The 70,505-nt window shown below is 36.5% G+C and overlaps 3 protein-coding genes and 2 pseudogenes across 6 annotated transcripts in view; 2 read left to right on the forward strand and 3 right to left on the reverse strand.

Annotated features, from left to right (window-relative positions):
- Positions 1 to 2,939, forward strand: part of LOC103446009 (APO protein 1, chloroplastic-like) — a 3,308-nt gene extending 369 nt beyond the window's left edge. For 2 of the 3 annotated variants that reach the window (XM_008385069.4, XM_070807035.1), the window contains 5 exons: positions 1 to 114; positions 211 to 296; positions 391 to 464; positions 1,444 to 1,808; positions 1,960 to 2,939. The exon at positions 1 to 114 is cut by the window's left edge. In XM_008385069.4, the coding sequence (XP_008383291.2) occupies positions 242 to 296; positions 391 to 464; positions 1,444 to 1,808; positions 1,960 to 2,797 (1,332 nt within the window). In that variant the 5' untranslated portion in view covers positions 1 to 114; positions 211 to 241 and the 3' untranslated portion in view covers positions 2,798 to 2,939. The remainder of the gene's footprint in view (positions 115 to 210; positions 297 to 390; positions 465 to 1,443; positions 1,809 to 1,959) is intronic. The other variant, XM_008385068.4, reaches the window with a different exon arrangement.
- Positions 2,940 to 12,092: 9,153 nt separating this feature from the next.
- Positions 12,093 to 22,961, reverse strand: LOC103412325 (potassium transporter 10-like; annotated as a pseudogene).
- Positions 22,962 to 28,225: 5,264 nt separating this feature from the next.
- LOC103412324 (potassium transporter 11-like) lies at positions 28,226 to 39,237 on the reverse strand. The gene is made up of 8 exons (XM_070805989.1): positions 38,984 to 39,237; positions 38,344 to 38,572; positions 37,563 to 37,808; positions 30,542 to 30,592; positions 30,176 to 30,436; positions 29,921 to 30,088; positions 29,526 to 29,777; positions 28,226 to 29,300 (listed from the first exon to the last, which is right to left on the reverse strand). The coding sequence occupies exons 1-8, from the start codon at positions 39,095 to 39,097 to the stop codon at positions 28,267 to 28,269; spliced, it is 2,355 nt and encodes a 784-aa protein (XP_070662090.1). The 5' UTR covers positions 39,098 to 39,237; the 3' UTR covers positions 28,226 to 28,266.
- A 430-nt stretch (positions 39,238 to 39,667) lies between these two features.
- Positions 39,668 to 47,078, reverse strand: LOC103446013 (potassium transporter 11-like). Of its 2 annotated transcripts, none has more exons than XM_008385074.4 (8): positions 45,967 to 47,078; positions 45,362 to 45,587; positions 44,538 to 44,783; positions 43,438 to 43,488; positions 43,047 to 43,307; positions 42,766 to 42,939; positions 41,226 to 41,480; positions 39,668 to 40,889 (listed from the first exon to the last, which is right to left on the reverse strand). In XM_008385074.4, the coding sequence occupies exons 1-8, from the start codon at positions 46,126 to 46,128 to the stop codon at positions 39,847 to 39,849; spliced, it is 2,418 nt and encodes an 805-aa protein (XP_008383296.1). In that variant the 5' UTR covers positions 46,129 to 47,078; the 3' UTR covers positions 39,668 to 39,846. The 2 variants fall into 2 exon arrangements, with proteins under 2 accessions (XP_008383296.1, XP_028965951.1); XM_029110118.2 differs by having other exon boundaries at positions 44,630 to 44,783; positions 45,967 to 46,959.
- A 22,580-nt stretch (positions 47,079 to 69,658) lies between these two features.
- The window catches only part of LOC103446014 (peroxisomal 2,4-dienoyl-CoA reductase [(3E)-enoyl-CoA-producing]-like), a 1,718-nt pseudogene continuing 871 nt past the window's right edge, over positions 69,659 to 70,505 (forward strand).

A 70,505-nucleotide genomic window follows, 5' to 3' on the forward strand; every position in this document is an offset into this window, starting at 1 on the left:
GTGTGAAAGTAACAACATTTGCAGTAACTTTGGCCTCGAACCAAGAATAAGAAAGCATTGTATTCGGGTGGGGAATTGGGATGTTGTTCCAACCCGGAAACGATTTTCCTTTCGGTAGAATACCCATGTTCTTTCTTTAGCAATTTTTCTCAAGTGTTATATATTGGCTTTGTAATGGAATCATGATTATTGGGTAATTGGTTTTACCAGGAGACTGCAGAATCGTATTAAAATTAGTGAGATGTTCCAGAATCCTCCAACAGTATCCTCTGCTTTGTGGGAGCCATATCCGAAAGGTGATCGAGTTCTTCTTTCATTTTCGATCTTCAAGTTTGAATTTTAAGAAACAAGTTACGAATAACATGTATTGGTTTTGCTTAACTTTTGTAGGTGCTTGCCTCTGTATCGATGAGTTCAAGTTGCCTCAGTTATCAGCTGCAAGATCGTACAGTCTTGGGTTGAAGGTTTGATTCTCTCTTTTATCTTCCCTTCGGTCTTGTTTGTTTGCTGATTTTTGTGGAACTGTACTACAAATATGCATAATAGATCTGGCGAATTATTATGCAAAAATTCTTATCCAGCCAGTTCCTTAACCATGCCATCACCTTTTTTGTTGGAGCTTGCTGTGTACAAGTTCAAACGAGAGCAAGCAAACCACTCCTAATCATAATTATGAAAAATTTGAGGGCTATTATTAATATATTATATTATTAGACCTCTCCTAGACCCTGCGTAAAGCGGGAGCCTTGTGCACTGGGTACGACCTTTTTATTAGACCTACACAATGTTGGTTCCGATTTATCGGTCATCTATGTGGTATTGCATCTGCAGGCAGCCATTGATAAATTCATCCAAAAGTCTTAAAAATTCATTGTGGACTATGGAAATACCTTGAAACCTCTGAGTAGTAAATTACTAATTTGATTTTAGGAGATTAGCATATGTCCTTCACCATGATGTGGTGCACTGTAGCAAAAACTGGAGTGTAGTGTATGATCATGTGTAACTCCTGGAAATGGTTAAAAATGTTTGTGTACTGTACATTTTTCGTGGAATTTTCTTGGGGTTCACAACTTCATGATTCTCATTTATAGTAGTTGGTAACCCATAACCGAGTTATAATTGTTTCCTTGTGAGTCTGCAAGTGAAATTTACAACAAAGTAGATACCTATAAAGTATAAGGGATCAAAAAGTTCCAATAATGTTGCTCCTGGAGTAGCTGGAGCGGTTGAGAAACATTGTGCTTGTCGCAACTAATTAATTAGTTTCTTACATGTGTCCTAGTGGTGTTACTGTGATTTGAGAATATCTGAGGCTAATGTTACTGTAATTGATGACAGTACAGGTGCTTTGAGAATATCTTCTTATTTGTAACTACATATTGTACTCATGAGTTCGAGTCTCATCCTTAAATCTCACACTGAACTTTTATTCAAATGCAGTTTGAGCATGGAAAACTTCATAAAGGCGGAAGTATATTTGGGACTATCTTTGCTGCCAGTAGGAAGACCAGAGTAGAACCAACTTCTAGGAAGCGAGAAGCATATCCCCAGAATGTGGATCTTCCACCTGTGCTACCTAAGAATAAGAAGAAACCGTATCCTATTCCCTTAAAGAAGATCAAGCAGTTCGCAAAGGATGACAAGAAACTTGAAGAATTGGGTATAGAGAAGCCCCTTGAACCTCCAAAAAATGGATTACTTGCCACTGATCTGATTCCTGTTGCTCACCAAGTACTAGATTCCTGGAAAGTTTTAATTAAAGGCATGGCGCAGCTGTTGCACGTCATTCCTGTATACGGATGCACGTAAGTATGCTTTATTTATATGGGTGTCCATCTTTCAGGTTGTATATAGCTTTGTACTAACCTTTTAGCAATCTGCTTGTCAAAAAAAAAAAAAACTTTTAGCAGTCTAGGTTTTAAATTGGAATATTAAATTGGTTTTGTTCTTTTACAGTGAATGCTCTGAGGTTCATGTAAGCCACTCTGGTCATCACATACAGGACTGTCTTGGTTCAACTAGTGCTAAACGCCGAAGCTTCCACTCCTGGATCAAGGGTTCCATCAATGACGTACTTGTACCCATCGAGGCATATCATCTCTTTGACCCTTTTGGTCGACGCATTAAGCATGAAACTAGATTTCAATACGACAGGATTCCAGCTGTTGTGGAGCTGTGCATCCAAGCTGGTGTTGAGATCCCCGAGTACCCTTCACGTCGAAGGACCAAACCCATCCGGATGATTGGAAGGAAAGTGATAGATCGAGGTGGATTGCTAGAGGAGCCTCAACCAGGGTGCTCTGCAGATCCATCTTCCCTTGTTGATCTCGACACACATGGGGCTTGTGAGCGGTTTCCACCTCCACTGCCAACGGATATTCCCAGGATTGCACAGGATACAATGGATGCATATGAAACTGTTAGGTTGGGGGTGACAAAGCTGATGAAGAAATACACTGTGAAGGCATGCGGGTATTGCTCCGAGGTTCATGTGGGACCTTGGGGTCACAATGCAAAGCTTTGTGGGGAATTCAAGCACCAATGGAGGGATGGGAAGCATGGCTGGCAGGATGCTACCGTGGACGAGGTTTTACCTCCAAATTATGTATGGCACGTCGAAGACCCCAAAGGGCCTCCACTGAAGGGCGGTGCACTCAAGAAGTTCTACGGGAAGGCTCCTGCAGTGGTAGAGGTTTGCTTGCAGGCAGGTGCACGGATCCCTGAGAAATATAAACCCATGATGAGGCTTGACATTGTAGTCCCTAAAAGTGAGGAGGCACAATTAGTTGCCTGAGGATTAAGTTTCTAATGAGTTATATACTTACCTTGAGTTCTAAATATGCTAAAACGTGTATATAAACTTTTTTTTGTTACATTTGGATGGTTTCGAACCCTGGACCTGTTCTAGACCTATCACATCACCCCCTCCTTCATCACTTTGGGCATATTCGTTCTTTCAATATTAAATTTTGAAAGGTCTAGTCAGCCAAAATCCTCGTATTGCATCCATGGCACAACAAAGTGATTTTTTGGTACCGTTTGGCACTGGGATGAGACGGAATGCATTTGTCATACGTTTGGTGCGTCAAAGACAGTAAAACGCGCTATCCCACGGAATGAAATTTGGTTAAATTTTCGTTCCACTCCTGTGGAACACAAAATTATAAAATTATAAGACAAAAATGACCCTTATCTTTTTTAGTATTTAAACCTCCAAATCATAAAACAAACCCTCAATTGGGATATTTGGAAATATAACCATTTTTGAAATCACTTGTTGAAATATAACCTACATTTTCTAATTGGCTTTTTATATTAACACCTCACAAAATGTTGAATGCACCCTATATTAAAATTTAATATTAATGACTTATTTACTCTACTATGTAATGACAATTTTGACCTTGTTAGGTTTAAATAATAATAAATTTTTTATAAATACACTACAAATCTCTTTTAATGTATTATTTATTTATTTCAACTATCAAAGTCCCTCTCATTCTCCATTGTTGAATAAAACCTTAAGCAATGAAACTATAAACATGTTGATTGAGAAAAATTATTTTTGACAAATGGAACACGAAATCGGTGTTTCGAAAGCTTTGAAATCATTATTATTGTTATTGAAAAATGTTCAAATGAGTCTAAACATTTTTTTTTTAAATCATTCAATTTGAAATCATTTGGCAAACTAAAGTTCATATAGTTTGAAATCATTCGGCAAAATTAAAAATGAGTGTTATAAGATTTGAGAAATGTGGGATGTATAAAAAATGTGGGGTGTGTGTATAAAATGTAAGATATATATTAAGAATGTGGGGTGTGAGGGTATTATGGGGAAGGAAGTGGGGTGTATTAAGTACGTGAGGTTTATTCAACAATTTGTGAGGTGCTAATATAATATGCTTTTCTCATTTAATAAAACTAACCAAAAATAGAATTAAAAAGGCTTTAATTACCCTTAACCTTCTCTTAACACTCCTATGCTGTCTCTAGACTCCTCATCTCCATTTAAACACCACCACCAAACTTCCCTTTACCCAAATGTAATTGAACCAAGTGATCACGCCAAGCAGTAACTACTATACTAGATGAAGAAACAATCAAAACTAACAAAAGTGTTCTGAAAACTTATTCGTGGTGTGGCTATGAACCCAGTCGAGCATCCTCACGAAGGAGGTAATCATCACATATTGGACCGGCTACAAGAGTATGGCGTAACGCTTCTCCTGGTAAGAAGGTTGGTTTCATTGCCGCTAGGGGGACTGGTTGGTGGTCACAGAGGACAAGTTGCTGCAAACGTCTCTAAGGCAGACAAGTGATGAGATTATACTTTCGACTTTATCTATATTTGGCGTGTTTGGACTGTTTATATTTTATTCAAGACTAATTTGGTGCGTTTTGTGGAGGAAAGTTTGTTTAAGAAAAAAAAAAACAATGGGGACGAAGATTTAGAAAAGAAACACCACGGTTTTGGAAGCGGGGAAGGTTTTAAACTTAGGGCAATATGTCTTAGTTTTATAAAAAATGAAAAATGAAGGTTATATTTCAATAGGTGATCTCTAAAATGGCTATATTTCCAAGTATCCCAATCCAATCCATGTTCTCTGCCGCTGCGTTTCTTTTCCCGGAGCCTTCCTCCTCATCCTCATCCTCTCCTGTAGCCGCCGACTGCACCCAGCCAGCAGGCAGCAGCACGGAGCCACTTCTGTCGCGCTGCAGATTGACCCAGGTATCTTAATGCGATTGATAGCTTGTTGAATCTCAGTTTTTGACTTTAATCAATGGATAAAAGCTGCTTCTTGTGTAGTACGTGCAGCAGATAATAGATAGGAAAAAATCTTTACTACCAAATATTGCTCAGGCTTTAGATGTATAGGATCTTTTCTGATTCAATTTTTTTTTGTGCTCGTTTTGTTTCTTTGTTTTGCGTTTCTGTTGAAAGTTTTCTGGGTTTTAATTAATTGGTGTTTTCTTTTTTATCTTTTGTGCTGATCTTTCACTCACTATATTTATTCAAGGACCGAAAAATTTCTGGGTTTATTAACAATAAAAAACAAATCTTTTAGATGTATTTCTCTCTACCGCATGAATCTGAGGACATAAATGTGTACAGTAGAACCCGAACAGTGGAGAAACAACCGATAATGTAATGTGAAATAACTGATGCAAGTGTTGATACATATTTTTGGCCAGATCTTTCTTAAAAATGCTGTAAATTCTTAGCCAGGGTGAGTTTGTCCATCTTTTTGAATTATTCTTGGTCCAAACGTATGGTTGGCTTGGAAAAACTTGGTCTAATGTTGGATTAATGGATAAATATTGAAAATCCAGCAGTGACTTGATACGAGTTGTATCCTACATCTTTTTTACTCTCTTTCATCTAGTCTTGTGTTCATCTCTCTGTAATCATCACTCAATGTTTAGTCCTAAATTCCGACTTAGAAAATCACTGATTGAAACATTTGAATCTTGTTTCTTGATTAGCCTACCACCCGTGATCAGCAAGTAAATTACAACCTCGCTGCAGTAGCAGGTAGTATACCAAAAAAAAAAAAAAAAACAAAAAAACCAGAATAGGCAAAATCGTTAAAAAATTCGCCAGTTTAGGCCAATTTTAAACGTTGAGTCAAAGCTGTATAATATGAAAACCCGTTAGTTGTAGCTACCTCTCGAAACTTGTAGAAGGAAAAATTCAAGCATACAAAGCGTACAAGTGAAAAAAGGAAAACCATAATACCGATTTGCCATTGGACAATACGCAAGAAACATGAATGTTTCCTGCCTCCTTTTTAGAATGCATGGTACATAGAGGGGGAAAGAAAAGGTTCCAAATAGCCTTTTATTAGATGAATACTCATGAAACATGAATGTTTCCTGCCTCCTTTCTGCCGCGTCCTCTTGTTTGAATGTTGCCTCTTCACATCATTGATCAGAGAAGCTTCAACCATGTTGAAGCTAATCATGGTATTGTTATGAAAGATGACGGAACGGTTGGACTAAATAAAGCCCATTCCGCCCATATCAGCTGCGAGGTTGAACACGTGGTCAACATTCTTAGTAACCTTCAAGCAATTATCCATGACCCTGAGGTCAGCAAGATGGAATTCATGGCTTAACATATCTTTAGTCATGTGTTAGTGTAAAAAATATATCATAGATAACCATATATGTGTTCAAATATGAACAGGTTCAAAAAAAAAAAAAAAAAAAATTGTTCCGTTCCGTCCCACGCATAAACATTGGACTAAACAACAGACGGAACAAGGGTAAGTTAGTTATTTAATCTTTTGGTTCCGTTCCATCATGCGCTTACCAAATGTAGAACGGGACAACCGTCCCGTTCCGTCCTGCGCGTACCAAATATAACACGGAATCTCCTTTCCCTCCCATTCCGTTCCACCCCGTTTTGTTCCGTGCTGTTCTGTACCGTCACGTCTGCGTACCAAACGGTACCTTAGTTCTTACCAAAATCATTGACCTTTGCTGTGCCTATCCACCAATCTCCTGCTTGAGACCAAAATCCTAAATTACCTCTAACATCTTTGTTGCACCTAGAACGTTTGTCGTTGTTTAGAGATCTCAAAACTCAAAAGGGAAATCAGCTTTTGCATGCAAACCTCCCTTTACTTAAATTTCTCACTCCCATCCATTTATGTGCCATCTTAGACTCACTTCAACCCTTGGGTTAGAACTTAAAAATTAGGTTCTAAACTTCTCCTTCTCCTAACTTGCTCCAACCCTTGGATCATTAAAATTGATTTTTGGGACAAATTTAACCAAAGAAACCAGCCTACGTAAATGGCTGGCCCTCCTATGCGCGTACACCAGCCCAACAAAGGGGGAGACGCAGGACGACGATGCGCCCTACGTGCCAAACGCGTGACACACTGGCAGAGCAGTTGCCTTACCCACGTCGGTTTGTCGGCCACGTTAATGAGCCCAACGACTCTTTGCTCAATTAGACGGCAAGAATTAATGGACCGTTGGTTGATTCAACGGTCTAGATTCAAATTTATTTAATTTTTAGTTTTATATAAATTCATTAAATCCAGTGTCTGAGGTTTAATATGATCAAATCTAACTGTAAAATTGTTTCTTGGGCAAAAAGTTTAACCCATAAAGATGGAGCAGAAAAACTATTTTTGGGGTAGAAATTTTAGAATTTAATCCAAGAGTATGTGTTATATTAAACAGATGTAGCTTAGGGATGTGTTATAAGTTCAACTGTTTAGATTTTTCCAACAACTGACTAGGATGAAACGTGAATGCACATTCAGACGCACTAGATAAGCCCCTCTCACGACAAAGCCTTCCTAACCCAAGCTTAAAACTAAGGTCATCTCCAACTGAAAGGGCTAAACATAGCCCTGTCCAGAATTATGGTCCTACAAAAAATTGTTTTTAATGAATAGTGTCAGACCATATTTATGTACCATCTCCAACTAAAAGGGCTAAATATAGCCCATTGTTGGGTTTTTACGGCTCAAAATTAGGATGATGCAAAGAATTAGGTTTGTGTTACCTATTTGGTTTTGGTGTCCTATTTGGGTTTGGATTTTGACTTCTTAGTTGGTTTCCTTGGTGGAGAAATTTTGTTAATTACCTATTTGATTAGGATTTGGATTTACTTCCTATTAGGATTCTTATTGTAACCTAAGTCTTATGCACTATAAATAGGACCTTAGGGTTTTTGTATTTAGTGTGCCTCATCATGGTTTAGAGAGCTTTTCTCTATTTTGGTTTTGGGTAGAGGTCACCGTTTGGAGTCACGAGTGTGTGGCAAATTCGTGTGGCAATTTGATGAGAGTCAATTTGTGAGTTTGTGAGTTAGAGAGCAATTTGAGAGAATCTTATCCGTTAGTTTTGGGTTCTCTACTTGTTTGGTTTAGGGTTTGTAATTTGTGGGATTTGGGTTGTGAGAGTTTAAACTCTTTTGTAATCTTCATTAGTTTAGTGAAATTCTTGGCCGTGCTTCGCTCGTGGACGTAGGCTTTTCGCCGAACCACGTAAATCTCTTGTGTTAGTTTGAGATTGTTTGTTTAGCTTTCATCTGTGACGTTGATATTGGAATTTTGTTAAAATTCGCTTCCGTTTGCGCATAAAAGTACAACACCCCTCTCAATAATTTATTAGTTTCAAGTTTATACTTTAAAATTATTGGTAATTTAGTTAAACTATAGTTGGATTTTTTTCAAATATAGCCATTGAATTTCAATCAATTATTGTAATTGAGGAGTTGAGTCTCAAAAAAGGGATAATAGAGGAGCTACATTTGGCTAGCCTGATGGCCCTTTGGCCAAATAATGACCTGGTGAGCTCCACAGAATTATAGCCTAGCCATCGGTTGAAGATGAGTATTTTTAACAAATCAAGCCATTTTTTAGCTTTTGGACCTTTAACCCTCTCTATTGGATAGTCTAATGATCCACAAAGTCCGACACCAAAACGGCGCATGTCAAAGAACAAAACGACTTCAATATTAATAAGCACCTGGGCACGGGGCACCTGCCGATGCCTTCTTGTAGCATAGCTCACACCAATAGTAAACTCATCTCTCTCAGTCTCTTGATGTTAATGGCGAAAATCACCAGAAACCTGCATCCACTATGGAGTTTTCACGGTGGTCTCCTTTCTAGATTCACCCTCGTCTCCAGCCTCTAAGGTAAGACTACATTTCTGTTCATGTCAGCACCTGTTTCCCATCAATATTTTTTTTTATTATGTAATTGGAAGATCTCATATGGGTTATCTCAAAATCTTATCGCTTAGCTGTTTCTCTCCGTTGATTTTTAAATACTGTAATTTTGATGGGTTTCATTTGATAGGGTTCATGTAGTTTAGAAATTGGGTTTTGTGGTATGATTTGAGCTTTAGTAAGTAGGGGATGTATTGTGGTGGTGGCATTCACATTCCAGTTTATAAATTAAACCAAGTTTCGTTTAGAGAGAAATTACTAGAAAATATGATGTTGAATCTCAGTGGCGGAGCTAGGATTTCACATTTGGAGGGGCCTCCCTCGAAATATAAAAACTTTTGCTTTGAATTCATAGCCTATACAAAAACATCATATTGATTGATATATTGTTTAACCTGATAGATGGTAATTGTGCTAAACGAATTTTCATATTTTGAGATGTAATAATAATCTCATCATCTATGTATATGATTCTGAGCTCCCTCCATTTGTTCCTGTTCGACTCTGTAAATTGGATTTACTCTCCCATTAGGATCAACAACGGAGAGAGAGATGAGCGGCGAGAGTTTGGGTCATGAGAGAGTCCAAAATTTAGGGTTTTTAGTTTTTATTTTTAAATTTTTTAATTTTACATGTATTAAAATGGTTAAACGGATACCCATTTATAACCGTTAGTAATACCCATAACCACCAATTTAAATTTTACTGGGAAATAGTTATACTCATAACTATTTTTTTATCTAAATGGTTACCCATAACCGTATCGAGAGTTTTAAATGAGCGAGTAACCATGGTTACCCATATCCGTGGATATTTTGCCTATCCCTATCATCTACTGTGGCAGCAACAAAACTTGATTCCAGTCGTCATTCCAAAACCTGCCGCCACTGGCGCGGTCTTGCAATTCCAGAAATTAAAGAAGGATGAAGTTTCAGATGTAGACAAGTTAAAAAGCTATATATGCTTTCAAGGATGACAAAGCTTTGAAATTGGGTGAAAAGGGATGAAATACCAAAATTTGAGAGAAAAGAGTTGTTGATATCAGCATCACATCCCTTGTATTTTCTCCGACGTACCCAACCCAACTATGACGAGTGGCGACACGTTCTCTTTTATCAATGAGGAAGGGGAGTCCAACTTTAAATCTGGTCCAACATCAATTTACTAATTAGCAAGTCAAATGAACATCAGATTGATTTTGACATTAATTTTCAATTCCGATTGTCACATTACAATAGTTAAATACTAGAAAATTTGCTCGCGCTTTGCTGCGAATTTTGAAATCATGATCTATAAAATGCATGAATAATTTCCATAGAAGGTAACTAAAAAGACGGTCAAGTACCTAAGAACCAATGAAGTGAAACTTTACTTGCTATATATGGATATGCATGCCATAAGAAACCATTTATTTGTAGATTGTGTTGTGTCATCGGTATTATACTCTTAGTTTCAAGTAATCAACCTACTACATGAGGAAAAAACAAAGAAAATGAAAAGTAGAAAAGTAGAAGACACAATACACGAGCATCCCACCAAGGGCCCTAACTCTATTAGAGTGATGGTACAAACATATAGTAAGAATAGTATATTTGGATATGAAAATGGTGATTAACTTGGTTCGAATTAATGGACACTGAAAAAGAAACATGCATGCATGCATGGCACACTATTATTGGTCCGATGATGAGTTTGCGTACGTACGAGTACTCTCACGTACCTATATATAGACACATTGTGTGTGTGTGTGTGTGTAGCATGCAGTGGGTACTCTTGACTACGTGCATACTCTAGTGCTGGACTACATCAGCAACTGCGTACAAACAATACTTTCAATATGCGCCTTCTTCACTCGCGATGTCTATTTGTTTTGAATATATTTGGCTTCACTGCGTTCACTGTGTATTCTCTCTGATTTTTTCAGTCGACGAAGATGACTGTGTTGTTGTTGAGCGTGGCTGCGATTGCTGCAAAGGGCGGAGCCAGGATTTTTTTCTTGGGTGGGCTGGTTGAAAATAGTACCATAAAATCATATGTTTATTTTTTCGCTTATATAAAATATATAATGATCAATATAAAAGAACAACAATATAATATAAACTATTCTCAAAATTATAACCCTAACCGATAAATTTAAGGATCATATAAATAATTAACCGACTAATTAAATCAAGAATAAGTGAATAAAGAGATTAAGAACGTACCAAATGTGACATTCATTGAAAAATTACAACGGAAAGTTAGGAATTGCAGAGATAGAGATTTAATTGTGTATTTAAAGAACTTATTAATATTTTCTTGAGTAAGAAGCACATAGGTTAAATTACATAGGATAACTGGTCTTTTTAGGGGGACTGGAGATAGAAATAATTTATAATTTTTAGCATAAAACTATTATTTACTACCTCTCCTCTACTAAATGTACATTAAATAATAATATGTATTGAAATTGAGTAGGCTATAAACACGAGTTTACAAAAGAATAGATCTATTCACAAACCCATTTTTACTTCTAACACAGCCTTATCAATATTTTTTCAGTGATCATTTTATATTCTTATTGCTTTTTATTTTATTATCTCTATAAAAAAATTAATATAAAATATTGACGTGGCTTAACCATGACCGCATAAAGTAGGAGGAGATGGGAAGGACACCCAAACAGGAGGGCAGACATTCTGCCTCCGATAACACTACCCTTACAGAAAACTTCCTTAGGCTACAACCCACCTTAGCCTTGTGGGTGGCTACGCCTGCAATGATGCTTCCGTATCTCTCATTCTTTGAGGATCCAGAACCGGGGCCATCAGCATTCTACATCAGAGATCTCATCAAACAATTAATCAAGGAAATTAAGGAAACTGAGGAAAAGGATGTGAAAATCTTTTGTGGTATAATTTTTGTTTTGAGTAACTTGCGTCGTACCTCTTTGTGTTGTGCCCTCCGACACATTAATACATTGAAGTTTCGTTTTGAGCAACTTTAATTTACGGGTACCAACTACCAAGTAGGGGAAAATCGAATCTATATGTTACATGTAATTAATTTGCTATTTCAAGTTTCAAATTTCAATGAAATTGTGATGAAAAATTCAGATTAATCTTCCAATAGGGATATTTGATTTGTTTATTTATTCTTTCTTCCTTGTGAAACCTTCTCCTTATCAAAGAACGATGTCATACGTGCATGGTCACAAATACCTTGTTAATTTAACCTAACTTTTGTTAAATGTCTGTTAAAAAATATTACAAAATAAACTTATATTAACCGGTGCGTGCAGGTGGTTAATTAACTTAAATGATCGATGTTAGATCTTAATTAGGTATTTAACTTGTTTAAAGAAATTGGACGAAAAATATATCTGTGTGAAGGAGGTTTTTCGATCCACAAGTTAAACTGAAATATATGGATGACAATATGTAAGATTGAAGTGTTAAAAGTTTACAAGATTCTTCGTCCAGAAAAAAAAAAGAGTTTACAAGATTGATGCAGATGTTATACATATATAGAAAACCTGCCCGACATCCAAGAGACTCTCATGAGGAACGTTGAACATTACACTGTTTTCCCTACATACCCTCCTAAGAAAGGCATATAGGTAGTCGATAGCGATCTTCTTCCATAGTTTCGATTCCCTCCCAGCTAATACGACTGTATTTCCTAGTATGTGCACCACTCCTGCATTTCTACAGTTGTTCAAGAATTCTATCTCATCAGCCTCGGCCTGCCTGCTTGCCGGACTGGAGGTCATGTTGCTTGCATGCAATGGAGAATTGTAACGCACGATCGAGTCCACTGATTCAACTGACAGGTCTACTTGATTGAAGTGATGTATATTACAGTTATTACTCCACTGGCCATCTCCTGATTGATTAGTTTGTTGGCCACGTAAACTAGGTACATCAGAGTTCGGTGACGCCTCCATCAGGGACTCAAGCTGGACAAACATGAAAAGGTTTTGAAAGAGCTTGTTCTCCAAATCAGCATCCTTTTTATGGTAGTCTTTATAACCACACCTTACAACGCAACGAAACATATGGAAGTTCTTGGGTCCAATCCGCTTTATAAGGAACCGCTCATCTTCAGGGACTGTGAAGACAGGAAGGCACTTCACGCAGACAAAGACAACAACGGAATGGATGGCGGGTAGGTTGGTGATAAAGTGAGAGAAGATCCGGGGCACTCCACTTGCTAGCTCAGTGTACACAAGGCCAATCCCAGGTACGCGAACCAGTCCTAAACTTGGACCAAGTCCAAGAATCCATGCCATTGAAACCTTACTGTGCATCTCAGTCTCGTAGCGTTTAACTGTACCATAATGCCAAACATACATGATGATAAAGAAGGCTGCTGCGATCACCAGAGGAACCCAGCCGCCTTGATTGACCTTGAGGAGTACAGCAGAAGAGTAAGTGCCCTCCACAACCAATGATAAGCCAGTGAAGATCAGGACAAGTATCCAATGGCAGCGCCACACTAATATCATAACAAAAATCATAAGCAATGTGGTTACCAACATTACTACACAAACTGCCGTCCCTGTTGCAACACGTAAGATTATGTTAGTTGGTGCAATCTTAAGCTCAACCAAGAAGCCTGGAATGAGATACGACAAGTAACAGTCAAGACAGAAGTTTGAGGAGAGAAAATTTTACCCTGTAATCCTTACTGCCATCATAGATTACCTAATGCTATACAAAAGTTTCATAGAATTTGAAGATGGCATATAATATGGAGGAAAATTCTTTATTCACTAATGCTATGAAGTTATGTTTTAACATAGGAAGATACGTGCACAGTAAAACAAGCGACATCTGGTTTAACTTACCAGTGGCATTCCCTAGGCGGTTTTGATCTTTTAACCCAGCTGTGACGGCAATGCACAGGATCATAACAATCCAATTAATTTCTGGAATATATATCTGGTGACGGTATTTCCTTGATGTATGCACAATTTTGACTCTTGGGAAGCAGCCTAATGCAACTGCCTGCTTGATTAGTGAAAAAGTTGCAGTTATAGTGGTTTGACTTGCAATGATAGCAGCTCCAGTTGCAACAATAAACACGGGCCAGTATATGCTGTCTGCAAGAACATTTAATCAGAATCCTTCGGCAATGCATTACCGTAAATACAGGGCATTCATGCCACTCTAACAATATATGTAAAGTTTAAAGGGTTTCCTTGAACAATAGACTTCTACTTCACGTGAAATTTGAGTATCATAGCACGTTCACTTTTCGAAGAAAATACCGTACACTAGTTTTTCAAATGCGACATACTATCTTGTATCAGTATTCTGACCGTACAAGTATTTACCTGGTATCAGTTTCGGCAACATGGAAACAATAAACACCTAAACCTAAATGTTTATGTTATATTTTATAGTTCAAGAAATTAAACAAACCTGGAATGGAATGATAAAAAGCACCAAACACGTTATTTGGATTTTTCGTGAGGTATGCTGCTTGACCACAGTAAGCTAATAGAAGGCAAGGAAATACAACCGCTGTGAAAGCAAGTTGTGTGGATGGGACTGAAATGGGATAGGTCAGCAAAAAGTGCTTCAGTACCTGTAAGTGTTCACAACCAGTCTTCAGGGACTAAGTCACAAACTTGCTTGAATTTCATAAATAAAAAAAGGATGGAATATCAAACTTTTACCTGTTATAGTTAGCATAAGACCTCCAAGGGATGTCCACCCATTTTTTCCTCCCCTCTTAAAAAATCGATATACATATATAGGTGAAAAGGCTTTTAAAATCCTTCTATCATGTTGAGAATTAAGCTGCCTCCTTGCTTTAGAGGTATCCTGCAGAAGGTAATCCTGCAGATGAAGTCAAAAGGAAGCAGGAAAGTGTGAAGAAATGAAGACCTTACTAAAATTAGAAGGAGCTTTTTAATTTTTCAACAGCTAGTTTCTTCCCCTGTTTTTAGAAAGATTACAGCTGGTGTTTTATCCATTATTTGTACTGAGCATTCTCATCTTCCTCCAAGTGGATGGATGATATCCTCTGATAACCATTTATGATCGGAGAAGAGTACTAGGCCTCTAGATGTAGGTTCTGGTTTGTAAACCGGCTGTGAAACAAAAAGGATATAGTCTTTGTAATTTGTTTTTTGGATATCAAGAAAATATACAAAGTGACTCTTGCTCTTCTGTTTTCTCTCGAGCCAAAACAAACACAAAATTTCATCAAACCTTTTATTCAAGTTTCAATCTTTATCAACCAAAAACAATATGCCTGGTACCATTTCAAACATGGTATCAGAGCTCTTGGTCTGATTCCGAAGAAGGGCGTGATACTGTGGGTGAGATCTAGCTCCGAAGGAAACCCAGAAAATCTTAAAGGTGGTTCCTTTGTTGGTTGATTCACTGATACTCACTAAGAAATGGTGGGATCGAGTTCTTCCGGTGGAGATTTACGAACTCCACAGTTTGACGGTGCAAACTATGATTTTTGGGCTGTCAAAATGGAAACAATCCTCATAGCACATGATCTATGGGATGTGATAGAACTCGGAATACAGCCGCAGCAGACTCCCGAGGAGGAAGAAGGTTCTGTAGATGAAGGAAGTGAGGCTGAGCACACTCCAGTAGAAGCACCCACTATCTCCAAAGAAGACAGAATAAAAAACGCCAAGGCGTTAAGCCTCATTCAGGGAGCCATAACTGATGAGCTCTTCCCTCGCATCAGAAATGAGAAGACTGCTAAAGGAGCTTGGGAAATTCTGAGAAGAGAGTTCAGAGGAGACAAAAAGGTAAGAGCTGTTAAACTTCAAGCCATTAGAGCTGAGTTTGAATATCTGAGAATGCATGATGGTGAACCCTTAGATGACTACTTGGCTAGGTTTTTTGAGATAGTGAATAATCTGAAATCACTAGGTGAGGATGTGCCTGAGAAAAGGATTGTGCAGAAGCTATTAATGAGCTTAAATAGAAGATACAAATCCATAGTGTCTATAATAGAGGAGACAAGAGATCTGGATGTTATAAGGGTTGAGGAAGTCTTGGCCTCGGTTAAAGTCTATGATAAAAAGGAAGACCTGCATGATGAAAGGGACAAGGTTACTGGTACTGAGAGGGCATTTAGTAGTCTAAAGATTGGAGGTAGTGTTCATGGTAGTACTAGTGGAAGTTATAAAGGTGCACAGAGTAAACAGAACCATAAATGGCAACAAAACAAGAAAGGAAGAAATTGGTCACAAAGCAGCAACTGGAATGGCAATGGTAACTCTAGTTGGAACAATCAAAATGGTGGAAGTTGGGGAAATAGAAGCACTTTTCAAAGCAAACAAGGAAGCAGTAGTCAAGGTGTCATGAAACCACAATGTCAAACTTGTGATAAATATCATTTTGGCATTTGTAGGTATAAGGGAAAACCAAAATGTGGCAAGTGTGGCAGATTTGGACACACTGCAAAGGATTGTAACAATGACAAACAGGTTGCTAACTATGCAAAAGAGGAAGGTGTGACCAATGGCACAATGTTCTATGCCTGTCACGCAGCATCAACATCTCAGGACAGATCCGTGTGGTTTGTTGATAGTGCCTGCAGCAACCACATGACTTCTCAAGAGTCTTTGCTACTAAATCTTGACAGATCAATTACCTGCAAAGTTAAAATGGGGACTGGCGATCTGGTTCAAGCTACAGGCAAGGGAACACTTGTAGTAGATACAAAGCATGGGAAGAGATACATTAATGAAGTTCTGTTAGTTCCAGGATTAGATGAAAATCTCTTGAGTGTTGGTCAAATGATGGAACACGGTTACTATGTCCTGTTTGGTGGTAATATGGCTATAATCTTTGATGACAGCAATCTTGAAAATGTGGTAGCCAAGGTAACTATGGCTGGAAATAGGTGCTTTCCATTGTCCTTGGAATCTATAAATCCAGTAGCTAAAAGAGCTTCAATTGAAGAAGGGTCATGGATCTGGCATAAAAGGCTGGGTCACTTAAGTTTTGACAACCTAAAAAAATTGCAAAGAGAGGGAATGGTACTTGGTTTACCCGAGCTATCAGAAATGAATGAAATCTGTGAGAGTTGTATTGCTGGAAAAATGCACAGAGAACCATTTGATAAGGAGAAAGCATGGAGAGCAAGCCATCCACTAGAATTGGTACATACTGATGTCTGTGGACCAATGCAAAATGAATCCATTGGTGGGAACAGGTACTTCATCACATTCATCGATGACTATTCAAGAATGTGCTGGGTGTACTTTCTTAGAAACAAATCTGATGTGTTCAATGTATTTAAAAAATTTAAAGCCTTTGTGGAGCTACAAAGTGGTTTCAAGATTAAGAAGCTGCGAAGTGACAGGGGAGGTGAATATACATCTCATGAATTCTTAGATTTCTGTTCTAACACTGGAATGGAGAGGCAATTAACAGTTGCATATTCCCCTCAGCAAAATGGAGTTGCTGAAAGAAGGAATAGAACCATTGGTGAAATGGCAAGGTCAATGATGGCCGAGAAGAATATCCCTGTAGTTTTTTGGGCTGAAGCAGTTGGAACTGCAGTATACTTGCAGAATAGATGTCCCACAACCTCAGTGAAGGGCAAGACTCCATTTGAAGCCTTCACAGGTAGAAAACCAGGCATAAAACATTTGAGAATGTTCGGATGCATATGCTATACTCACATACCTTCACAGCTAAGGAAAAAGTTTGATGAAAAGGCAAGAAAAGGTATCTTTATGGGGTATGGAAGCTGCGAAAAAGGGTATAGAGTTTATGACCTGCAGTCCAAGAAAATAATCCTCTCCAGGAGTGTTGTATTCAATGAGGATCAGTGTTGGAGTTGGGAATACAGGCAAGTTGAAACACCTGTGATGTCCCTAGTCTTTGAGAATCAAACACATGGTGGTGATGTGCAGGAAAGTCCAAATGAGACTCAGGTTGAGACTGCTCAAAGCTCTCAACCAAGTTCGAGCCCAACCAGTGCATCAACTAGCCGAAGTGAATCACTAAGTCAAAACTCAACTCCTAGTTCAACACCTGTAAAACTAAGGAGTCTAGAAGAGATATATGCTAGATGTCACATGAGTTTTGTTGAACCAGAAGATTATCAAGAAGTAGCACAGGATCAAGCATGGCAAGAAGCTATGAATGCAGAAATCGATATGATTGAAAAGAATGACACTTGGCAGCTAGTTGATAGACCCACGGATAAGCCTGTTATTGGGGTGAGATGGGTGTTCAAAACTAAATTAAATCTAGATGGAACAGTTCAGAAGCACAAGGCTAGACTGGTGGCAAAAGGGTATGCACAAAAGCCCGGAATCGATTACAATGAGACCTTTGCACCAGTGGCAAGGTTGGATACAATTAGGACCCTTATAGCTTTGGCTGCACAAAAAGGGTGGAAACAATTCCAACTAGATGTGAAATCTGCGTTTTTAAATGGCATACTTGAAGAAGAGGTATACATTGAACAACCTGAAGGTTTTGAAGTTAAAAATGCTTGTCATAAGGTCTACAAATTAAGGAAGGCCTTGTATGGTTTAAAACAGGCACCTAGAGCCTGGTATAGTGAGATTGATGCATATCTCACCAGCTGCAATTTCATCAGAAGCACAAGTGAAGCTACTTTGTACACCAAGTCCGATGAAGAAGGTGGTATACTTATTGTCTCAATATATGTTGATGACATTGTGTATACTGGAAGCAGCAAAACACTACTCAGTGAGTTCAAAATGGAGATGATGCAGAAGTATGAGATGTCGGATTTAGGCTTACTCCATCATTTTCTAGGAATGGGAATCCTACAAACTGAAAATGGTGTATTTATTCATCAAAGCAAGTATGCAAAATCATTACTTGTGAGGTTTGGTCTTGAAGACTGCAAACCTGTCTCCATTCCTCTGCCTACTGGTGAGAAGCTCAAGAAGGTAGATGGAAGTGAATTGGCAGATGAAACCATGTACAGGAAAATTGTGGGCAGTCTTCTGTATTTGACAGCAACTAGACCAGATTTGATGTATGCTGCTAGTTTGTTGTCAAGGTTCATGAATGGTCCTACAAAGAAACATTTTGGAGTTGCAAGGAGGGTTCTGAGATATGTGCAAGGCACGCTGAGCTATGGAATTGAGTATGCAAAAGATAGTGATGCAATCCTTGTAGGATTCTGTGATGCAGACTGGGCAGGGAGTGAGGATGATTGCAGGAGCACCTCAGGATATGCTTTTAGCTTTGGTAGTGGGATTTTCTCTTGGGCGTCTGTGAAGCAAAATACAGTTGCTTTATCAACTGCAGAGGCCGAGTATGTCTCAGCAGCAGAAGCCACGGCCCAGGCTATTTGGCTAAGATTTGTACTCGATGATTTGGGAGAAATGCAAGCTGATGCAACACCCTTATTCTGTGACAACATGTCTGCAATCTCCATGGTGAAAAATCCTGTCTTTCACCAGAAAACCAGACACATAAATAGGAAGTTTCATTTTATAAGGGAAGCACTACAAGAAGGTGTGATTAATGTGAAGTTCTGCAGAAGTGAAGAACAACTTGCAGACATATTTACTAAAGCCTTGCCTAAAGATCGATTCAATTACTTGAGGATGAAGTTAGGAGTAAAGCCAGTAAACAGCTTAGGAGAGGCTGTTGAGAATTAAGCTGCCTCCTTGCTTTAGAGGTATCCTGCAGAAGGTAATCCTGCAGATGAAGTCAAAAGGAAGCAGGAAAGTGTGAAGAAATGAAGACCTTACTAAAATTAGAAGGAGCTTTTTAATTTTTCAACAGCTAGTTTCTTCCCCTGTTTTTAGAAAGATTACAGCTGGTGTTTTATCCATTATTTGTACTGAGCATTCTCATCTTCCTCCAAGTGGATGGATGATATCCTCTGATAACCATTTATGATCGGAGAAGAGTACTAGGCCTCTAGATGTAGGTTCTGGTTTGTAAACCGGCTGTGAAACAAAAAGGATATAGTCTTTGTAATTTGTTTTTTGGATATCAAGAAAATATACAAAGTGACTCTTGCTCTTCTGTTTTCTCTCGAGCCAAAACAAACACAAAATTTCATCAAACCTTTTATTCAAGTTTCAATCTTTATCAACCAAAAACAATATGCCTGGTACCATTTCAAACATATCATACTTCCAAATATTGAACATGCCAATTCCTCCAGTTACGAGAAACCAAAGGAGTACGATTGGTGCAAACAGGAAACAAAGTTTATCCGTACCATAAGGTTGCATACTAAACAAAAGTACCAGTATAACAACAGCAACAAGCACGACTACCTCTGTATAACAAAAGAGTAGCTATGATTAGATTTGGCATAAATGATAGACGAGTAACAAACAAGATGAAACAAATGAAACAGTATCTTTATGTCAAGCATATGGAGATACCATTACTAATCTCAGAGTGGCGTACGTTGATCCCCCCAACTGCTGACAGAACTGCAAAATATAGCATCGATAAGTGTTGCATGTACTTATTAAACAGAATATATATGGTTAAGCAGCTTCCAATAAATCTGAGAAAGAATATCAAAGAACGTGTGTAGAATATTTCAATGTTCTTACTTGGTCAAAATGTGTTCATAGAAGTACCCTTTACCATTAGAAAGAAGAAGATAATAGTTTCATAATTAAGATTGGTCAGGGTGCAAGGGATTGCAATACGCTCCCTTACAAGTTACTTCTTTAGGAACTAATTACGAATGTTGAATGTGTTAGGATACCCATAAAACAAAACTAGATAGGTCGTACCCAGTGCACAAGGCTCCTGCTTTACGTAGGGTCTGGGAGAGGTGAATATCGGCTAGCCTTACCCCCATTTATGGAGAGGCTGCTCCCAAGTCTCGAACCCGAGACCTACCGCTCATGGGCGAAGGCACTTGCTATCGCACCAAGTGCGACCTCTAAAACACAAAACTAGATAATTAAGCAAATTACCAATGAGGATAGTTAGGCAGAAGAATGATACTACAACATCAACAATGAAGATGGTTACCTGATATGGCTGGAGTCAGAATCCCATCCCCAATCACCGCGGAAGAGCCAACTAGGACAAGAATAAGAAGTGTGCTCTGCATAAATGCATTTCCCTCCAACCATCTCCTGGTTCTTGCAGCAAATGATTTCTCACCAAATGTAGAACGACTATATGTTGTGAGTGCCTCATCCGTCTGGTCTTGGTTAGGAATAGCCTTTATTTTTGCATATCGACAGAGTAATGAATAGAGAGCAAACGTTCCACCTGCAACCATGAGGAGGATAAGTTTACATGAACTGGAAATCGCAGAATCAAATAGAGAAATTTACCTTATTTGGCACTACATTAGAACAAAGTATAACAGCATCTATAGCTCTCGATGTTATTGTCTCAACAATCAAACATAGATGCTTTAGATTAATGATCTGAGCATAGCATTCAAGTCCTATGCTAAGATTAGAAAGGTAGGGAGGGGAGGAGGAGCTTATATAAGTATGATAGATTGAGATCAATTACCTTGACCATTGTCATTTGCTCTACAGACAATAAAAACGTACTTCAGGAGTGCAACAAGAGTAAGGGAATAGATAATAACAGATAAAGCTTCAACCAAATCCTCTGGGTCACCAATTCCATCAGGAAACGTATTGTAGAAAACATACAAAGGAGATGTGCCTAAATCTCCATATACAACGCCAAGGCTTTGAAATGCTACCTGCACGAGCGCTAATGCTGAAAATTTCTGGAAGGGCATAAAAAAAAGTGATCAGCAACGGGAGCAAAGATAGTTCAGAAATAGCACAAAAGCTTCAAGATATGTTACATCCATGTCGGATATAAGACAGATACATTCGCTAGTACATGTAATGAAATCTTTGTTGGAGTATGTGGCCAAGTGGCCAACTTTTGGCTATAAAGAATTATAAAGAAAAAAAAGGAAAGGACAACATGATTATGTTTCCTTGTTTTGTGGCATGTTTTGTGGCTTTTTTTAAAAGCCATAATTATGATGTTTGTTTCGGATAGAAGAGAAGAGAAGGAGAGCTCATTTTTCAGTAGAGAGAGCTGAAGAGAGTAGAGAGAGCTGCAGAGAGAAGTTAGAGCTCTTTTTCTGTAGAGAGCCCAAAAGAAAGAAGAAGTTGCTGCTTCATTTGGTTAGAAATCATCCACCAAAGTAGTTGTTGTTGTAATAGCTTTGAGCTATATGTATAGAGAAGAAATTATTCATTATATTTCTTCCTCTATTTGTTTCTTTGGTGTGTGAGAGCTATTGGGTTGCCAACACTTTGTAAACTCCCATTTGGTTGATAGTGGATTCTTGGGTGAGCTCCTACTGCTCCGAGGACGTACTCCAGTTACATTGACGGTTGAGGAACCTCGTTAAAATCTTGGTGTCTTTAATATTTTGTTCTTGCATTTTCATTTGGTAAATTTCCTATGGGTTAGCTTGAGTTGGTTCCAACGGGTTTGGTGCTATCCTAGCACAACAATCTTTTCAACCATATAGGACGAGAAGTGAAAATCAATAACAGATGTAAATCAATCGACTGCCTATTTCAAAAAATAAAACCCTTCAGGACTGACATTTGCGCTGTTTCAATAGGGGTGAGGGAGTCAGATAATACCTTTTCCTCGTGCATGTTCCTCAGCCTTTTAGCCTCTTCATCCATGGGCTGATCAAACTGCTGATCCAAAACCCGAACGCTGCTGTTCTCATCGGTACTTTCATCAGCAGCCATTCGAAACCCGATAATTCAAGCGATTCTACTTCCTTTCCACCAATTCACGTCTCCACTAAATTTTTTTTTTTCAATCTTTCCTTCTATATTGAAACTTAAGTCCTAACTGAACAAAATCCAGATCCGATATCAGTAAGAGTCTGAAGATTCCGGTTTCGAATTACTAACAAATGACCAAGGAAAAATCCCAGAAATAACTAAACATCAACCTGCATTCCTCAATCAAAAAGCTTATGATCAAGTATAAAACAGTAAAAAAATCATTCACGCGAAACAAATGTGCACTGCCCACAAATCCAACACAGAAGAAGACCAAATGTGAACAAATACCCAGAACTCCATTGAATCCATGGCAGTCCAAGAACCCCCAGCACATAAATTTTACACAGAAAATGCAAAACAAAATAGGAAAAGATGGAAAATTTATTAGTGTTATTACCTGGTTGCAACTTGCAGATGATCTCCCCAGGTGGGTTTTGCCTCATAGGCTTCGAGTAGCCATTTGAGCTTTGAAACGAGGATGAGAGAGATGAGCACGCGCCATTTTTTAAGAGCAACAGAGGAGTTAAAAAGCAATGTTCTAAAAACTCCGCGCTTTAGGCAGCTGATCATCACTCTAATTAATACTTATACGTTTGAAAATTAAGAAATGACGTCTGTAACTCACTTAGATAGAAAATAGATAATTTTCCTTTTGCATTTTATTATTTTCAATAAATTGTAAAGAGATTTATTGAATACTTAATTAAACACACACATTATATGTTTGCTTTCCATATTTTCATTATGTTCTAATACTTCATTATATATATATATATCATTATATTTTATAATTTATGATGAAATTACATATATTTTAAGTATAAACAAACACTTTTTTATTCAAAATACAATGAATTTCCTTAAATTTGTCCAATCCATCTAGCGTCTTTTAAAAACTTGGTTAAAAAGACTTCACGCTCATATTGACCAAATATTAAAAGACTTCAGTTTATGGAGAACTATATTAATAGCGTGAAGAACGGATAATACCGGGATCAGAAACCGTTCACCAGATAACGTTATTTTATGGAAGATTCTAAACCGCTCATAAGCACGATGTTTGTGTCAATTTTATTAAACAGCTGAGAGAATAAACAAATCAAGGGTGGGTGTTGACTTATTAGTTCTATAATTTTTTGTTTTTATTTTGTTGGGTACATCGATATTTTCACATTAAGAGGAGAGGGAGTTAAGCGAAGCCACACAAAGAATAGTGTAATTTGATATCGAATTTGTCATCCACAAGATTCGAATATAAAACCTCACTTCCAAGTAAAGAGTAAACCGACAACGAGATTCGAATTAGTTTTATAATTAAGCACAATAAAATATTCTAAAGCAACTGCAGGAAAAAACAAATCAAGGGGGAAGAAAACACAAATCAAGGGTGGGTAAGAAAAAACAAATCAAGGGGTGGGGATCAAGGGTAGGTGAGGTCATTTTATTTTAAGAAAAATAAATTAAATATTATTAATTTTCAAGTCTAACACGTAGACAGCATCAATAAAATGACTTGGAATATGTATGGTTGTTGAGCTTCACACGTGAGATAACTTGTTATGTACTAGTAATATGAGAGTAGACCAACTTATCTAAAAACTTATGCAAGATCCCTCCTCTCTTCGAAGTGGAATTTATTCTCAACACTTTTTCACAACCATCGAATGAAGACACAAGCACAAGTTTGTGAATTGACAAAATTAAAAAGGTAAGTTATCTTCAATCCATTCTACATTGAAGAAAATAGTAGCAATGTTTATTTTAACCTAATTGGCAATGACACTTTAATTAAAAATTTATGACCATTGGTCTCCTAACTCATCAAATATGTAGCTATGGTTCTTTTTGTCAACCCTGGTCCAAAATTCTGTCAAATTGAGTTATGTTGGAAGGACCATTGCTACAATTGGGTTAAAGTTGAGGAACCACTTCTCCGATTGGGTTAAATGAATGGATCATAGCTACAATTTTCTCATTTAGTTTTTCATATTTGCCCCTTGATTCAGCCTTACACGTGTGACACGTGACTCATTTTGAAGGAAGTTCTAACGAAATTAACAAAAAAGACCGTAGCTGCAAGTTTTGATGAGTTAAGGGACCGATGGTTACAGATTTTCAGCTGAGAGACCATTGTTTTAATTAGGTTAAAGCTAAGAGAACATGGCTACTCTTTTATATTGTGATGTTTGGTTCTAAAATAAGAGTGAAATTACTTCATTCATCAAGTCCTCAGAACCTACACTTACTTTCAAATCTTATTTTTTGTGATCAGAGTGTCGAAAAGAAAAGGTAGTCTTGTTTGAGTGAGCCTGTGTTTTTCTAGAGCAATCATCGTGCTTCTTTTAGCAAATTTCGGAGTGAAAATGTTCTTGGCCCGAGAGTGCTACATGAAAGCAAAGATATACGCCTCATTGCATGCAAGTTTTTTCTTGAAGTTGAGGTTGAGGATCCGCCGGCTGAAAAATCCACACTCTAGTAGTCTAGTTCCGAACGTTGAATCCTTTGTCTAATGGAGAAGGCAGAAGATTATTTACAGATTACCAATTGTTAATTATTGACACGCCCGACTTTAATATTCCCCAAACACCAGGGTAGGCACGTGATGGCCGACACCCGAAGGTGACGAAGCCATGTTAGGATGCATGAGACTAACAAATATAAATAAATACTTATAAATTAAATGTAATTAATATGCAATTGAGGAACGTATTCAGAGCATACAACTAATTCGAGACACTCAAAGAAATCATATAAAATTGAATGAGCAAAGGAATGGGTCCTACACCGAGATGACTCGAAGATGGCTGATGCAGAAATGCCTTGATGCCGGGATTGTACGCCTCGATTCAGTCTTAAGGGGGCACAAAACAAAGATAAGTAGACCAAGTTGATATATATATATATATATATATATATATATATATAATACTGAAACCGTTATCAACATATTAACCCCCAAAGTTTTATAAAAACTCAATAGCATATATATATATATATAATACTGAAACCGTTATTAACATATTAACCCCCAAAGTTTTATAAAAACTCAATAGCATAATATGTAATAGGTTTTTCCGAAAACTCTAGCATGCCATAAAACATTCGTAAAACATATATCATATAGTGTGCTAACTAGTGGTATCATAGTCACTCGTAGTACTAACATCTTCCGGCCCGAAGCCAATAACTATATCTCCTAGCCCGAAGCCAATATACAAGTATCTTTGCCCGTAGGCAGAACAGTGACCACTCGATAAGCATAAAAACATTGAATATACTCTTTCCAACATAAATCCATATATCTCAAAAACATCTTTATAGCGTGTAGTCATCCATCATATATACTCTAAGGGTGCGTTTGGTACGTGGGACGGGACGGGACGGAAAGGGACGAGGCGTTCCGTCCCGCGTTTGGTGCGCCAAAAATGGGTGGAACGGGCTGTTCCACGGGACAGATTTTGAGTGTTTTTGCGTTCCACCTCCCCCCCTGGAACGGGTTTGTTCCACGTTTGTGGAACGCAATGTTTTACCATTTTAAGACAAATATACCCCATGTCTTTTTCAAAAATTACACCTTCGTTCCGTCCCGTCCCGTCTCGTTCCGTCCCGTCCCGTCCCGTCCCGTCCCGTTCCGTTCCGTCTGCGTACCAAACGCACCCAATTGAACAAAAATCCAGATCCAATATCAGTAAGAGTCTGAAGATTCCGGTTTCGAATTACTAACAAATGACCAAGGAAAAATCCCTGAAATAACTAAACATCAACCTGCGTTCCCCAATCAAAAAGCTTATGATCATCAAGTATTAAAAACAGTAAAAAAATCATTCAAGTGAAACAAATGTGCACTGCCCACAAATCCAACACAGAAGAAGAACAAGCTGATCAAATTTGAACAAATAGCCAGAACTCCATTGAATGCATGGCAGTCCAAGAACCCCCAGCACATAAATTTTACCCAGAAAATGCAAAACAAAATTGGAAAAGATGAAAAATTTATTAGTGTTATTACCTGGTTGCAACTTGTAGATGATCTTCCCAGCTGGGTTTTTCCTCATAGGCTTCGAGTAGCCATTTGAGCATTGAAAAGAGGGTGAGAGAGATGAGCACGCGCCATTTTTAAAGAGCAAAACAGGAGTTAAAGACTTCACGCTCATGTTGACCAATATCAAAAGACTTCAGTTCATGGAGAATTATATTATTAATAGCGTGACCAGAAACCGTTCACCAGATAACGTTATTTTTTCCAAGTCTCATTTTTTTTCAATAATATTATGGAAGATTCTAAACGTATGCAACTATAAGAACGATGTTTGTGTCTATTTTATTAAGCAGCTGAAAGAATAAACAAATCAAGGGTGGGTGTTGACTAATTCGTTTTATAATTTTTTGTTTTTGTTTTTTATTGAGTACATCGATATTTTTACATTAAGGAGAGAAAGTTCGGCGAAGCCACACAATGGGCAGCCTAATTTAGTATCGAATTCGCTATCTACAAGATTCGAACCTAATACTTCTTACTTCCAAATGAAGAAGAATACCACTACGAGATTCAAATTAGTTTTGTAATTAAGCACAATAAAATATTCTAGAGCAACTGCAGGAAAAACAAATCAAGGGTGGGTAAGAAAAAACAAATCAAGGGGTGGGATCAAGGGTAGGTGAGGTCATTTTATTTTAAGAAAAACAAATTAAGTGTAACGAATTTTAAAATCTAATACGTAGACAACATAAACAAAGTGACTTAGAACATGTGTGGCCGTTGGGCTTCACACGTGAGATAACCTACTTTGATACCATCAAGAAGTTGGGGTTTCACCATAAAATCAACTGGCAATATAAAAGTAGGCCAACTTATTTAAAAATTTGTGCAAGATCCCTCCTTTCTTCGACATGGAATTTATTTTCAACACTTTTTCACAACCATCGAACGAAAACTTTGTGAATTGACAACATTAAAAAGGTAAGTTATCTTCAATCCATTCTATATTGAAGAAAATAGTAGCAATGTTAATTTTAACTAATTGGAGTAATGACACTTTAATTAAAAATTTATAATCGTTGGTCCCCTAATTCATGAAATATGTAGCTATGGTTGTTTTCGTCAATCCAGTCAAAATTCTATCAAAATGAGTCATGTTGGAAGAACCCTTGCTACAATTGGGTTAAAATCATTCAATTGGGTTAAAGTCGAGGGACAACTTCTCCGATTGGGTTAAATGAAGGGATCATTGCTACAATTTTTCTCATTTAGTTTTTCATATTTGCCCTATGATTCAGCCTTACATTTGTGACACGTAACTCATTTTAAAGGAAGTTCTAACGAAGTTGACAAAAAAAACCATAGCTGCAAGGTTTGATGAGTTTAGGGACTGATGGTTACGGATTTTCAAATGAGAGACTATTGTTCCAATTAGATTAAAGCTAAGAGAACATATATTTGGTTCTAAAATAAAAGTGAAATTACTTCATTTGTCAAGTCCTCAGAACCTGCACTTAAGTTCAAATCTCATTTACTATGATCAGAGTATTTTGAAATATCGGCTTGTCGAAAAAAAAAGGGGTAGTCTTGTTCGAGTGAGCTTGTGTTTTTCTAGAGCAATCATTATGCTTCTTTTAGCAAATTTTGGAGTGAAAATGTTCTTGGCCCGATACTGCTACATGAACGCAAAATATAAGACCCATTGCATGTAAGTTTTTCTCGAAGTTGAGGTTGAGGATCCGCAGGCAGGAAAATCCACACTCTAGTAGTCCAGTTCCGAATGTTGAATCCTTTGTCTAATGGAGAAGGCAGAAGATGATTTACCGATTACCAATTGTTAATTATACTATCAAAAAGGTTTCACACATAGAAAATCTGTCCAACGCTCAAGAGACTCTCATGAGGAACATTGAACAACACACTGTTCCCTCTGCAAATCTTCCTAAGAAATGCATACAGGTAATCAATCGCCACCTTCCTAAAAAAATTTGATCCCCCCCTGGCGTGTACGACAGTGTTCCCAAGTATGTGCACCACTCCTGCATCTCTACACCGGTTCAAGAACTCTATCCCGTCAAGCTCCACCAGCTGCTTGCTCGGCGGGACAGAGGAGTAGGCCAAACTCTGGCCGATATGCACCGGAGAATCATCAGGTTCGATGGAGTCTACAGATGCAATCGACAGGTCTGCATTCGAGTAAGGTATGCTGCTGCTGTGGTTGTTCCACATGGTGTCCTGGTTGAGTATACTAGATACATCAGAGCCTGGAGATCCTTCCATCAGGGACTCAAGCCGGACGAATGTGAAGAGATTGTCAAAGAGCTTTTTCTCAAATTCGTCGTCCCTATTGTGGTCGTCCTTGTAGCCATATCTTACAACACAACGGAACATGTGGAAGTTTTCGGGTCCAATCCGCTTAACAAGGAAACGTTCTTCTTCTGGGACCGTGCAGACAGGAAGGTACTTCACGCAGACAAACACGACAACAGAATGGATGGCGGGCAGGTTGGTGATAAAGTGAGAGAAGATGCGGGGGACTCCATTCGCTATCTCAGAGTACACGAGGCCTATCCCAGGTACCCGAACCAGTCCTAAACTGGGACCAAGTCCAAGAAGCCATGCCATCGACACCTTGCTGTGCATCTCAATGTCGTAGCGTATTTCTGTACCGTAATGCCAACCATACATGACGACAAAGAAGGCTAGTGTAAGCACAAGAGGAACCCAGCCTCCTTGATTGACCTTGGGGAGTACAGCCGAAAGGTAAGTGCCCTCCACCACAAATGTTAAGACACTGAAGATAAGTACGAGTGTCCAATGGCAGCGCCAAACTAATATCATCACTAACATCATCAGAAATGTGGTTACCAACATGACTATAACAACCGCGGTCCCTGTTGCAACACATAAGTTTACATTAGCTGATGCTCTCTTCATTTCAACCGGTGAGCTTGAAATGGGAAATTTGAACACTAAGAGAGAAAAGTTGTAGATATGAAAGAAAGTAATCGAAAAGGATGAAATTAATCGGTTCATTCAGAACGTTATAGCTTATGTTATTATAGGACATTCCGCAGGATGAGAAGCTGTAGTATGTGGAAACAAAAGGAAGAACTTACCGGCAGCGTTCCCAATTTCAGCTTGATTTCTAAACCGAACTGTTATTAAGATGCAGAGAATCATAAGAATCCAATTAATCTCCGGTATATATATTTGGTGACGGTTCCTCGATGTATATACAACTTTGACTCTTGGGAAACAGCCAAGCGCAAGGGCCTGCTTGACTAATGAAAAAGTGGCGGTTATGATGGCCTGACTTGCAACAATAGCAGCAGCAGTTGCAACAGCAAACACAGGCCAATATATGTGCTCTGCAGAAACGATTAACCGGAATATTTCAGTGATAAATAAAAAATTACCATAAAAACACGGCTTAAACATATGATGTATATTTACATTCAAATTGTACTTCGTATTAGTTTGACACCAAACGAAAAACACCAAGAACACGAACCTGGAATAGAGTAATGAAAGGCATCTATTACGTGATCTCGGTTTTTCATGAGGTAGGCAGCTTGACCAGAGTAGGCTAAAAGAAGGCAAGGAAATACAACTACAGTGAAAGCAATCTGTATGGACAGGACTGGGAAATGCGATACATCGGCAAAAAGTGTTTCGGTTCCTGTAAATGGTTCAAAAGCGGTAGTCAGACTATTGATCAGAATAAAGAAGATGGATCAACTGCCATAACAGCATAAAGAATTTTTACCGTTTATACAAAGCACGATACCACCTAGCGATGCCCACCCAGTTATACCTCCCTTCTTAAAGTATACATACACATACATGGGTGAAAAAGCTTTCAAAACGCTAGTATCATATTTCCAGATGTTGAAGATGCCGATTCCTCCAATTACGAGAAACCAAAGGAGCACAACTGGTGCAAACAGCCAACCAACTTTCTCCGGACCAAATTGTTGCACGATAAACAAAAGTACCAGTATACCAACAGAAACAAGTACAACTACGTCTGTATATAAAAATATGTAATCAGATTTGGAACATTGATAGATTCAATAACAGAAAGGATGAAGCAAATAAAAGACGGACTTTACATCCAGGAGCATGAAGATACCATTACTAATCTGGGACCGTCCCGCATTGATCCCACCGACCGCTGACAGAACTGTTAAAGATAGTATGGTTAAGCATTACATATACTGATCAAATAGAATATGGTTTAGCAGCTTTCAATGGAACTGAGAAAGAATCATACTCACCTCATTTATATTAAAGAAAACACTAAGGCCTCGTGCAAATTGAACTCAATGGAAACAAGGCCTTAATTGTTGGAATTCATGTTAGCATACAGACTATGATCTTGTATGAGTGTTTCAATCAATTTATAAATACTGAAGAAAGGAAGAGAGTAAGAAATCTAGAGAGAGAGTGAGAGAATTCAGCTTGAGGAAGAAGAAACGAACTCTGCACACTGTTACATTCATTCGCACACACTTAGCACATGTAGCAAGAGGAAATATTAATTAATCTAAGATTACATCTTAGCTGCACACTTGGACTATGATCCAAGGGCTGATATTTAAAACTGACTTCTTATTATATTTCAGCAAATACACTTATAAACTAACACTCCCTTCTAAGTGATGTGCTGAAATCACTCCCAAAGCTGTCCTCAGTACTTCAAATCGATCCCTTGCCAAAGCTTTAGTGAATATATCTGCAACCTGCTCTTCAGTCTTGCAGTATACCAGATCAATCTCACCATCTTGAAGTGCATCTCGGATCAAATGAAATTTCCGATTAATGTGCCTGGTTTTGTGATGATGGACTGGATTCTTTGATATGGCAATTGCTGAAGTATTATCACACAGCAACTTAGTTGGTTCTGCTTGTTCTTCCCCGAAATCAGAGAGTACAAATCTTAGCCAAATGGCCTGTGCAGTAGCTTCTGCTGCACTGATGTATTCTGCCTCTGCAGTTGAAAGAGCAACACTGCTTTGTTTGATTGAGGCCCAAGAAAACACACCAGAACCAAGATTGAATGCATAGCCAGATGTACTCCTCATATCATCTTCACTTCCACTCCAATCACTATCACAATAACCAACCAACACTGCTCCTTTTCCCTTTTCATAGACCACTCCATAGTTCACAGTGCCTTGTATGTATCTCAGAACTCTCTTAGCTGTCCCCATATGCTTCTTGGTAGGATTGTGCATAAACCTAGCCAATAAGCTTGCTGCAAACATAATATCTGGCCTTGTTGCTGTCAAATATAGCAAACTTCCCACCATTTGTCTATATAAAGTCTCATCTGCCAGATCACTTCCATCTACTTTTGTAAGTTTTTCATTCATAGCTAATGGTGTTGCAACCGGCTTACAATCCCTAAGTCCAAATTTCTCAAGCAAAGTCTTTGCATATTTCTTTTGATGCAAGAAGATGTAATTATCTGTTTGCAATACCCCAAGACCAAGGAAATGATGAAGTAATCCTAGATCAGTCATCTCATATTGTCTCATCATCTCACCTTTAAACTCAGCTATCATCTCCTTTGAACTCACTGTGTAAATAATATCATCTACATACAGTGACACAATAAGAATGCCACTGTGAGATGTCTTGATATAAAGAGTAGATTCACTCGGACTTCTGTGGAATCCAGCCTTTGCAAAATAGGAATTTATTTCTTCATACCAAGCTCTTGGAGCTTGTTTCAAACCATATAAAGCTTTCCTGAGCCTGTACACTTTGTCTTCCTTGCCCTGTATAACAAAACCAGATGGTTGATCCACATACACCTCTTCATTCAACACTCCATTTAGAAATGCAGACTTTACATCTAACTGAAATAATTTCCATCCTTTCTGTGCAGCAAGGGCCACCAAGGTTCTCACAGTATCAAGTCTTGCCACAGGTGCAAAAGTTTCATTGAAATCGATTCCAGGCTTCTGAGAGTACCCCTTTGCAACCAATCGTGCTTTGTTTTTCTGCACTGAACCATCCAGATTTAGTTTTGTTTTATAAACCCATTTGACTCCAATGATTGGTTTATCAAATGGTCTATCAACAAGATCCCAAGTATGATTCTTCTCAATCATAGAGATTTCATCTTCCATAGCCTTCTGCCATGATTCATCCTTGGCAGCCTCTTCAAAACATTCGGGTTCTATTATGCACAGATTACACTTTTCATATATTTCTGCAATGTTTCTGTACTTGAGAGGAGTGTGATCAAAATCCTGTGGACCTGTCACTCTTTCTTGATCAGATAGCTCAGTAACTAAATCTGACCCAACATTCTCTTCACTGACTTCACATTGTGTTTCAGAATCACAAGCACTTCCTTCACAGTTTTGTTCTCCTGCAGACATTTCAATGATCTGGATACTCTCCCTTCTTTCCTTCTGTGCATTCCAATCCCAACATGCTTCTTCATTAAACACAACATCTCTGGAAATAGTCACCTTTCCAGATTCAATGTTATACAGTCTATATCCCTTCTCACAACTACCATATCCCAAGAAAATACACCTCTTGCTTGCCAAATCGAGTTTTTGTCTCTGTTGACTTGGTACATGAGCATAACACATAGAACCAAACACTTTTAGATGCTTAATTCCTGGTTTTCTCCCACTGTAAGCTTCAAAATGTGTCTTCTTATGTAAGGCTTTGGTTGGACATCTATTCAGAATATACACTGAGGTATTAACTGCCTCAGCCCAAAATTCAAATGGAATGTCCTTTTCCAACATAAGACACTTAGCCATTTCCACAATGGTTCTGTTCTTTCGCTCTGCCACACCGTTTTGCTGTGGTGTGTATGGAGTGGTAAGTTGTCTTTCCATGCCTACATCTTCAACAAACTTGTTAAACTCCATTGAAGTGTATTCACCTCCTCGATCACTCCTAAGCTTTTTCAGATTATAACCACTCTGTAATTCCACAGTGACTTTGAACTTTTTAAACACACTGAGAACTTCAGATTTATGCCTTAAAAAATACACCCAACACATTCGGGTACAATCATCTATGAAAGTAAGAAAATATCTATTTCCAGCTTTTGTAGTTGTCTGCATTGGACCACAAATGTCACTATGCACAAGCTCTAGAGGAATTGCAGCTCTAGTATTAGCTTCCTTTGGAAATGCTTCTCTACATTGTTTGCCGAGAACACACCCTTCACATACTCCTTTAGCTACTTTGATTTCTGGTAATCCTACTACCATTTCTTGTTCCTGCATCAATTTCAAACTGCTCATGTTTAGGTGTCCCAACCTTTTATGCCACATAGTAGTAGAAGCACATACATTTGCCTTGAAAGCAATATGTATTCCAGTCTGTAATTTCATTGGAAAACTTCGATTTCCCTTCATTGGAACTTTAGCAACCATGTTGGAATATGAACTGTCATCATAGATTTCCACCTTGTGACCTCCAAACACCAAATAATAACCGTGCTCCATCATTTGACCCACACTGAGCAAATTTTCCTTCAGTCCAGGCACAAGCATAACCTCCTTGATATATCTCTTGCCTAGTTTAGTTTCAACTACAAGACTCCCTTTACCAGTTACATCAACAAGCTGTCCAGTACCCATTTCAACTTTTGCAGTTACATTCCTATCAATATCCACAAGTAAATCCTCCCTTCCAGTCATATGATTGCTACACCCACTATCTACATACCATACATCATCACAGTCCTTTACACTAGTAAAAGTTTGATTACTAGCATAAAACATGGTGGGTGTAGATTCTACCTTGTTTGCATAATTGAGCTGTTGCACTGGTTTCTTGCTATTACAATCCCTTGCAATATGACCAAACTTATCACAGTTATAACATTTTGGATTACCCTTGAATCGGCATTCACCAAAATGTAGCTTATCACAATGTTTACAAGGATTTCTAGCACCATCAGTGGGTTTGTTATCCCACCTCTTCCCTTTTTCTTTCCAATTCTTATGATACCTTGCACTTTGATTTCCTGTGAATTTAGCTGGTTTGGGATTTACATTGAGACTAGCAAATGCTTTCTCAGTTTTGTGCTCAGAATGTCTATCTAGACGTAGCTCAAAACTCTTCAAGGAAGCCACAACTTCCTGTACCTCAATCACATCCAAATCCTTCGAATGTTCAATAACAGAGCATATAGAGTCATAAACTGATGGCAAACTAATCAATAACTTTTGAACAATCCTCTCTCGAGATAACTCCTCTCCATAACTCCGCATTTGATTTATCAGATCAAATAATTTTGTAAGATAAACAGAAAGTGATTCATCATCTCGCATTCTTGTATATTCAAATTCCCTACGAAGACCTTGCAATTTAACATTTCTAACCTGTTTATCACCATGATACTCTTGTTGCAGAGTATCCCATGCGCCTTTTGAGGTTTCTTCATAAGAAATTCTGGGAAAGATCTCATCCGAAACAGCTCCTTGAATCAGACCCAGAGCTTTAGCATCTTTCATCAGTCTCTCAGCTAGAGGTAGCTTCTCAATACTACTCGATTCCTCCTTTTCTTTCTTCTTTCCATCAGATTCACCATCATCCTTCGAATCTGAACTCTCGAAACCTTTCTCAACCAGATCCCACAATCCGTGAGATTTGAAAATCGTTTTCATCTTAATACTCCAGAACTCATAATTATCACCTTTGAAAATCGGTGTTCTCACCTCACTACTACCCGATCCTGCCATGTTAGACTCAGATCACAATCGACGATTTCTGGGTAACACTCTTCACAGATCCAAACGCCCAGTATCAATTGATCAAACCTGGCTCTGAGGCCATGTTAGCATACAGACTATGATCTTGTATGAGTGTTTCAATCAATTTATAAATACTGAAGAAAGGAAGAGAGTAAGAAATCTAGAGAGAGAGTGAGAGAATTCAGCTTGAGGAAGAAGAAACGAACTCTGCACACTGTTACATTCATTCGCACACACTTAGCACATGTAGCAAGAAGAAATATTAATTAATCTAAGATTACATCTTAGCTGCACACTTGGACTATGATCCAAGGGCTGATATTTAAAACTGACTTCTTATTATATTTCAGCAAATACACTTATAAACTAACAATTCATTAGGTTTATTTAGGAAATTAATTAGAGATTTGATTTGATTTTGTAATAGGGTATTTTTGGCATTTAAGCATTAGGGTTTCTTAGGTTTATTGCTCTATAAATAGAGCTTGTAATTTAGTTTGAGAACAAGTAATTCACAATGTAGCCTCTTAGGGTTTTGTAGCCGTTTCGGCATTCTCGTTTGTTTAATAATATTCTTATTATTTTGTTAGTCTTGTTTGTTGCGCACTCTGATATTCAACTTGGTATCAGAGCAGGTTTGATCCTTCGGGATTTAATCTGCTTCTGTTTGCTCGTATCAGTTTGATATCATTTTGCTGTCCTGTCTAGTTTAGGTTCGTGAAAATTGTTTTTTTTTCTGGTTTGGTTTTGGGATCTTGTTTCTGCCTTGATTGGTTTAGACTGTTTATTTGTGGGTAGTTTGATATAAAAAAAAAAAAAAAAGTAAAACTAGAGTCTCGCCGCCGCATGCTGCATGGAGACCTATCCGTCTCACCGCCTGTGTGGAATCTGCATCAGAACCATAACATGCACCACCATCTCCGCTGCTACATCCATTGGTCCACGATCAACCAGCCCTTCCCGCACCAGACCTGCCGCACACTACCGTTGATGCTCGACCTGAGAACACCAAACTCGGATCGAGTTCGTCCTCACCTTGTACTCCGCTGCTCTGATTGCATCTCACCAGCCACCTCACCACATCGTTTCCTGCACTGTATCCGCACCCTCTGCACCTCGCGCGTTTTGCACTAGAGTTCCTGCGCATGTTTGCACAGAAAGGGAAAGGAGGAAGATGGGGAAAAGAAGAAGAAAAGAAAAAAAAGGAAGCCCCACACGGGCAAGGAAAAAAAAAGGCTTTTGGTTAGAAGTTTTGGGGCCCACGTATTGTTGTTTTTGGGCTTGTATCTCTAGCTTGTTGTTGCCTTCTACAATGATCATTCGAGTGCTTGGATTGGTAACCACTCGAATAACGTTGTGTACATGGTGAATTGGAATTTTTGCTTGTTTGTTTAGGTTTGTTCGGAAGTTGGAAACCTTGCACTGGCATTGGCATGGAAATCTTGCATTGGCATTGGCATGGAATCTTGCACTGGCACTGGCATGGAAATCTTGCACTGGCACTGACATTGGAATTTGGAATCTTGCACTTGCACCGATAGAATTTCGTATTGAAATTGGCATGGGAAGTTAGCATAACAAAGCTTGCATCCACATCGTCTGTTGGCAAACTCATGTCGTATACCGCCATGAGTTTGGCAAACTCATGTCGTATACCGCCATGAGTTTGACGGGGGGTGTTGGAATTCATTAGGTTTATTTAGGAAATTAATTAGAGATTTGATTTGATTTTGTAATAGGGTATTTTTGGCATTTAAGCATTAGGGTTTCTTAGGTTTATTGCTCTATAAATAGAGCTTGTAATTTAGTTTGAGAACAAGTAATTCACAATGTAGCCTCTTAGGGTTTTGTAGTCGTTTCGGCATTCTCGTTCGTTTAATAATATTCTTATTATTTTGTTAGTCTTGTTTGTTGCGCACTCTGATATTCAACTTTAATGTCCCTAGACAAATTGCACAAAAAACCGATATGAAAGCGAGTTATACAAATAAAGCTCGCACAAAATCAACTCAAAGTTCCTCCTGAATTTAGACAAATTGATCGCTAAGGGATACCCCTGAAGATGTCCCTAGAAAAGTTTGAAATTTCATCCGTATAACTCGCTTTCATATTGGTTTTTATGCAACGAAAATGTGATTGGCAGAAGTTGTGCAGATAGTTACAGAAAGTGAATAACATATTCAACTTAGGAGCATATGCTCAATATAATGGCAACATGAATATCGTTGGAGACAAGAAGTTCTCGGCTGTTGACCTGGCTTATCCAATCACTTGTTCATTTTATACTTGCCTGATCTCATTTATTTTCTTGTGTAACCTACTCACTTTCAATATGTCGAAAAAGATCTGAATCTGTAAGCAGATTAAAAACATACTTAGACAGAAGATTGATCCTACTACATGAAGATAGTATACCTGATATGGCTGGAGTAAGAATCCCATCCCCTATCACAGCGCAAGAGCCAACCAGGACAAGAATAAGAAGTATGTTCCGCATGACTGCATGTCCTTCCAACCATCGCTTGGTGCATTCAGAAAATGATTTCTCACCAAATGTAGAACGGCTAAATGTTGTTAGCTCCTCATCACTTTGGTCTTGGTTAGGAACGGTCTTTATTTTTGCATGTCGACAGAGTAATGAATAAAGAGCAAATGTTCCACCTGCAGCCACAAGGAGGATAAGATTACAGGAACTAAATGCTGGTAGAAACAAACAGAGGAATTTGCCTCATTCGGAAGGAATGTATATCGGAAAACTGCATGTTTCAGTATACTAGTATCAGATCAGAAGTATATATAGCAAAGGATGCATGATATTGGTCCAACGTTTCTATTATGTAGGTGCGTTGTACACATTTACGTAAAGTTTCTACACTAAACTTTGGTCTGCTCCCTCTCCCCTACCAACTTTCTCCTCCCCCTTTCTAATTCACCAAACCTTCGGGAAGAAAACCTTCCATCAATTCTTCCCAAGTGAAACAAAAATAAGAACCACCAATCAACCCTAAGAGGACGAAGAGGAAACGAGTAAATGAACTGCACGGTTGGGGCAACATTAAACAGCTGAACAAGGTCGAAAAACCATCCATAATCTTTTATATAAATCAGCATAGTTAGATTTAGATCAATTATCTGAGCACTTCTTCAAGTATTACCAACTAGTATAAAGTGAATTTATCGGTTGCGATCAGTTTACCTTGACCGTTGTCATTCGCTCTACAGACAATAAGAACATACTTCACGAGTACGATAAGAGTGAGGGAATATATGATGACCGATAAAGCTCCGAGTAAATCTTCCGGGGCATCGATTCCTGCAGGAAATATATTTTTGAAAACATACAAAGGGGATGTGCCCAAATCTCCATAGACCACACCAAGGCTTTGAAATGCAAGCTGTAGAACCGTTCCCACTGAACAATACGTCTGAAGTAAACAAAGAGCAATCAGAAACAGGACCAAAGCTAGTCCTAAAAAACACACATTTAACCTTAAATATATGTTAAGGTAGCACATTGAGAACATGCCCGGCATGAAAGAGTTTACAATCAATAACAAAATTCTGACTAAATCTAGTTGAAAAGAAAAAATTTGATAGGACATCCCAACCATATCATTCGTAGGACACAAATATGCATGGGACCTATATTTTGGACTCACCCGACCCTTGTTACTTCATTCCAACCAATGTGGCGGTATTAACGAAGTTTCTCTCCTAATTGAAAATGAAATCCTTTGGACCAATTTCATTTCACTTATCCCTATCTCAACAACTTATACAAATTAAAGACTTGAGCTTTGACATTTCTAGGTTTTGGAGAGAGAGAGAGAGAGAACCTGGTCCCCGCACACATTTCTGACCGTTTTAGCCTCCTCGTCCATTGGCTGGTCAAGCTGCTTATCCAAATCCCAGACCCCACCTTTTTTCTCAGGGTCTCCATTGTCAGACATTGTTTGCAGTGATCTGCAACTCACTGATTCAAATGGGTTCCTCTTCTCCTGCTCAAATTTCACCTTTCCAGCAACATTTTTTCAATTTCTTCACCAATTTTTTTTTTCCTCTTTGTTTTTCTTGTTGTTTTCTTCTGGTACCCCAGAATTTGCTTGGTGCTTGGGACAACAGTTTGTGGAGGATTAGGGGCAGGAATTTGTACTCATCTCATGTTTTTCGGGAGGGCAATGCAATAGGATGGCTTGCTGTCTCGCCTATTTATAGATTTTGCATTGCTTACATGTAATGATGTAACACTCGTGAAATAAAACGAAATATGTACAAGACAAGACCTTTGGAGAAAATTCAGTGACACGATGCAACAAGCACGTAACTTTGCCATGCAATGCAACGAGTTTGTCGCTCAGTTTGTTAAGAAAATTCAACTTTTTTTCTTAATGTTCGGAGTTCAAAACATCAATTGTATTATGACAATAAAAAAAAAACTAGGCATTTGACACGCTTTTTGTTAAAAAAAAATACTCCTTTCGAATTGTTTTCTTATAAACAAAAAAAAATTACCAAGAAGATTCTCGACCAATGTCAAATACCAGAATTTATATTTCCCGTGTCAAAGCTATAAACAAGTACCAAGTTTAACAAGACTAGCAAAAAACAGATACAAATTTTTTTTTTGTGCAACATTCTGTACTGTTTAACTTCATTCCTAATATTATACTACGTAATTGCAGTTGCAATAATAAAAAAATTACACGTAGAAAATCTGTCCAACATTCAGTAGACTCTCATGAGGAACATTGAAGATCACACTATTCTCCCTGCAAATTTTCCTGAGAAATGCATAAATGTAATCAACAGCTATCTTTTTGTAAAACCTGGAATCCCTCCTTGCTCTCACTACTGTATTCCCAAGTATATGCACCACCCCGGAGTCTCGACACTCATTCAAAAACTCTAGCTCATCAATATCATTCTGGCTGCTCATCTGCCCGGATGAACTCACGGTAATGTTCACGTGCGATGGAGATTTAGCCGGCACAATTGAGTCCACTGATGAGATACTGAGGTCTACTGTAGATGTGATCGTGTTGCCATTATTAATTAAGAGGCCGTCCCTTGACCTCTCAGTTTGCTGGCCATAGATGCTGTACTCGTCTGAGTCTGAACACCCTTCCATCATGGAATCGAGCCGGACAAACAAGAAAAGGTTTTCAAAGAGCTTCTTCTCAAAGTCATCATCCTTCTTGTGGAGGTCTTTATAGCCGTATCTTGCAACACAACGAAACATGTGGAAGTTCTTGGGGCCAATCCGCTTGACGAGGAATCTTTCTTCTTCTGGCACGGTGTATACAGGGAGGTACTTCACACAGACAAGGACAACAACCTGGTGGATTGCGGGCAGGTTGGTGATGAAGTGGGAAAAGATGTGGGGCACCCCGCTTGCAAGCTCGGTGTACACAAGTCCTATCCCAGGGACCCGGACCAGTCCTAAACTGGGGCCAAGCCCAAGAAGCCATGCCATTGAAACCTTACTGTGCATCTCAAACTCATAACGTTTCAACGTACCATAATGCCAAACATACATGATGAGAAGAAAAGCAGCTGCAATCACAAGAGGTACCCATCCACCTTGATCAACCTTGAAGAGTACAGCAGAAAAGTAAGTGCATTCCACAAGCAGTGACAAGCCAGTGAATATCGCGACAAGAATCCAGTGGCAGCGCCACACTAATATCATGATTAGAGTCATAAGCAATGTAGTTGCCAGCATGACTACTACAACTGCCGTCCCTGTTGCAACAAAAAATATAACTCAATTGAGTGCAAGCTTATTTTGGAAGGATGAGCTTATACTAGTATAAAATTCGTCAAAAATTAACTTCACAACAGAAGGTCAGTAACTATTTCTCTACATTGTCTCAAAATAGTTCACCAACTCCCTACTACTTCACCTCCTAGTTTATCTCAAATACTTCTCCCGTCTCTCATTTTATTTGAAGTTTTCAACCATTTTTTTTTTTAAAAGAAGTTTTTGCAATTACATTGCTTGTTCTCCGAGTCCAGTTTCACAAAGTAGAGAATATGGCTTACGTAAGCTTCACTAGATTTAGCAGAGGATGAACTTACCATAAGCATTTCCAATTTGGCTTTGATTTTTGAACCCCGCAGTCACAGCAATGCAAAGAATCATAAGGATCCAATTAATATCTGGAATATATATTTGGCCGAGGAACTTCTTTGATGTATGTACAACTTTGACTCTAGGAAAACAGCCAAGTGCAAGAGCCTGCTTGATTATTGAAAAAGTTGCTGATATTGTCGCTTGACTCGCAACTATAGCAGCTAAGGTCGCAACAATGAAGACTGGCCAGTATATTTTTTCTGCAGTAAGAGAAACAGTAAGCATCTTTGGAACAACACACTGCCTACTTATAAGACACTATATAACTCGTTTCCCGCTTTTTCTTAGATTACGTTAGAGATCGAATAGAGAAATGGGGCAGTGAAAATTCTATACAAAAAATATTAAATACCCACTCCAAAGACTATGAAATGAATTTTGTGTCGTATCACTCTAATGATTGTGGAATCTAAAGGTCTTTGCCTAAGCCGATCAAAGACAGAATATATGGAGTGCAAGTTCAGTGCAAATGGAGGCCAAAATGAGTTAGGGGTGAGGATCGGAGATCATGAAGTACCAAAGAGCGACCGCTTTCGCTACCTAGGATCTATCTTGCAAAAGAACGGAGAATTAGATGGAGACCTCAACCATATAATACAAGCTGGATGGATGAAGTGGAAGAGTGCATCCGGCTTGTTGTGTGACCGCCGTATGCCACTGAAGCTCAAGGGAAAATTTTATAGGACGGCAATAAGGCCAGCGATGCTGTATGGCACGGAATGTTAGGCGGTGAAGCATCAATACGTACATAAAATGGGTGTAGCAGAGATGAGGATGCTTCGTTAGATGTGTGGATACACAAGAAAGGATAAGATTAGGAATGAGGATATCCGAGGTAAAGTAAGAGTAGCCGAAATTGAAGGAAAGATGAGAGAAAATCGGTTATGGTGGTTTGAATATGTGCAAAGAATGCCTATTGACGCTCCGGTTAGAAAATGCGACTACAGGACAGAGGTTCAGGGCCGAAAGGGTAGAGGAAGACCTAGGAAAATTTTGCAAGAGACTCTAAGAAAAGACTTAGAGTACTTGGATCTAACAGAGGACATGACACAGAACCGAGCGCAATGGTGTTCTAGAATTCATATAGCCAACCCCACTTAGTGGGAAAATGCTTTGTTGTTGTTGTTGTATCATTCTAATGATTTTCTTTAAAGCAATCACATTAGTTTTGATCGAGTAATCTCTCAAAAAGAAAAGTGGGGACTTATAGCTCGACTGGTAGAGAATATTTAGTATTTATCCTAACACCCAAAGTTGAAGATTGAGTGTGCCCATCCCCCTTTGACCTCCAATATTAAAAAAAAAAAAAAAAAAAAAAAAAAAGACCCAACAAGAAAGATACTGAAGAGTGAAGAGCATGTTCTTTAAATTCTATCAAAAATTATATTTTAAAATGTTATGCCTCAATTTCGAGAAAATCGTTTATGTGTACTACCATTTACGACATGGGCATCCTTTAAATGCAAAATAAAGATTAGAACAAACCTGGAATAGAACGATAAAATGCTTGAAGCAGGATTTCGTCTGAATGATTTTTCACAAGGAAGGCAGCCTGTCCGCAATAGGCTAAAAGAAGGCAAGGAAACACGACTGTAGTAAACGCAATCTGTACAGCTGAAACTGGAAAATGGGCAAGGTCGGCAAAGAGTGCTTCTGTCCCTGTAATCATTCAGACTTTGCCATCAGAATCCAACATAGCAGATGTGCTAAGAGTTCGGTGAAACTTAAAGAGTTGGAAAGTGAAATTAGGATACTTAAAACTTTACCTGTTATGCTAAGCATAATACCCCCAAGGGAAATCCAACCCTCTCTCCCGTTCCTTTTAAAATACCGATATATATACACAGGGGAAAAAGCTCTCAAAACAGTACTATCATGTTTCCAGATGTTGAATATGCCAATACCTCCAATTAAGAGAAACCAAAGCAGCACAATGGGAGCAAACAGCCAACCAACTTTATCAGTACCATAGTGCTGCATGCTAAACAGACCTACTAATATTACAACAGCAACGAGTATGACATAATCTGTACCACAACAGAGAAAGTATAAGTTAAGAAATAGTTCACAGTAGTGACTGAGAAAGATGCAAAGGCAGCAATAATAAAAAATTTAAAAAAAAAAAACAAACTTTAGCTCCAAGGAATTTACGGGTACCATTTTTCATGCCAGGGCTGCTTACTTTGATCCCACCAGCAGCTGATAAAACTGCCAAAAGCAAAGCATAGTTAGTCATTTTCTAATGGACCTGAGGAAAATAACACAATTTTAACTTAAAATTGTATTGATGTGTCACTGTTTGATCAAATTAAGTAGCAAAAAAGACAACTCCGTGTTGTTTGGGAAAGATAACTAACGTAGCCAACCACAATACTTGGGAATGATGGATGAGTCGAGACAAAAGAAAATGCAATACAGTTGTACTTTCCTAATTGTGTAAATTAAGTTGAGTAGGTGTGTTAAGGTAAACAGTTAAACGAGTAGAAAATCTTAAGCAGAGAATTTTTTCCCATTTCAATCTTTTTCTGCTTCCAAAATCAAGAGAATAACATAGAAGATGTTGATCAATTATGTGGTGCCTAAATCTATGGATAAAATACTCCTCTATCATGTCCGGTAGTACTAAGTACAGGATTATGTGACGTTAACCAACTTCCACTTATTTCAATCCATGAAACCAGAATTTTATTTTTTCAATTAAACCCGCAAGCCAGATACCCAGACTAATGGAATTCACTCTTTTGAGAACGGAGAAGATATTGACTCTTTAAAATGAGGACACTGATGGATTACTAAGGAAATCATTGAAGTACTTAGAGAAACATGGAAAACATAAGACTCTGTAAGCATGCAGCACATCAGTAAATCATTTCCTGATACACTGTCATGTGATTTGTCGGTCTTTGTGATTTTGTTATTTATGGATCATGGGTGCTTCCGAGAACATTCTTCAGCACTTGCTTCTTGGCATGGTCCTTAAATATGATGAGGAAACTAATTTTCTGTTTGGAAATGTATGCTAGATCTTTCCTCACCCCTAGAACCCATTATCTACTTCTAGCTTTCCTCCGTTTCTAGATTACCCCTTGTGCATATACTTCTTATGCACATCGGTTGTGCACCATTGGGCCTCTCCTTAATTAAAATCTTTTAAATCATGGTTCCAAAAAACTGCAGATAGAAAAATAAAGGATGAACAGGTAGATGGATTATTAGGAGACAGATCAGGAGAACATCTACTGTGGAGGGATGTGTACCAGATATAGCTGGAGTAAGAATCCCATCTCCAATCACCATACAAGTGCCTACGAGGACCAGAATAAGAAGGGAATTCTTCCTTGATGCATACCTCTCCAACCACTTCTTGGTTTTTGCAGCATATGATTGTTCATGGAAAGTAGAGCGACTATATGTCGTTAGGTCCTTATCAGTCCGGTGTTGGTTGGGAATAGTTTTTACATTTGCATGTCGACAAAGCAATGAATAAAGAGCAAATGTGCCACCTGAAACACAGAAATCACAAGTTTCATAAGACATTATGGCGACTCATTACCACAAAATGTAACATACAACTCTTGGAGACATGCAGTTCCAGAGCATTGAATACAAAGCAGAGACAGTATCGTGTTTAATCAATTTCTGAAAAAACAACTATATTGGGAACCTTGTTCAACACCTCCTCTACTCTAAATCAAGAAGTGTATATGTACCAATTGTCGCCAAAATAAACAGTTCATTTGTAAATGTAGCATCACACATTGCTGCGAATGATAACCAGTGACATGAGCTTGGGATTAAATTGGTAAGTAAAACAAGTTAAAGGCGTGCATTATTAATGTTAGCCGAACACTAGACACCAGTATATGCTACTTTTGTAAACAACTCCGCCAAGAGAATTATGTTCCTTAGGAACTAGTGTAACATACTTCTCTGCCAAAGATTACTTTATACTTCAAGCGTAAATTTTAAAAGCATATTGGAACTGTAATAGTAAACATGTGCTTTGTCCAATTTACAATCCCATAAAACACCAGAGCATTTGAATTTGATGGAGCAAATCTACAGGTAGAGTTTGGTTTACCTTGACCATTGTCATTCGCCCGACAAACAACAAATACATACTTGAGGAGCGGGACTAGAGTAAGAGAGTATATAATCAACGAAAGAGCTCCAACCACATCCTCCGGATCGTTAATTCCATGGGGAAAGGTATTGTAGAAAACATACAAGGGAGAAGTACCCAAATCTCCATAAACCACTCCAAGACTTTGGAATGCAAGCCGCATAAGCAACAGCGAGGAGAATTTCTGGACAATTGAAGATTGGATCAGGAAACACAATCAAGAATATACATTATCCTCAGAATCCACTAATATCGGGCAATTACTCAACCTTTTAAGCATATACCACTTTGCAGTTGTTTTAATAACAGTTGAATTATGTCCAACAAATACTACACAAGAATTCCAGATAATTACTTACTAACAGTGTGTTCCCAGAAGGTATAAATTCATTGACAGGAGTAAAAACTGTTTTACTTCATTGAATTACTTCTAAAATCTTACATATTGGCATAAACATATGTGTAAGGGAGAAGTGGGAGGATGACAGAAAAAGAGGGGGAGAGAAGGTGAGAGAGAGAGAGAGAGAGAGAGAGAGAGAGAGAGAGAGAGAGAGAGAGAGAACCTTTTCCCTGTACATGGTTCTAAGCCTGCCAGCCTCCTCATCCATGGGTTGGTCAAGCTTCTGATCCAAAACCCACATACTGCCTTTGTTGGTGTTATCACTGTCTCCATCAACCTCCACTTTTGAAGCTTTTGAAATTTCAAATGATTCTACAGCTTCCATAATTTTATTCCTTCTGATATCCCCTCTCACTCCTCAAAATCCAAATCCCACAAAAGGAAAACTCGAACAAAACCAATATCAAACTACTAAAAACTGACTTTAAAGCTTGATCCAGATCTTCAATTCTTTATAAAAATCCACTCCCAATACAACTTCGAATAAAAACCCAGCAACAAAAAAGCAACACAATCTGGCCACCCAAGAAGCAAACAGCAAACAAAACAGATGACTAGGATGATATGTCCACTTCAAAAACCTTATCTTTTAAAACAACAAATGACAATCCAAAGGCACTATGTAGAAATTGACAGACCTCATAAGATTAGCACCCCCCAAAAGTTTGAAAGAACAAAAACCAAAGTTTTAGTATTTGATAAGAACCCACCAAGAAAATGAATTAAAAGTAAAGTTTGATACTTCAACTCAGTGGTCTTCTCAAAAAAATACTTCAACTCAGTGGCAAATAAACCCAAAATTCAGAAGTTGACAAAACCCATTAAAACCCAGAAACCAAATTTACAACTGAGGACAGAAGAGGTGAAAGAACACCTCACACAGAAAAGGAAATGGCAGAAGAGACAAGGAAGTGATAATTATTACTTTCTACCACTGGAATTCCCAGGTGATGTTAGCTGGTGGAGAGGGTCAGTATCAGCCACTTGATCTAGAAGTATCCCATGATGCACTAAAGCAGGGAAGATGAACACACAGAGAGAGAGAGAGAGAGAGAGAGAGAGAGTCGGTTTTCTGCAGGAAAAAAACGAAAGGGGAAGTTCTTTTGCTCTGCAGGTTTTACAGCGGCCGTTTTGGCTGTTTATTTGTTAAAGGCACAAGCTTTGCAGCCAAATAACAGAAAGAATTAAAAACACAGCTTCTTTAACGAAAAGAGTTTACTCACAAAGCATCTATCTGCCAATTAATGAGAGAGAATCTAGAAAAAGACGCAGACAAGAAAGAGAGAGACAAATAATTTGTTGATATAATTAACAGATATTCTATTAAAAATTTAAGATGTCAATTTGTATAATTTTTTGGCGTGCATTTTGACATAGTTAAGTTAGTTATAATAGTGTTTTTCTGTCATTGAACTCTGGTTTGAATATCTTGTAATTTATCGATTACATTAAAACAATTAACAAAATAGTTAGAACACTGTGTTCACTGTCATTTTAATTAGAATTCTCCTCTTATAGTTTAGAATCTTTAAGTTATTTTAAAAAGAGTTTTAACGAAAATCTTCCGATATTATTCACTTTTAACGATAACAATATTTTTACTCTAAAAAGTCACTTATGATATTATTTACTTACAACAAATTTTTATCATTTTAATTAAAACTCAAAATTTTCAAACTATTTTCACTATTTTTCATTATTTTAAAATATTGACGGTAAAAGAAGAAAACTTCTTCATTAAATTGAGGAAAACTAAGAAACAGTTAAATGAGAAGGTTAAAAATGAAATAAAATTAAAATTTTGTAGTATTTGATATGTGAATCTCTTTTCAAATATGTGTTATTTATGACGTGAGCAGGGTGTCACTTGTCAGTAAAAATTAATAGTGTAAGACTGTAGTGTAAAGTTTTTTAATGTCAATAGTGGGCCCACGAAACTGATTGGTAGATTGGGTGTGTCTAATCTGGTGGAACCTCCACCTCCCTCCTTTCTTTAATACATTCGCACTGATTACCATATGCCGTCAATTATCCGAACTTTCCACCCGCAAATATACTTAGTAGAAATATTAAGGCGATTGTCTTGAAAAATAAATTCTTTATGAATTATTTGTCATTTTATATTTTAATAGAGTAAAATTGACGTTAAATTATGAAATGATAAAAAGTTAGTAAAGAGTCTTCTTAACATTCACATACATAATAGTTGGGCATTTTCCTTTTTGGGTAAAAGCACTTGGTTAACTATTTTTGAGAAGTAATTAATTAACCAAGTGAAAGACAAAATTTAATTTAAACTAGTGGAAAAAAAAACGTGAGGGCCGAAAGCAAAAAACTCTAAGCCGCCTTCTTGTGGCCCACTCTCATTTTTGGATGGAGTTCATGGCATCTGCGTTTACTAGTCAATTCAAGCTACTTCGTCCTCGTCCTGTTTGGCCACTGCATATCCTTTTCTTTTGATCTTTAAGTGGTTCAATTGAGCTTTCCTCCTTAAGCTTGTCTCAGATTTGGGCTTTTATGCCCCTTTTTCCTTTCGATGTTTCTCTCCGTCGTTAGTCCTCCACCACCAATCTCAACTCCTCGGCCCATTACGTGTATCTTCTCCACGGCACACTTTAGTGTTGGGTGGTTATTAAAGTGCTTTTAGCACTATTTAGTAGACTATGAGAGCAGTTTTTGCCTGGGTAGCTCACGCACCCTCATTTTTTGTGCATCTAGTTTGTTCGTGGGTTCTTTCTCTTGGTGGTGGCGGATCAACAATGGCGGCACAACTGGAGTGGTGGAGTCCGAGTTTTCCAAATCTGAGGTTTTTGTTGTGGGCTTTCTCATTTTAGGCTTTTCTGTAGTATTTAGGTTTGGGTATGTAAAACATCGGTTAGGATGGAATTGATCGTTGATAGTGAATTCACTATGGAAGGGCGGTAGATTTTTCATGGAGGCTCATAAAAAATTTTCTGAAGGGAACAAGCAAAGGAGAAATCATATGATCTCTGCTATGATACCATGCTAATTTAGAGCTTCTTAGGCTTTCAATTCTTGATATTATTCTTCTCATCAAGGAGGCAAATATATATATATATATATATATATATATATATATATATTATAGACTCAAACACAAAAATGCTTATTCTACACCTAACTTTTAGATAAAATATGAGCCTTGTCACTTTCTTTTGGTTTAATTGATTCACAATATGAACTTCTCGTACAAGAAGGAATGCCGATAATAAGACAAACTATTTGAATCAAGATATACATTACTTTTTAGTTTAACATGTGGTGAATTGTTTTGGTGATCATAGTTTCCTTATTAATTTAATTGTGTATGTGTTCGAGCTCTTCTCTGTCACATCCCGGCCTAGGCCCCCACCACATCCCGAGATCGACTTCACCGTAGCACGATATTGTCCGCTTTGGGCCCCGATCACGCTCTCATGGTTTTGTTTCTGGAAACTCACATAAGAACTTCTCAGTGGGTCACCCATCCTGGGATTGTTCTCACGTGAACTCGCTTAACTTCGGAGTTCCTACGGAACCCGAAGCCAGTGAACTCCTAAAAGACCTCGTTCTAGGTAGAGATGAGAATATACATATAAGGTTTACAGGATCCACTCCCCTAGGTGATATAGGATGTCACAATCCACCCCCTTAAGGCCCCGACATCCTCGTCGGCACACTTCCGGCCAGGAATTGGCTCTGATACCAAATTGTCACATCTCGGCCCGAACCCCCACCACATCCCGGGCTTGACTCCGCCGTAGCACGATATCGTCCGCTTTGGGCCCCGATTACGCCCTCACAATTTTGTTTCTGGGAACTCACACGAGAACTTCCCAGTGGGTCACCCATCCTGGGATTGCTCTCACACGAACTCGTTTAACTTCGGAGTTCCTACAGAATCCGAAGCCAGTGAGCTCCCAATATACATATAAGACTTACAAGATCCACTCTCCTAAGCGATGTGGAACGTCACATTCTCCCTTTTTATTCATTTTATAATATATATCGCTTATAACAATAGAAAATTTTGTAGTTTTCTCGGAGGAAGAGTTTTAATATTTTCATACTTATTTTAATTACATCCAAGGTTGTTTATTTCATTTTATAATTAGCATTTTATGTAAAAAAGAAAAAAAAATCCTTCTCTTCTATCTTCTTGCATTGCGCTTAAGAGATGAGTTACTAATGTAAAGTTGTGTTGTTTCTTTTAACATAAATGACATAGTAATTACGTTTGATACATTTGTCTTATGTATATTTTAATCATATTTTAAAAGTATAATATATAATATGAGCACACTAATTATGTGTTAGAAAATGTTGCACAATAAAACAAAAGTTAGATGTCTATAAATTGCCGCTTTGGAGAAGTCAACTTATTTTAAAGGGACATTTTGATATAGGTGCCTTGTTTTTTAATCATGCCAATCTCTTAAAAAGTTGGGCCATTTAGATTTGGATTCAAAAATTGACATGATTATTAGCTTAAGTCGATTATTATTTTTTCTCCGTTTTTATTTTTTAAAATATTAAAAATAAATTAAAATTTTCTAATTTTAATAAATTTACTTAATATCTTCTAACAAAAGATTAATATATTCACACAAATTCATCTAAAAAATATATGACGTTAACTCAAGTAATAAATACATGAATGCATATTATCTCTACTAATTAATAAAACACTCATTGTCAACCAAAACCCTATAAAATTACCAGTTTAACCCTCTAATTAAAACAGAACATGAATAAGAAATATGGGGCAGAAATGTAATTTCACACAACCAAATTTTGCTTTTTTTTTTCAAAGCCTCACCTACATGTAATCCTAACATATCTCTAATTAAAAAATAAATAAACTTCCCACTCCCACATTCTCTATGTCACAGCCCGTTCCGAATATTTAATTTTCGACGATGTGAAATGACAGTTATAGCTTTGGACGTGAGTATTGTGGTGTGTGTTATGCATGTTAAGGTGGTTCAAACTTGCATTATTCTTCTATTATTGGACCCAATTAGAACTAAGTGTTCTCCTTAGTTTTGATTGATGACTTTTGGACCACACACACACACCCACCTTTTCTCTCTATCCTTCCCGTACTCTCTCTCTCTCGCAGACTCTCTCTCTCTTCTCTCTTGTACGAACATCACCCAAAACCCTTTGAAACGTAGCAGATAGAAGGTTTTGAGATCACCATTGTGTTCGTGAGGACCATACGAGTTCAAAGGTACCATTTTCAGGTAAGGAAACCTTTGATTTCAAGCGGAAACCCTAGCTCCGATTTTGTCACTATTCATGCAAACGTAAATATGTTGGTTTCAGGGAATTTCAAGCTCATAGGGAGCTTTAGAAGGTTGTCACGAAGCTCGGGGTGTATCGTTTGAGTGTTTTGGACGTCGGGATAGTGAGTTACAACCTTGGCCGGTTTTTCTCAAATTTTCCCGGCGAGATCCCATGGTTTTTTAGGCTTAGAAGAGGTATAATCTTGTTCTATTCTTCATGCACTTCATTTTGGTATAAAGATCGTGAAAAATGGTGCAAAAATGGCCGAGATATCAAGGTTTCAAATTTTCCCAGTTTTCCGGCGCCGGCGACGGTCGACGACGGAATATTCCGTCAAGTCTAACAAAATATTTCGACGCCATCAGTTAGTTTGGATGGATTCCGTTAGGACTTAACAGAATATTCCCCGGTATATCCTGACGGCGTTGACTGACGCCGTCAGTATGCCTGTCACGTGGCCATGCGTGGGGATGCGTATTGCCGTGCCTTGGCAGGCGCATGGCGACACGTAAGGGGTCAAAAAATTAATCTAAAAATTTAGGGATGATCCTGAGGTTGTGTAGGTCACTGTGGTATATTCATATACCCATTTTGAGCATTGTATGATAAGTTATTAGCTAGTTTTGTCTATGTGCTCTAAAATAACATTATTATAGTTAATTCGCATATAGATGAGACTTATCCCGAGGACGAGTGTATCCAAGGGCGACTCGGGGGCTACGACCCTTCGACATACCAGTGAGTGGGCTTTTGGTTTTCAATATATATTATATACTTGATATTTTCCCAGAAATATGTATTTAAATGAAAGTATGCCATAAATGCCATGCATATAAGTTTATAATTCATATATGAATTGGTATGTGATACTTTATATATATATATATATATATATATATATATATGTGGTGTTGTGGACGCTCAGGTAAGCTTAGGTAAGTTGTGTTTGGTTATGTGAATCATCGATGATGTGATACGTGATATGTGATTGAATAATGTTGAGCTTATAAGACTACACTTAGGGTGATTGTGATTTAGCCATAGATATGGCATATGCCTGTTTATTATGTCACATCCCACACCATATGCTCGTATTGGATCCAATTTAGGTGCACAGTCTTGTTGTACATACCTTATTTATGGTTTCGACTCGTAGGTGACTAGAGATTTATCGCCCAGCGATTATGTGAGAGTAGTATTGAGCATGATTATATTACACCCATTATTGTCGTATAGACCTTTTCATTTGGTTCTGACTCTTGTGCAGTATGTTGTCGTATAAATCATTGTAGTGACTCAGGCTATAGTGACTTTTGAGCTATGAACTCAGCCGTACAGACTACCTCAGGGGTTCTGGCTAACATGTTACATTTCTATGAAATTATTCTTACCTGAATTGCTTACTCTGTTATATATTGGCATGACATACATATGATTATGATTATGTGAAGTATGAATTGAGTTGATATATTTCATATCTGATTATGTATATGATTATATTTGATTCTGGGAAAAATTATACATGTTTTACAGCAAGGGGTTAGATATGTTGATAAATGAAATGGTTTTGTAAAACATTTGTTTTTGCCCACTCATGTTTTCTGTTTTGCGCACCTCCAGGTTTTAGGTAAGTTTGCAGTTGCTGAGTGCGAGGACTTCGGCGGTTCTAACACATCTAAATAATTGTAAGACATCTTATGGTATTGAACAACTAGTATTTGTCCTACTGGACTGCATCTAGACTTTCTATGCTCTGATTAGGAGTGTTTACTTATGTATATTACTCCTAACACTTCCTGTTTAGTAGTGCATTCTAGTAGTTCGATTTTTTTTTAATTATTCATATATTTCTTATCATTATTGCTTCCGCACTGTGCACATGGCTACGTCACTCTCACGTGACAGCCAGCATGCCTTGATCTTGGTCGGGATGTGTCACTCCATCACTCTTTTCCTCTCTCCTTCTATTTAAAAAAATAAAAATAAAAAAAATTTATCACACACTTTGTGTGTGCCTATGCTAGTATATATAAACGAGATATAAAACCTAACTAAAAGGTACAAAAACATAATGTACCTAAAAGCAAGACATATTAATTTGTCATATAAGTAGTTAAATACAACTAACTTGTAATATAGGTTGATTATAAAAATTAAAAATAATTACATATAGGGTCTAGAGCAGAAAGAAGAATCAGAAATAACAAAAAATAATAATAATAATTAAGAAGAAATAATTAAAGAGATAATCAAGAGAAACTTAATTTTTATAATAAATCGTATCATTAAATATATCATTATTGATAATAAAATAATCCTAAATTTAAAGAGATTGGACTTATTTTAATAAACTAAACTATTTCTTATATTAGCTCAAATAAAATTGCACTTATATCAGATTTACCTAAAAATTTTAGTTTTAGATGCTCAATTATTAACAGCCAAAAGTCAATTGCTAAATTGTCTTCTTCTTTTATTCATTTGGTATTTAATTAAGATTGCTAAATGTAAACAATGTTATGCAAATTTTTAGGAAACAATATTCTACTCCAAATTATTTTAATTTACAAAAAAAATAAAAAATTCAGACTCACATGTAAGTGTCTAAAACAAACCCCACATCTGCAACTAATGTTATACATTAAAACAAACAAATCATGAAAGTGTAATTGATTAAACTAATTAGTCCTAGGAACTTTCATTGATCATCATATTAGTGTCTGATTAAAAAACCCTACATGCAGAGCATATACAACTTTCGAATCAAGCTACTACTAAAAATACTTTTAATCAACTATATTAAAACGATGATCATTAAAAATATATGCTCCACTAAATAACTTAATCAACTAATTTAAGTTAAACGAATGCCTTCGGCCAGTTGGTAGCTCTGCCATTTAATGTGAATATAAAATAGTTTAATAATTTGCTATCGTTCAAACCAATTCGAACTCTTATATATTAATTAGTGTTATGGACTTATTCGAATAAAATTAGAAAATTCTATAGAAATTTATTTTCTTAGAATTTATCACATTTTATTTTATTTTATTTTATGTGAAGTACATATATAAGTGATACATTTAGTTTATGAATTAAGGGATTTTAATCATAGTTTTTTGTTTGCATGCACTATATATAAGTTAAAATACAATAAGATTAATAAATCGGTCGAACTAAAATTAATTAGCATTTGAAAAAGGATATAACATTACAATTAGGGTATATGACTTGTTTAAGATTATTTATGTAAGAATTATTTTTGCTTATAAGTATTTTTGTTAGAAGTTCTTTTACTATAAATATGTTTACCCTTATACTATGTTTGGATGAAAAAATTTAAGATTACTAAGAAATTTTAAAATGACGAAAATTGAAATGACGGGATTTTATTTTCTAGAATTTGTAAATTTTCTTGTTTGGTAAACCTAAAAAAACAATGGAATTGAGAATGAAATTTGTTAATTTAAAACTCTCAATCATAGAAATTGGGAAATGACACCTATTTACATGGAATTTAAAATTGGGAATTGGAGGCCCAAATTCCAATTTTTTTTCCGCAGAAATTCTAAATTTCTATGTTTATAAATCCAAACAAGGGAATTGGTGCATGTCAATTTATAAATTTTGACTTTTATCCAAATTCCAAGTTTATTTCTTTCATCCAAACATAGTGTTAGTTTTTTTTAATTATTAAAAATCATTAGAAATGCTTATTGAAAAAGAATTTGGTGATGCTTCTCTAGGAAGTAATTTTATGAGCCAAAAGCACTTTTAAATTTGTTGGAAGAACAACAATCAGAATCAATTAAATTAATGGAAAAGTAATTTCTAATACAAGTAACTATACTACGAAATATATATGAATATAATCACATAGAATAAAATTACAAAATGCAATGAACTAACGGATTTTGTAGATAGAGGTTTGCGAATTTGCAATGTCCTTGAAACAGAATTTCGCCCCTACTCAGTGCTTGTAGTTCTTTAGGCATCTGCTCCACCAGGATTCAACTATCTATGATCAAAGTTTTAGCACCGAAACTTTAATTATAGCGAACTTCTGTGTGTTTCTCTCTCAGAAAGGATGTATGAATGAGTATGCAAATTGACGTATTTGATGCAAGCGTACGTTAGAAATATATAAGTATTAAGAAGTCGTTTCACAACAGGTGTAACTGTTTAGTTCAAATTCAAACAGCCACAACCATTTGAAATAATTTGAAAGTTTAAAAATTAATTAATTAATTAATCCCTAATAAAAAGTTTAACCAATCAACATTTTAATATGAAAAAAGGACGAAACTGAAATTTGTGACTTTGTCGGCCGAGCTCAAAATTGGGCTTGCAATACCTTTTTGGAAAGGAAACAACGCCACGAGCAATAGTCATCGCTTTACTGTTGTGCACGATGGATTTTAGCCATCCGAGGTCGTTTACTAGTCCAAAAACACATTTAAAGTGTTGTAACAAAAATCGGACTTTCTGTTTCACAACTGTTGTTTGTTCCAGATACTTCCGAACCTTTCCATGGTTGAAATTTTAACTCAAACATTGTTCTTTAACACCAACAAAATTTTCCCAGCAAAATAGTCAAAAGCACTTTGTAAGAAGCACTTGAGAAGCATGTAGTGTTTGTTTGTGACTACTTCTATAAGAAGCACTTACATTCATAAAGTGTTTTTGTTATAGCATATTTATTATAAATAAGTTGAAATTTTTATTAAAAATCTATTGAAAGTGTTTCTTAAATAAGTATTTGGCCAATACTTCCTCCTCATAATCTTTTTTCATGCTCAAACCACTAAAACTACATATGTACAACAATCGTCGCTTGAGATATAAGGTTGATGAGTAGTTAGTCATAACTGCTACAATAAGCTCTTTTCGTCAGGAGAGAATGACCACAACAACTAATGCTCCCCTCGACAAAACGAAAGAGTGATCACTACCATAAACAGTAAAAGAAAGAAAAGGAACGATCAAGAAAGATTGCCGTTCACCTCAAAAGCAAAAGTTGGCCGGAGTGGTAGCTGAAGTTTTTTTTTTTTTTTTTTTTTTTTTTTTCCTCTTGCAAGTTGCGTTCCGTCCACGAATAGAACGAGGAAGAATATTCTGATTTCATTTCACTATAATTAAATGTGTCTATGAGATAAGAGAGAAGAATATTCTGATCATTTCATCCCGCTAATCCAATCTTAATTAACTGTAACAAACTACTAATCAATTAGTAGTATGAATAAGATGGTACATGTATGATGTAACTCCCTGATGGTCAATATTGATGATACACACTATGAACAAATATATTAGACTTTCAAACAGCCTACAACCTTAAAAGGTAAGACGTAATTAAGTAAATTCCAACAAATTAGAGATCTACACAAATAATTAAGAATAGTGTTTGTGGGGAAATTTTTTAGTGTGCTAGGTACACGACCCGGTACACCAAGTTTTATAATACAATTGGTGGACATTTTTTATTTTCAAGTTTCCAACCAGCTCTATTATAACCCTTGGTATACCGGGCTGTGTTCCCAACAGACTAAAAAATCTCTAGTGTTTGTGGGACACATGCAGTGTTTGAAATTTCTTCGGTACAATTGATATCTTCATAGAAATATTGGAAAAATCAAAGAAAGATATGTAAATGGGGGTTGAAGTCTAAACTTTACTCCATACTGGATTTCATCTAAACTTTTATTTAAATAAGTGTTTGACATTTCCTAAACTTTTATTTTAAATCTATATTTCCACATAATTGCATATCGATATTTTCACTAATACCGATATTTTATTGGAAACATGTGTGTCAACCTCTAACCTCTCATACTTTCGATTCTCTTAAAATCTTTTTGTAGGGCAAAATCCATATCCACCTAATAAGGTATGTGTTTACAGAAACTTTGGCGTCGACCTACCAAATTTGGTAACTAGAATTTTCAGAATGTAGAATGTTACAAAACATTCTTTACCATTAATGTGTTGAAAGTTTTTAGTTATCCACACCAACCAAACTTGCCCAATGTTTGCTAATATCCGAGGAATTTTCCCCCCCATCATTTTCTTTCCATAGAGCGGCTTGGTTACAATGAGAAATGGTATTTCGGACGCAAAATAGTTGCTAAAAAGTTAGATGCCCCCATGTGATTTTCTTTTTGTTAACATGTAGGTATGATTTATTGTTATATTATGAAATTCACAGTTTATCAACAGTTTCTTGAATGAACTTTGAACGCAGAACTTCATTTAACAAGTTGAATACAAAAATTTTAAATGCTAACATCCAATTCAAAATTAATTGAGTATGAACGAAGAGATTTGTATTTTTTTAATCACGAATATAATGAATTGTAGTAATATAAAATAGAGATGAACGAATTATATTGAACTTATACGTAAAAGAGGAAGACATGGTTCATACAAATGACAAAAGGGTCTTCTAAGTATTTCAGCAACAATAGGATTTGCTCATAATGAAACGTATAAATTTTGAGAGCAAGAACTGTCAAATATATAGTGATAAGGCTTTCCACTAATCCGGTCTATTACTGATAAATAAAGATTTGTCAAACATAAGATATCATATAGAGTTCTAATTAGTATAGAAATCTAACTAAATAAGGGCTCTTGATTAGTTGCATAGAGTAAGGACTCCAAATCTTTAATTAAAACAAGATTTCAAGATATACTCAACACCAATTAACTCGTTAATCGAGTCACTTGATTGCAAAAAAATCAGTAAATCATATTCGTGGCACTCACTAGCTTACAATCCACCCTCTAAAGGCAAAAGACTTCTGGACCAAAATGGTGATGTGTTGTGAAATGATGTCTTATGCGATTGGCTCATACAGAAGTTCATCGTGTTGTACCATCTCTTATCGCAAGCAAAATGAGTAGAAGAATGGGGTAAAAAATAACTTTTGGGTGCTATTTACTATTTTGTTAGTTTTAAAATTCGATTCATTGTACCTGCAGTGCGGTCTGCGTCTGCTTTTTGGCATTTTCACACAGGCCAAACGTCGTGTAATTTTGAAGAAGATTTTCAATGCTCTAAACTTTACGTACCTAACATATGCAGCGCGCATGTTCTGTCAGTCTGTCGTATGAAATCGCCCTTCCATTTCCATGTGTTTTTTGGCATATGTACTGTTATATCTCTCTTTTTTTAATTATTTTTATTAAGACAAAATGAGATGATTCGAAAATATTATGATAATTAAGAAATACAAGAAATTTTAAACCTGGAATGTATAGTATGATTGTTGATGATTGAATTATTATTTAAGTATTGATGAACGTGCTTATTTTATATTGGTAATACATCACATGATTTGTAAATTTGGTCTAAAAAGTTGGTTTACCTAGCATTACTCTTTAATTTTTAATTTTTTTTTTGTGCAAAAAACTTGAGCTTTGACTCTCAGTGACGTAATTGGTTACAGTTACACATTGTTTGGATGAAAAAGATTTATGATTACTAACGAATTTTAAAACGACAGAATTTTATTTTCTAGAATATGTGAATTTCTTATTTTGTTAACCTAAAAGAACTATAGAATTTAGATAGGAATTTGTTATTTTTAAACTCTCTTCTTCTTCTTCTTTTTTCTAATTTTTTTTGTTTTTAAACTCTCACTCATAGAAATTTGGAAATGATACCTATTTCCATAGAATTTAAACTTGGAAATTGGAGGTTCCAAATTCCAAGTTTCTTTTCTACACGAAAATTCTAAATTTCTATGTTATGAATCAAAACAAGAGAATTGGTGCATGTCAATTTATAAATTCGAAATTTTGTCAAAATATCAAGGGAAAATTAGGTTCACATCCTTCTTTTTGTTACTCCATTGATTAAAATCCTATTCATTTTCAATTTTTGATCAAGGTCCTTGGCTATTAATAACATCATTAATTATTTGAATAATAAAATATTTTTATTTTTAAATATATTCATTTAGTGTTAAAAATGTTACAATTAGTATATTTATATTTATGACTAAATTTTTTATCATATGTTTTTATTTTTAGTTTGTACCTATTTTTAATTGCAAATATTTTTTTTTAATTTGTAACAATTTTCTTTTCATTTTTAATTTGTAGCCATATATTAGTTTCTTTTTGTGCCCAATTTTTTAAAGTTTTATTTGTGTTTGTACCCATGTGTATACCATCATGTAACATTGTGTATTTAATCAATGATAGAAAAATTACATATTGTATATTTATGTTTTATGCCTAAATTTTGTATCATATATTTATATTTTTAGTTTTGTACCCACTTTTAATTTGCAACATTTTTTTAAAAATGTGTAGTATTTTCTTTTTAGCTTTATTTTGTACCCATGTATTAATTTCTTTTAGCACCTATATTTTAAAAAAAAATCATTTGTACTCATAATTTTTTAATCTTTTATATGTACCCTAATATATTTATAATGTACCCATTCTTCTTTATTAATGTACCACTTTGTTATATGTAAAATGTACCAATTTTTTTAACACTATGGATACATTCTTTTACCATTTATTATTTCTTATTTTTACATAGTTTTTATCCATTTATTAAATCAAAATGTTTGAATTTTTTACTGTAACCGTTTCTAATAGTATTATAATGAGGGGTTTTAAATTTATAGGATTATAAATCTCATAAAATATCAAACAATTAATGTCAAAACTATAAAAATATAAATATTAATAGTAATATAATGAGGTGTACAAAGTCAAGGGACTTTGATCAAACTTTGAATAATATTAAGGTTTTAATCAAAGAATGTCAAGGATTAGGAACCGCGTCCAAAGTATCCCAAATTTCAAATTTATTTCTTTAATCCAAACATAGTGTTACAGTATAAAACTGAAACAAGAGATTTCATACAATTATTCTTTCTTCCAATGATATATTTGGGGATATCTTATATATAGATATACAGGCCCCTTTATAAAAAAGGGATCCCATTTTTAGGGTTCACTTCACGTCAAACTTCAATGATTCGAACCGTCTATTTTGTAAGTCTCTATTCTCATACCACTTTGCAACTACCCCGTGGATCTCTTAAGCCATCGTGTGGTTTTTCTTGAGAGAGGATCCTCGTTGGATTCTCTTTGTGAGGATTCCGAGTATCCTCCAATCACATTCGTTCATCGTGCATTGTGCAGTCAGTTTTCGTCAATTACTGTTTATATTCAATTTTAAATAAAAAAAATTTACAATGATTTTTACCGTACAATATACAATGAATGAATGTGATTTGAGGATTCCCAGAATCCTCACAAAGAGGATCTGACGAGGATCCTCTCTCGTTTTTCTCTTCCATTTTCTTTTACTTTGGTTTTTGATTTTTGTCAGAGTTGATTGAACTTTAGAGTAAACTGTCATTTAACCCCCTAAACTATCACGTCAGTGTCAATTTCCCCCCTGAACTATTTTTTTGGCCAATTGACCCCCTAAACTATGTTAAAGTGGCCAATTGACCCCCTACCGTTAAGTATCTTTAACTCCATCCAATTTTCTGTTAGAAAGTGTCATGTGCTTGGCACATGACCACCTTTTTACATTTTATGTCTAAATCTTTACAAAGAAAACATATAAAACAAATATTAAAAAAAAAACATACAAACCCTAAACTTAATCATTCAAAATAATAGAAAAAGTAAGGCTTTTTATATTAACCCCACAAAATGTTGAATGCACCCCATATTAAAATTTAATATTAAATGACTTATTTACTCTACTATGCAATGTCAATTTTGACCTTATTAGGTTTTTTAAAAACTAAAATTTTATAAATACACCCCAAATCACTTTTAGTGTATTATTTATCTTCTCAACTATCAAAACACTCACATCCTCCATTGTTGAACAAAACCCTAACCAATGAAACTACAAACATGTTGACTGAGAAAAATTGTTTTTGACGAATGAAACGCGAAATCGATGTTTCTGAAGCTTCACATGAGGTAAGACTTCACATTTTTCATTGTTTTAGTGATTTCGATGACATCGATAATTATTTAATCTTGTGTTTGCTACATTATTTTTCAATATGAACCCTAAAAGATGAATATGAATATGAATATAGAAGTTTGAATAATGCAGCAAATGCAAGATTAAATCATTATCGATGTCATCGAAATCACTAAAACAATGAAAAATGTGAAGTCTTACCTTATGTGAAGCTTCAGAAACATCGATTTCGTGTTTCATTCGTCAAAAACAATTTTTCTCAATCAACATGTTTGTAGTTTCATTGGTTAGGGTTTTGTTCAACAATGGAGGATGAGAGGGTTTTAATAGTTGAGAAGATAAATAATACGCTAAAAGTGATTTGGGGTGTATTTATAAATTTTTTTTTAAACCTAATAAGGTCAAAATTGTCATTGCATAGTGGAGTTAATAAGTCATTTAATATTAAATTTTAATATGGGGTGCATTCAACATTTTGTGGGTTGTTAATATAAAAAGCCTTACTTTTTCTATTATTTTGAATGATTAAGTTTAGGGTTTGTATGTTTTTTTTTTAATATTTGTTTTATATGTTTTCTTTGTAAAGATTTAGACATAAAATGTAAAAAGGTGGTCATGTGCCAAGCACATGACACTTTCTAACAGAAAATTGGATGGAGTTAAAGATACTTAACGGTAGGGGGTCAATTGGCCACTTTAACATAGTTTAGGGGGTCAATTGGCTGAAAAAATAGTTCAGGGGGGAAATTGACACTGACGTGATAGTTTAGGGGGTTAAATGACAGTTTACTCTTGAACTTTATGATGGTCCACTAGAGAGAGAGAGAGAGAGAGAGAGAGAGAGTTAAGTACATGTGCTATGATTTATGGTTAGAAGATAATTAAAGTTATATATGATTACAAACAATACTAATACTTTAAGCTACATTTAAGGAAAGAGACTAGTTTGAATAAAGAACGCACTAGGTTGAAGAAGGATTCTCCATCTGTTGGTACAATCCACCGCTGACATTAAGTCTATATATGATGAGTTCTCTAGTATAATTGGACCAAGATTAAAGCCAGCTACGAAATAATCGGATATCCATAGCACCTCTGTGAAATGAATTGAAGGTTGCATGTTGACCGTTTACCTTTTTATACAAGTTATCCACTAAACTAATAAAATTACAGAAAGAGTAATTTGAATGCACAGAAAAAAAACACATTGTTCTAGTTAATTTGACTAAACACAGGTCAATCGTCAATTTTTGATAATTAGGTAACATATTTACGCACATGGAATATTAAACCATAGCTTAGGAAAGTGGACCAAGTATATATCTAGCTAAGGAGATGACCTAATTAAATCATTTTCAACATAGTATCAATTGGGCGTGCATAACATATATGTACTCCAATTATTATCATGTCTCGTCATTGTCCCTACCACAGCGTGTCTTCATCATTACCACAATTCTACGACAACCTCATATATTGTCCCTGTGGGTTGCTACACACGACATATTATATAAAACCTATGTATATGTGTGTGTTGATAAGTTGATTATTGATTAGCTATGTGTATATGGTCACCATTTACCGATTTTTTTTTTTTTAGTATGCCAAGAATACGGCCTCATATACCAAGAAAGGTCGATCTGAGAACTACGAACCTTGGTTCAGTATGCATCTTTTAGCCCATAAGTAGGATCAATTCGACTGATGGACTATGAAGAGATCAAGTGTGCGGCGCTCGATCGAGCCCTATACAGATTGAAATTGTTAGAGATTAGAATGAACTTTGGATAAATACGAATTACCCCAAGGACCAAAATACATGCGTAATCGGATAAAGATGAACAAGTCTCACAACGAGATCATATTCAAAGTTTTAGTTGGAATCAAAGAAGCCGAGACTGGATGATGATGATGAAGTTTTAGCCATGAAAGGATAAAGGGAATATTCAAGTAGATGTTGAGCAAATACAGTCCCATATAGACTCTGCCTTGGCAGGTTTGTTTATCATCGATGCTTCATCTATAAATAGAGAAGGCTCTGCAGCAGAAGAGCCTTCTTCAACTCAACAAGCAGCTAAAAACACTTTATGCAAAAACCCTTGTTCTACGCGAAACCCTTCTCATATCCCTGATAAAACACTAATTATATTAACCTTCCCATCAACACATCTTTAATTCGAATAAGTGAACAACACTGTGTTGACAACATGCGACATCTTCAGTTTGGATCAACAACATTAAAGCCGTAGAACCAGGTGATTCAAGAGCACCTTTAGTTAAGATCAATGAACAACATTACTACTGGTTGACTAGTTATCTATCCAAGTCTCAGCGAACGAATATTTCTCAATTCTCTTGCCTAAAAAGGTCATTAGCTTTAACGAGGTGAGATGTTACCCAGTTACCCATTTGTTCGGCACAACGAAAGCCGAACCAGTTATTGAACTTCGCGGTGATCTAGTAACTTTGTCTTCTAATCCTGGAAATGCATTCCTTTCTTAGCCGTCACTTAGGTGCAAAAGTCAGCATGCAGCGCATTTGACCTCACTACCACATTCATTTTACTTGCCCGACCAAGCTCGGTTACAAGTTGGCACACCAGTATTCACAAGAACGACTCAGTTAGCTCATAGTTACTCGGCATGCGCCACACATGCTTTGTAATTTTAAGATCAACATTTTATCATATATTGATGCATCTTTCGCTCTAATGTGACAACTTCCATTGCCCATGTTAGAGAAGGTGAATCCGTTAAGCATTTTCTTCCCTCTTAGGGTTAGACAAGGATTGTTTCTTCTATTCGTTTTTGTATCCCTTCAATAACTTTACTTGTATCCCAAGCTACTGACTTGTGTATATATATACATATCATTACAATCATCCAAACTTCTTTTTTATAAATTCTTCTATAGCCCCATAACACACCTGCGTGCATTCACTAAAGATTTTTTTTTTTAACAAACGATATTATTTATACTAAGAGAATGGGAGAGTGAGCTAAGTCGCATAATGTATCAAAACAAATTTATAAAAAAAACTAATAAAAATGATGAAAAGTCGATCATGATTCATGAAACACTTTGAAACTGATGATACAGTTAGTTAATTAATGAAACAGAAATGCTAGAGAACCACATATTTATATTGTATTGATTAATCATAATGAAATGATCAAAACACTCATTACACCTCATTAACCATATTTTGTTATTATCCTTACCTTAATAATAAACATTTGCCATAATTAGATGACACCAAAATAGAAAACTTAACATAGCAAAACTGCCTTGCCTACGTTTTGTTGTAGTCTAGTACATTCTAGCGTGTGCATGGTCAATTATCGTGAGGTGGCTTTTGAGCAATGTTTTTTTTGTGGTCCTCTCCTCTCCCATATATATATATATCTCATTTCCACGGGAAGAAAGCTAGGGGATACCATATTTGCACAAATCATTTTCACCCATGCTTTGAAATACGTACGTTCGTACATATGTATGGTTCGATAAAGTTACATAGAACCACATCCATACGATGATGGGCAACAATACAATTTTTACAAAACCAAATTTTGATGTTTTTTATTGAAGCTATCTAATATTAAAAAATAAAAAATAAAAACAAAACCCTCTTTTCTCACTCCCACTCACACGTTATTTCTCTCCCTCTCTCCTTCCCATTTAGAAAACAAAAAATATTCATACACAGTATATAGACATATGATAGTCTTTGTTATACGAAAGGCAAAGCAGTCTCTAATTAGGGTTTTTTTTGTTGGACAAGAAAAGGTGTATATAAATTGTAAAAGTAATAAATATATTTTTATTTATTATAAGTGATTTTCTACACTAAAGATAAAGGAAAATGTTGAATAATCCTAAATACAGTGAGTTGCAGAAGAACTTCTAAACGCCAAGCAATTTACCATTTGTAATAAAGCAAATATATTAAAAAATAATGACTTCAACATGGCTTAAAATATACACATATTGGTGTGATGATAATTACAGTATTAAATACTTTATTGTATTTATTTAATATTGTTACATAATATGACTTTTGATGATTAGAATAGGAATCACGCATGATCACATAAATTTTTATTATAAAACATGGTGCGACGGAAATATTCCTTTAAAAGTGCCAACAACGATTGTAACAAAATAAAATGTGTGTCAAAAAACATGTATATCTCAACCCTAACTTATATAAAAAGAATTAAAAATTAAATAATCACTACCATGCGAATCCTTAAAACTAATTACGAAATAAAAAAATTAAATGAACTAGGTTTTTATTTATTTTTTCTTTTAAAAATGGGGACAACTGGTGGCAAGTTATAGTTATCTACCGTTTTCGAGCCCGAAGAAGCTATAGGGAATTTCACCATACACGTGACCACAATTAAGAAGACTCACCAGCTTGGTGCTTCGAACCCTAAACTTTCCACATTTTATTTATTTATTGGGGAGCTGATCAATTGTTTTTCTTTTCGTTTTTCCCCCTAAAAAATAAACTAGGTTTTAAATAATTAAATAAATAAAAATATAAAAACATGGAGGTTGACCAATATATACATGTTCGAATATGCCATAAGCACACATTGGATTTGGGAGATGCCATTGCCCCCGTCAATTTATGTGTGGTGGGGTGACCTTCAATTACCATGTGTGAGAATTATGATCTTGTACTATAAGATTATTCAAAATTAATTATGAATCTTAGATCTAGAAGCACTTTTTCACAAACATTTCTGATTTGGATCGATGGCTTCCCTTGACTTTATTAAGTGTTCCATTCATCTTGCATTCTCTAAATAAACCTTTTTTTTAATATAATTGATACAAAAAATAATAGAATTAAACATTACAATTTGAAAAAAAAAAAAAAACGATTCTTCAACTTAATTATCAAAATTTAGAGACATCAAATTGAAGAGTAAACGTAGTGTCTAATATGCATAACATACTTCGCAGCAGTGGCCAATTCCAACATAACATCATATCATATTTAAATGTAAAACATACATGATTTGAAGAAGATAACGCGCAGCCAACAAATAAAAATATAATACAAGATTAGGGAAAAATTGATGGCTACCTGCAATACGGAATTGCTCTTATAAAAAGAAATATAAAAATGGTACTATCTTTAATAATAGGCCTTAATTAAACAAGAGGTGGAGAAAAATCACTGTCAATACAATTAGTTAATTATTCTGGCCATACTTCTAAGTCTAACTAATAAAATAGATCAGGTTCTTTTAATCATAAACAGACAAGTGCCTAGGTTTAATTTAAGCAAATCAAACTAATTTCGTCAAAAGCTAACCTTAATCAAAATGTAATGTGGCTTAGGTTTTGAGTTGACACTTGTGGAGTTTGAATCTTTCCGATTTCCTTTTTTTTTTAGGTATATTTTGTTAATATTCACAAGTGAGGTATGCATACATTGTCTTTTCCAATAATTCAAGTGAAGTTGGGGGTATATCTTTTTTTTCTTTCTAGTATGCACAAAGTAGCGCTATTTTAAAGTGACAATAACTACTTTCTTAATAAGAAGATTTAAGCGAGATAAATAAAAGATAAAATAATTGACAATATTTGTATGTCTTTTGGTTTGTTTGGCCCATTTGTGGAACACAATGGGCTACTCCATCAACTACTCTTTTTGCATCCTTCACCACTTCTATGAATTCAAATCATCTCTAGATCTCGTATTTCGGAGCCGATGGATCGAGAAATTTGGACTATTCAAGAGAGGAAGAGAGAGGTTTAGGTCCTTAGTTTGTGTAAGGTGGGCAAGTGGGATAAGCTAATGAGGTAGAAGGATTTAAAATGAGTGGTCCAGATTTTTCAATCCATTAGCTACAGACTACAAAATCTCGATTCCACCTCTATGAATGAATTGTGTGTCCCACTTGTTTTTCCCCTCGCAATTTATAAATACAAAAGATACTTTACAAAGAAGTTTTAATCTTTTGTCATTCCAACATGAAGTTTTGAAATTTTATGAATTCGTATTCTGTTTTTTCAACTATTTAGTTATTCGCTAAACTGGTGAGTGACAAGCGTAAGACTCATATATATGTCAGTATAAAAGTCACATTCACATAACGTGGACCAAAACCCAAACAACACCGTATATGTGTTAGTATAGAAGCCACATTCACATAACATGGACCAATATATGGAGTCTTTAACCAATGCTTCTTATTCCCTAACAACACCCAATGACATGCTTTAGGCCCAATGGAATAGTGTACGTGAATCATTAAATTTAACGGAAGATTATATGGTCAAATACATGGAAGAGACGAAGCAATACGATTTTAAAATTTAATATTATAATGCGAGAAAATTAAATTTAAAGGTGAAAATGTGTCCAATATTTGATTTCACTTTACCTCTTATGAAAAATATGACGTTTAAAATCATTCACTTTACCTCAGGATCATTGGAGCTTTGATTGCCCACACGCGTCGCCAAGCCAATAGCATAGTCTATCGTTTGGCTCGCTATGCCCTCCATAACGCCCCTCCTGTTTGCTCTTGGTTTGAGTAACCCCCAGATTTCATTTCCCATTTGCTAGTCAATGATTGTAATGGTCCTGGGCATCACCTTTAGGGGGCGTTTGTTTGGCCTTGTTAACTAGGATTGGATTGGACTGGACTACTTACTAACGTAGTCCCATGTTTGGTTTGTATTGGGACTAAGTTAAATGGGACTAAAGGGGACTCGCGTGGATTAGAGGTCACGCTAGGAGTTCTTAGTGAGACCCTCCACAAACCACAGGACTCGCTAAGACCATTTCCGCTTTAGCCCCTTTCGCTTTGCCCCTGCTTCTTCTTCTCCACTCCCACATCCATTTTCATCTTCTTCCTCATCTCTGCTTCGTCCCTCTACAAGTTCTGGGCTACGTTCTTTTGGATCTCAAAGGAATTTGCTTTGATTTGCATATCGTTGGGAGGAAATGGGCATTGTGGCGGCGATTTGCTTCAAGCGTTGTCATGACTGCCGTGGATGCCAAGCCCTTGCAAGCTCAATTCCCAACGCTTCAACCCACAACGCATCAAGGCCTCTAATACCCACTGCCGATTTGGTCTCCCCCACCATTTATAACATGCCGATAATTTTTTCCCGATCAAATCTTTGAAGAAAACTGCTCTATCCTCTCCAAGTTTCTTATTCTTCTGCAACCTCTCCCATCAGGTAAAGACGATTGCTTCTTTTTTTTTCCCTCAATTTTTTAATTTTTTTTTCGCATGGGTTTGCTTGGTGCTATGTTGTTGCTGATTAGCGTCATCAAAAATTGGGAATTCTAAGGAAATTAATCAAAATATATAGTTTCTTGGTGGTATGTTGGTGCCATATTGTTGCTGATTAGGGCCATTAGTTTTGTTAATATCGTAATGGAAAAGGAATTAAAATGGAACTATTTTTTTTTCTGTAAAAAAAAAAAAAGGAACTATTTTAGTCCGACATTGTATCAAACGCTTCACTAAGTTAGTCTTGCTTTGTCTAGTCCAAGTCAGTCCAGCTTAGTCCCTGAAGCTAGTCCAGTCTGAGATAGTCCGGTGCAACAAATGCACCATTAATGGCTTGCCTTCCTAGTTCCTACTGTGTAACCGACTTGCTTTAGTGAAATCTTCTATCGTTTCTATTAAAAAATGACTTGGGGCTAAAAATAAGAGGTTCATTGACATGGACCCAATATAAGGTAGTGGTCCGACCCGGCCCAGCCCGTTGAAGAGTCGAGTATACCAAACCAAAGGCTGCTATCTAAGGCCATTTCCAACCGAAGGGTCCAAAGGACCAAAAGGTCAAAAATAACCTGAAAACCGTCTCCAATTAAGGGCTAGGCCAGATTGCTGTGGAATTTGAGAGGGCCCCACGGAATCGGAAAGGGCTGGAGGGCTAGAAAGCTGGCTGCATGCAGCCAACCAGCCAGCCAGGGGCTGGTCAGAAAAAATGGAAATCTTGTCGGATCTAACCGACATGAATACGTTCATATAATTTAGTATAAATATATTACTATCAGTTATAATTTTTTTTAACAGTTTTATTATTATTTTTTAATTACAAAATTTTCCCCATAACTTCTATTTTTCATATTTTTTTTAATTCTATTTTTTCCTATAACTTTTATTTTACAAAATTTGTTTCATATATTTTTCTTAAATTCCATTTTTTCCTATAACTTCTATTTCATAAAATTTGTTTCATTTTATTTTAAATTCTATTTTTTTCCTATAACTTCCTAAATCATTATACAACATTAAATTAAATTAAGTAACATGAAACAACATTAAACAATATGAAACAACATTAAATAACATTAACCAACATAAAAATTATACAACATAAAAAAAACATTTAATAACATGAAACTTAAGCAACATTTAAGTTGTAGTTTTTAAATAATAAATTATGTTTGGCCCTATGGTCCTTTGACCCTCGGTTGGAGACAGTTTTTTGTAACAGAGCTAAAACAAGTTCTCTGGCCCTTTAGCCCTCGGTTGAAGACGAAGACAAATATAACCATGTATTGTTTATTAAAATATTAATATCTTAGGGGACCATAGGACTAAACGAACCGTTTAGCCAGCCCTCGGTTGGAGATGCCGACCCCAGACGTTGTTCGTTAACTCCAACCAGAACAGATAGAAACTTTGATCAGCAGAGAGGAGAGGGAGAGGGAGAGAAACAGAGGAGAGAGAGAGAGAGAGCAATGGAGTCTCCCGTTCAAGGCGGAGGTACTGAGGGGAAAGGCTTGCTGACGGGAGGAGCATCAGGAATCGGGTACGAGATTTCGGTTCAGTTGGGCAAACATGGATGCTTCGATTGCCGTCATGGGCCCTCGTAAGCATGTCATTGACTCTGCTGTCGATGCCCTTCATTTCCAAGGCGTTTCTGTAATTTTCTCACTACCCATTTTTTTAACTGTAGTTTGCTCCAATTGTCATACGATCATCTGGGTATCTATCAGTATCTTGTGTTGTGTGTTTTTTTCTTTGTTGTTGATTTTGTCTAACGGGTTTTGTTCAGTGATGCTTGTTTTCTGTTTGGTTGCTGAGAAAATTTAGGACAAAAATAAAGTTTATTTCAGCTGTTTGCTGTGTTTTCTGACCAAATATGCAACTGATTATATGCAGTGATGAATTTAACATTTCTTACATTATATTGATTTAAATGTGCAAATTGCTCGTGTTTGCTGAGATATTGGGATTGTTGTATTTGTTGCAACCTATCGGATTTGAGGGCGATGTGCGCAGCTAGAGTTTTGGAATCGACAGTGAAGCATTTTGGTAGGTTTGACATCCTTGTGAATGCTGCAGCTGGAAATTTCCTTTGTCCCGTCGGAGGATGCATCCGCAAATGGATTTCGAACAGGTTCAATCTCTACGAGCATCAAAACATAGCTAGTTTAATTTTACGGATTC

Source organism: Malus domestica, chromosome 10 (genome assembly GCF_042453785.1).
Source record: "Malus domestica chromosome 10, GDT2T_hap1".
Lineage (NCBI taxonomy): Eukaryota > Viridiplantae > Streptophyta > Magnoliopsida > Rosales > Rosaceae > Malus > Malus domestica.

What these genes read in the sequence shown, in the direction of transcription:
- LOC103412324 (XM_070805989.1), bottom strand. Translation starts at nt 39,097, where the DNA reads ATGTCTGACAATGGAGACCCTGAGAAAAAAGGTGGGGTCTGGGATTTG. An exon ending in TCTTACTCCAGCCATATCAG is followed by an intron (nt 30,593 to 37,562) that starts GTATACTATCTT and finishes TATCTTTAACAG; the next exon opens with TTCTGTCAGCGGTCGGTGGG. An exon ending in TGAAATTGGGAACGCTGCCG is followed by an intron (nt 29,301 to 29,525) that starts GTAAGTTCTTCC and finishes GTGTTGCAACAG; the next exon opens with GGACCGCGGTTGTTATAGTC.
- LOC103446013 (XM_008385074.4), bottom strand. Translation starts at nt 46,128, where the DNA reads ATGGAAGCTGTAGAATCATTTGAAATTTCAAAAGCTTCAAAAGTGGAG. An exon ending in TATTATGCTTAGCATAACAG is followed by an intron (nt 42,940 to 43,046) that starts GTAAAGTTTTAA and finishes GAATGATTACAG; the next exon opens with GGACAGAAGCACTCTTTGCC. An exon ending in CCAAATTGGAAATGCTTATG is followed by an intron (nt 40,890 to 41,225) that starts GTAAGTTCATCC and finishes TTGTTGCAACAG; the next exon opens with GGACGGCAGTTGTAGTAGTC.